The 66,236-nt window shown below is 36.1% G+C and overlaps 1 protein-coding gene across 3 annotated transcripts; it reads right to left on the minus strand.

The window, feature by feature from the left end:
- Positions 1 to 22,016: 22,016 nt before the first annotated feature.
- On the minus strand, positions 22,017 to 60,268 carry LOC111391876 (uncharacterized protein At3g06530). Of its 3 annotated transcripts, none has more exons than XM_023017153.1 (39): positions 59,928 to 60,268; positions 59,636 to 59,849; positions 59,425 to 59,520; positions 59,102 to 59,219; positions 58,853 to 59,020; positions 58,564 to 58,734; positions 58,316 to 58,371; positions 58,098 to 58,187; positions 57,869 to 58,017; positions 56,953 to 57,035; positions 56,737 to 56,865; positions 55,669 to 55,743; positions 54,423 to 54,591; positions 53,391 to 53,530; positions 53,183 to 53,275; positions 45,018 to 45,198; positions 43,994 to 44,088; positions 43,759 to 43,911; positions 43,518 to 43,671; positions 42,655 to 42,788; positions 42,381 to 42,462; positions 42,145 to 42,307; positions 41,502 to 41,577; positions 41,166 to 41,339; positions 40,980 to 41,048; positions 40,793 to 40,897; positions 30,660 to 30,749; positions 29,159 to 29,367; positions 28,805 to 29,015; positions 28,514 to 28,696; positions 28,083 to 28,178; positions 27,872 to 27,951; positions 27,456 to 27,804; positions 26,524 to 26,739; positions 25,530 to 26,207; positions 25,017 to 25,426; positions 24,055 to 24,310; positions 23,282 to 23,452; positions 22,017 to 22,633 (listed from the first exon to the last, which is right to left on the minus strand). In XM_023017153.1, the coding sequence occupies exons 1-39, from the start codon at positions 60,094 to 60,096 to the stop codon at positions 22,403 to 22,405; spliced, it is 6,486 nt and encodes a 2,161-aa protein (XP_022872921.1). In that variant the 5' UTR covers positions 60,097 to 60,268; the 3' UTR covers positions 22,017 to 22,402. The 3 variants fall into 3 exon arrangements, with proteins under 3 accessions (XP_022872921.1, XP_022872922.1, XP_022872920.1); XM_023017154.1 differs by having other exon boundaries at positions 27,872 to 27,939; positions 43,759 to 43,914; XM_023017152.1 differs by having other exon boundaries at positions 43,759 to 43,914.
- Between the last annotated feature and the right edge of the window lie 5,968 nt (positions 60,269 to 66,236).

Here is a 66,236-nt window from a genome sequence, read left to right on the forward strand (position 1 = left end):
ACACCCCTACAATAAAGAATGAATTATCAAAATTTTCACAGTACACTTCTATAGGCAACATTAACCATTTAATATTTCATGAATTTTTATTAGATTTTCCTCTATTTGTAAAGAATACAAATAACTCATCGAACAATTAAGGTAAAAAAAGAGTTTAGAGACTTTTTTAGTAATTGACCACTTTCATTTTTCGATCTTAAATGACACTCCACTGACTTGATGAAATGCGGTACCAGTATGCTGCGACGTTATGTAATTTGAAAAGGAGTGAAGAAGAAATAATTCAACTGAATATAAAATTGGAGTGTAGACAACTAATGAGTTGTTTATCTCTAATGACCCAAAATTGATTAATAAACTCTATTCAATTAATAGGCTATCTTCAATGAATATAAAGTTAGGGTCTCCACTAATTATTATATATAAAATTAAATATTAAGTGTGGTTCTGGTTCTCGTTCTGGTTCTGGTTCTGGTTCTGGTTTTTGAACTAGAACTAAATCAGAACCAAAACCAAATGGTTCTCGGTTCACAAAACCAAAACCATTAATTTTTTTGATAGAACCGGACCAAACCACTTGGTTTGGTTTGGTCTGGTTTGGACATTTTGTCCACCCCTACATCTTGTGTTAAGGATCGAGGACTGACTCCTTCAATCATTCAAGGCGCTTTATGTTGAGAACTAAGGACATGTTCCTTCCACTTCCAAGGCACTTTGTGATGAGGGTCAATGACCTGTTTCTTCGATCGTCCAAGGCCCTTTGTGTTTGGGACCAAGGATTGACTCTTTCGACCATCCAAGGCACTTTGTGTTGGAAACCAAGGACCTGTTCCCTCACCTGTACAAGGCATTTTGTGTTGGGAACCAAGTGCCAATTCCTTCAATCGTCTAAGACACTTTGTGTTGGGGACCAAGGACCTGTTCCTTAGACCGTTTAAGGCACTTTGTGTTGGTGACCAAAGACATGTTCCTTCAACCATCTAAGGCACTTTGTGTTGGAGACCATTTACATATTTGGGAGGCTCATAATTTTAGACGATAAACAAATGTAAAAAATTTACTTCCCCCCATTCTTTTGCTAATAATTTTTTTTTTTTTGCAAGTATGGCTGGAATAAGTTCTAATGATAAATTGTACTCTGATAGACACGAAATTGTTGAGCTCAAAAATCAAGGCAAAGATTACCTACATTTCAAAGATACTGATGTGAAGTACCATTCTAAGCCTGGTCTACGAGGTGAACTAAAATTTAGCATCCATAAGCCAATGACAGATCCTTCTCCTGACCTCCTGAAGCCATTGTTGAAGTTGCATATGTCTACCATTAGCAAGTGTCTTGAAAGTTTGGATACTAGCAAGTCCAACTGCTCTAGCAGTCATCTTCCCTTTATGTGTCTTCCGCCTCATTATTCTCAGAGCATAGAGTGTATCCTAAAGGCTGTAATTTGTGAGAGGATTCACAATAAAGAAATACAATGGGGAAGTGCACTGACCAGTCGGGGAGAGATTTCTTTTCTTCCAAAATTTTGGGAATGGTCTTTATGGATTCCAAAACTTCTAATCAAGATGAATCTTTCGCGAGTCAGTTCTACTACAAAAGATTATCATCGCCCAAACTCTTTCCATAGAGCTCTTTGTGATGTTTGGTTTCCAGAGACCAATACCTTTGTGATTGCCAATGGTGAAATCGGCATTTCTCTTTGGGACATTCACGAGATAAGTGGACTTTCGATCATGGATCATTACTATGAAGAAGTAGTTACAAGCCTTTCAGAGTTGACAGATCACCTTTCCAAGTCTTGTCTGTACCTCTTTAGTGTTTTCGTATTGATCGCCAATGTAATGAATCTGATTGCATTACTCATAAAGAGTAGATTAATTTTTGGTTTCACAAGAATGATTGTGCCCAGAACCCTCGACAACACAAAAATTATAAGAATGCTATGAATTTAAATCCATTAAAGAGGCATCATCAAAGAGCATCGAAGGAAATACGGAGGCTCATAGTGGTAGAAAAGCTGAGAGAGACTTCTCATAGAGATCAGGGTCATTGGTGCAATTTGCCAGTATCTCTGTCTATGGAAGAAGAATAGGAATTAGAGATAGCAGCTTATCTCTCCCTGTGGCTTTGTCATTTGGTTCTTCCATCTTGGGACGAATGTATAAGATTTGGGACTTTTAAAGCATCTTCTAGGATGGCGGGCAGGTACACTTATAGCTTGGTTCCACCCATACTAGTGAGCATTTATAGAGGACTTAATACGAACATCAAACCATCAAACAAACCCGAACCTTGGCTCAATTTCATATTCATTTCATGGACATCTTCTTTATGGTTGGGTAGCAACATATTTTGTCCGAGGTGTTTATGCTAATGTGGACAAGAGTTATTCTCGCCCTACAATCCAAATATATCCTGGCACTCTGAATGCTTTTCAGTCTTGGAAGAAAAATGTTGTTGATTGTCAGGACCTTATCCGTGGGACATTGGACGTCAATGACTTTTGTTAAAATCCATTTCCCTCATCTTCTCATCCTCATGCACACATGGATGACCAACCGAGGTCTGTGAATACTTCAGAATTCATGATGAGTATTCGATATGGATTTGTTTCTTGTCATCAAGGAAATTCACCTTTCATTCTTGAGGCGTATGATCCTCACAGGTTTGCGAGATAACTTGGCCTTACATCAAAACTTTCCAGTTCACCAAGAAAGCTGGACATTGCCCCCAACGTAGACAACATGTATAGCATTTGGTTATCTTTGACTCGGACCATAAGTGGGTCTGTATTTCATATTCCAGAGTAAGTAAAGGATATACATCCAAACGTTGACATTGAGTACCAGGCCTAGTGGGATATCCAAGTGTTGCCAATCTTGACTAAGGTCCAAGTACAGGTTTTATCTATTAGTGAGAATCGTGACTTTATTCTTAGCTCGACTCCGAATAGGCTCATAGATAGAGGATTAAACCTTTCAAATGTTGTTCCCGAAGAGGCTTCGCAAAAGATAGAATTAAACCATCAAAATAAAGAAGTATTAAAAGAATTAAAATTATAGTTCCCTTAGCAAAGATTGCTGCCATTTTTGAGCCTGTTGATAAGGTTCTAGAAGTGATTTTGATTCCAGATCACAGTAATCCTGGAGATCGAGTAGCCCAAGCACCGAGAAAAACTTTAACTCTAGTGAAAGTAAGAGGCTTCGCGAAAGAGAGAATTAAACCATCAAAATAAAGAAGTATTAAAAGAATTAAAATTATGGTTCCCTTAGGAAAGATTGCTGCCACTTTTGAGCATGCTAATAAGGTTTAAGAAGTGATTTTGATTCCAGATCACAGTAATCCTGAAGTCGAGCATCCCAAGCACCGAGAAAAACTTTAACTCTAGTGAAAGTTCTAGAGATCGAGTATAGTTTTTTTTTTAATGTACTGCATGTATTTGATTTCCTACCACAATATTCAATTTTAGACTCCTATTTTCAGAATATACAAAATAAAATGACCGGTAGAACCAAGACCACTTCAAGCTATTCCGAGTCCTTCAAAAGGTGAAGTTAGAGCTTCTCACATTAACATCAGCCTCCCCAACACACCATCAAATAGTAGATTTTTAGACATATCGCCTAGAATATGAAATGCAGGTATGTTCCATGTTTTCGTTTGCCCTTCTTTTTTTTTGAGATCATACTTCATTTTTTAGGTTTTCTGAGCGTCGAAGCACTAAATTTCTCCATGAATCCAAACTTTTTGCAAGATTAGACTAGCAAATGACGGGTGAATCGATGCACTTCAAGGAATAGATGGCACTCATGATTCTCACGACCTTCCTTACAAATATCTGAAGACCATCAATGGAGGTACTTCGGTACTTATCATAGATGATTTTAATAATGAAGATGAAGTGAATTCAGAGACTGTAAGGGCTAACATTTTAGAGATCAATCAAGAAGCTCCAATTGTTCCATCTTCATTGGCTTTAGTCAATATTTCACCTTCGAAGACAAACAATCATCGAGCTGCATGGATTTGCTCTTTCACGTTTGGTCCTCCGCATGGAATTACCCAAAAGTATCCTTATTTGAAGGCTGCTCTGCAAGAAGCCATGACTAATTATCTTCAAAAGTGTTTTAAGGACGTCGTGAAGCATGGAATCTCCAACATCCAATCTTGGTAGGATGAAAATAATTTAATTAATCAAAACGTGATTACCAGCTCATTCCACACAGATCCAATGCCTTTGATGAAACGTATGGATATGTTTTCGAAAAAAGTTGACTATTACTTATCTAGAAAAAAAAAAGCAACACTCATTCAGCTGGAAGAAGAAGATTTCACGTGTTCTTCACTGGAAGGTAAAATTAGTCGACTAACCTTGAAGCTGGATAGACTCCATGATAAACTTCAAGTCCATCAGGAACAAAAAAGCATGCTTGGAACCACGAAGGTAACATTAAAGGAATCACATACTAGAGATGTCACTAGCATAGCATCTATTTATTAGAAAAGGAAGACCCTTGCAGATAAGATCAATGACGAGTGGTCTTGATGAAGATAAGATTTCTGATCTTTTTTCTTAAAATCATATTGTATGAATTTTGACTTCTTATTTCATTTTTGTTTTTGGATGAACTTTTCTTTTTCATGTTTTTTTAGTAGAAAGTGGTGAACAAATTGAATGAATTTATTATTTGTGACTGAACTTGAATTTGTAATTTATTCAAGTTGTCTGTTCACTAGGATCAAGTCGATCGTATTTCACTACAAGAACACAATTTTCATTTGCAATGAAAAATTTTAAAAATGAAAAACTTATGCGTAAAAATGCTTTAAAAATTTTCCATTGATAGGCCCAATTTGCAATCCATCTTTGTCAACGATATTGTATGCTCCATTAGTGAATGCATAAGTAACAAGAAATGGATCATCACATTTAGGCTGGAACTTGTCCCCTATTTTTCTCGTGATTATGATCGGTCTGCGTACGGAAAGTACCAGATTACCAATTGAAATGATCTTGATTGTACCTTTTTGTTGAAGGATTTTACCATTCGAGTTTGATAGCACTCAGGTGCATTTGGGTTCTAGCCTCTTCTCATCCAAAACTTCTAGCTCTTCCAATCAAAGACGGGGATTTTCTTCTTTTGTCAAACTTTCTTAGATGACAATTCAAAGTGACAAAGTTTAACACTCGAAAGGAGGTATGGCTCTAACTCCATATACTAAAGCATAAGGAGTGGCTTGTGTTGGAGTCCGATAAGTAGTTCGATAAGCTCATAAGACTTCACCAATTTTCTCATGCCAATCTCTTTTTGATTTGGAGACAACTTTTATTAGCAGACTGCATAGTGTTTTGTTAAATGCCTCAGCTAATCCATTAGCTGCTGCATTGTACAAGGATGAGTTGTACTGTTTGAACCCAAACTTTGCACATAAATTATTTGTGTGGTTATTGCAGAATGGTTTTCCATTATCAGTTATGATGTACCGCGAGACGCCACATCAATAAATGATTTGGATATGAATAAAATCATCAACATTTCCCTTCTTTACCTCCTTCAATGGTACGACTTTAGCCCACTTAGAAAAGTAGTTGGTCCCGACGAGGACGTATCCATGCCTGGCTAAAGACTTTGGAATTATAGGTTCAATTAAATCAAGACTCCATGCATCGAACGACCATGAAGCTACTGTAAGATGTAATGGTTCAAGAGGTTGATGGATGAAATTTGCATAGACTTCGTAAGCTTCATATTTTCTTACATAATCCATGGAGTCTTGTACCATAGTTGGTCAGTAGTACCTTATCCTCTTAATTCGAAAATGGAGTTTGGGTCCAGACTAATAGGCACCACAAATTCTAGAGTGGGCTTCTTGCACAACCTGTGTTGCTTTGTCGTTACTTAAGCATCGAAGGAAAACTCCATCAAATGATCATCAATAAAGTGTTCCCTTATAGAAGACAAAGCGTGAGGCACGCCTCTTGATTTCAGTTCTTCATTGTGGATTATTTGGTAGCTTTTGATGTTGAAGGAAATCGATTATTGGTTTTCTCCAATCTTCTCTTTTCTCATCTTCAACAACTTCAACACTATTGTTCTCCTCCAAATAACTAGATAACAATAACGAAAGCACCCATCTTTGAACAATTGATGAGAGTGGGAGAAACCTTCATCTGATCTAGCTAAAACAATAGCCAAATTAGCTAAGACATCAACTTCTCTATTTTCATTTCTAGGGACAAATTTGATTTTCATCGAGTCAAATCGTCTCATACGCATTGACGCAATGCCAAGGATAAGGGCTTGATATTCCACTATGTTTTTTGACCATTTCTCTATTAAGGTAAAAGAGCAAGGCATGACGAGATCATGAGGAGTGACAAAGACTACGCCTGCTTCAACACCATAACTTTGGACTGTCCCACAAAGTATAGCCTCTATAATGGTATAACTTCAGTGAATAAAACTTCTTCAACAAGAAGGTCTTCCTGAAGTTCTCATTCCGCTGGAATTGGATGGTCAGCAATGAAATCTACTAAAGCCTGCACCTTTAATGGCCTTTTATGGAATGAATTTAATATCGAACTCGGATAATAGCAATGTCCAGGCCGGTCTGGAAGGATTGGAAAATGGGCAAATCTTAGATGACGTCAAATTTTATTTTTTTGGACGTAAAAATTCTTAATAAAGTTTTTATTACTTCATAGGGATTATAAATTTTTATACTACTTTTTCATCTTGATTATTTTTATATCTGAAAAAATTTATATATAAAAAAAATCCAATCATTTTTAGGATTTTTTTTATTATTGTTACCTTTTTCTCACAATCAATTAATTTTTTTTTCAAATGATGTCAAAAAATTTATTAGGAAATTTATTAGATTATTTAAAAAAAAATTAATTGATTGAGAGGAAAAGGTAACAATAATAAAAAAAATCCTAAAAATGATCGAGTTTTTTTTTATATAAAAATTTTTAGATGAAAAAGTAGTATAACAGTTTATAACCCATATAAAGTAATAAAAAAAATTCATCAATTTTTTTAATGGACATTTTCCAATCCTTCCAGATTGGCCTGGACATTATGTACTTTAATGGATCAATCTTTGAAACATGATTGTGTGTGATAGCATATAATGTCTCAATTTTTTTGTCGCAATTAATGCAAGACATATTTTTTCAATATGTGAATACTTTGTTTCAGTGCCTACTAGTGTTCGGCTCAAGTAATAGAGCGCATTCTCTTTCCTTCATCATTGATTTGGATAAGATTTGCACTTAGAGAATATTCTTATGCTACAACATAAAGACTCAATGACTTCCCTGCGACTGAAGTTGTGGGTACCGGTGGACGAGACAAATATTATTTAATGCTTTGAAAAGCATTTTGACAAGTGTCATCCCATTCAAATGATACATTTTTCTTCACCAATTTGTTGAATGGTTGATAACGTCTGACAAGGTTAAAGATAAATCTTCGAATGTACGCAAATTTTCTTTGAAGAATTTTCAACCCATGTACATTTCTTAACTCTAGCATATTGATTATGACGTCAATTTTTTTTATTGATCTATATCAATGCCCCGGTGTCAAACAATGAAGCCGAGAAATTTTCCAGAGGTGACACCAAATGCACATGTCAATAAATTCATCTTCAGTTGATGTCATTAAAGTATTTTGAAAACATCTTGTAAATCTTGTAAGTGATCATCACGTCTCTTTGTTTTAACAATAAGATCAACTACATAGCATTCCACGTTGGTATACAACATGTCATTGAAAATCTTTTACACTGCCCGCTGGTAGGTTGCCCCCGTATTTTTTAATCCAAAAGGCATAACTTTGTAACAATATATACCCTTAGGAGTACAGAAAGATATAAGTTGCTCGTCTTTCGGATTCATCCGTATTTGGTTGTATCAAGAAAATCCATCCATGAAAGATAAGACTTTATACCCGGTAGTTGCATCCACCATCAACTCTATTATTGAAAGTGGAAAACCATCTTTCGACATGCTTGATTCAGATCCCAAAAGTCAACGCAAATTCGTAATTGCCCATTCTTCTTTTTGACAGGAACAATGTTTGCGATCGGGTATTTCACTTCGCGTATGAATTCAGCTTCAATAAGTTTGTTGACTTCCACATCAATTTGAGGTATTAGTTTTGGTCGAAATCGGTTGCTTGATCAATCGAACTCCATGTCTTACTATAAGATAATATACCGCAACCTTAGGATCTAACCTCGACATTTCCTTGAAAGACCATGCAAACACTTTGTATTCCTGAAGCAAATAAATATACTCAAATTCCTCTTTTTGACTGAGGAAGGCACTTACAAATACTGGTCTCCGATCTTCTTCGGTTCCTAAGTTTAATTGTTTCAAGTCATTCACAATAGCTTGTACCCCTTCTTCAAATGTAGATGGGGCTGGTTCAACTTCATCAGTTGTGAAAGAACTTTCAGACATAGATTTTGACTCTGGAGCTTTTTCAAAAGTTACATGATTGATAAAGACTCCTTCCTTATCTTCATTACCCTTTAGGAATGGATGAACTTTTTTATGTCTTAGTCTTCTTCTTGATCTTTGAGGTTTTGAACTTAGATCAAAAGTTTTAATTCTAAGTCGAGAAAATGCAGATTGCCTTTAGGAAGCATCTGGGGAGTTTGTGCATTTCTATCAATTTGGGTAAAAGAAAGAGGATTTTCACTTAAGCTTTGGAAGACATAAGCTTTACCTTTTATGTCGACCCGGTTCTCCTTTTTACCTTTTAAACACTGAAACTCTAGTATTCTCATTTTCAATTCGATCGAACACTGAAGGTTTCGGCTACTCTGATTTCTCCTTTGGAACTTCATAAATTTGAATCATGATGAGGTTTTAGGAAACCTTCTTGACATTAATCTTTCTTGGTAGATTGGGATTATATCACAAACCATACTTGAGTCAAGACACCAGGGCTCCATCAGAATTAGAAGGGACACACCTTTTTGAAAGGACAGCATCAAGATCACCTAATTTTCGAGGCTCTCATTTTCCATACTCGGCATTTTCAAACAACTTTTTTAGTTGAGGATTGTAACGTCCTTTGAAAGTCTGTTTTGATTTAGCAACTCCTTATTTGGATGAGCTAGAAATACAAAGCTTTGCTATGTCTGGAATGGATGTCGAGGCTTCCGATATAGGTTTATGTTCTCCCGGGATCGCCATGAGTTGATGGGATAGAAGCTATTTTGAAATAATGAGTATTGTAAGAGTTAACTCTTTTCTTAATACCTCAATATCAGTTGATTCCATTTGAGGTTTTTTTTGTCTCTAGAGAATCCCCCAGATGTAAATTTTGACTTGCCTTTGAGAAGTTGATGAGATTGAGCAGCATTAGACGTATAATGATCGTCTGCATCTTCTTTGATTTTGAACCCAGAGATGGTCAACCCTGTAGAATTACACTCTTCATCTTCTATTTAAAATTTGGCATCAGCGAAATGAGATTCTTCTTCAAGGAATGGTTTAGACTCAGCTACCACACATTTAACTTCTCCATCTCGACTATATTTGAAGCATTGGTGCCAAGTCAAAGGTATTACTCTAGTGCCATGTAGCCAAACACATCCTAAGAGTAACTCGTATGATGTTTTAACATCAATGACATTGAAAAGAGCTGAGAAAATTAACTCTCCTATTTGTAGCTTCAGAAGAATCATGCCAATGGCTCGCTGACCCTTCTGGTTGAATCCTTGAATTATGATTTTGTTCCTGGACAGATCACCAACTTCCAATTTTCATTATTGTTTTCACCTGCATAATGTTCACAGCAGATCCACAAACGATCATTATACGATTTATCCTGCATTCTCAAATATAACCAGTAACATAAAGTGGTCTATTATGTAGACAAAAACCCAGTTGTAAATCTTCATCATTGAATGTTATGGCAGTCATACAATCTTGTCGGATTGTTTATCTAATATGTTCTAAGATTTTGCCTTCATATTCTTCTGAATCGATTAATGTCGCGACCAAAGCTATTCGATCATTGAAAGGAAAATTAAGAGACTCTGCTAAACTCGTGTTGGCTGGGATATTGTTGAGTCATGAGATAGTATTCTTTTATTTTGAACTATGTCCTGATGTATTCTTCATTCTCATTTTTCTTCTCCACATTGATAATAATGGAGGTAAAACATTCATTGTCAAAGAAACCTTAGGAAAATAATTGCCCAAGGTTGGTAATCTAGGAGAAATGTATGAAGCAGCTTCTAACTCCATTAATTTTGTGAATACTCTTGGCTTAGCTTTGGACCTTCTTTTTTAGTTGTTCCTTGGTCATGATTTCTTGTCATGAACACTAGAACTTGAGAGTTGTGGAGCCTTTCAACGATGTCTTTTTCACAATGGTCCATGTCCCCTGATCCTTTCTAGTGTCCCTTCTTTATTAGGTTGAATTTTTGTACCAATTTCATCCACCTTTGGTCTTGCAAGAGGCTTAGAACGTAACATTTTACCTATTTTATTTGATATTCTCTATTTCTCTTTCTTGCTTATCAAAGTAGACCAACCGTCACCGATCTCATCTTCTGATTCTGAGTCAAAATCCCAAACATCCAAATCACCTATCATAATTTCATAAAAGGTTGAACGATTGGGTGCGCTTGGTCCATCCATCCCTCGATAGACGTAACTGATAGTGATTTTCCATCTACCTCAAACTCTACTAGGATGGCTCCTTCTCGAACTTGAGGTCCAAACTCTTCAATCGAGGATTTACAAGCATCCTGCACATTAGAAAATGTTTGTTTCTTCCCTATAATGGGAATTGGATCAAATGATCCAAACGAAACCATCGAGCAGACGGCTGTTAGATTCTCTCCGATTTCAAGTTTGATCTTATTTTCTTTATCTAGGCAAACAATAAAATATTTCAGAAGAAGTATTTCTCAACTTGGTGGCTAATGATTCTGTGAAATTTACTGTATTTAGGATGATCGATCTTACCAGCTTCCTCGAGTCTTTTTGGTACTGAAAGTCCGATTATCTTCAGTTTAAGGAGCTAATCCAGAATCCAAAAAACTTCAAAGCGTGAGAATGGGTACTACTTTCCTTCAAGTTCTTTTAGAGTCACCTAACCTCTGCTTTGGACTTGTCCTTTGTTAGGTTTGAACTCTAACTTCAGTTTGGGTTCGCGCTCAACCCTTGGAAGGCCATCTTTGCAGGAATGGTAGGAATCGCCATAACTTCTTTGGATTTACTTGCCTTGACGCCCTTCTTTATTTCTTTCTTAGGATCCTTTTTGTCACATGGATCACTTGGTAAATAACTCCTATGCCTTGCAGTTTAGAGCTCTAGGTCATGAGCACATGCCGTTAATTCTTCAAATGATTGCGGCATATTTGCTCGGAGATTATAGAGTAATCCCCAATGTATGCCTTGTACACACATGTCGATAAAAGATGCTTTGCTTAATCATTCTTTGCAATTAAGGATGAGGTTCCTCGATCGTTCAATGTGCTCCACAACAGGCTCTTCTTTGCTTTGCTTTGATCGAGCAAGTTCTGGAAGGCTGGCAGTTAGTCGGGTGCTATAGAAGCGTGTTAAGAATTCTCGCTCTAGTTGATCCCAACTATCAATTGACCCAGCTGGTAAGTCCATGTACCATTCAAACGCGAAACCTTATGAACTATTTCACCATGGCGTCATTATAAGTGTCTGCATTGTTACATGTCCCGATAAAATAAGCAATATGTTGCTTTGGGTTGTCCTTTCCATCAAAACATTGAAGTTTCAGAGGTTATAGCCGAGTGGCATCTTCATTTCATCGATTCAATGACCATAGGGATTGGCATACACCAATGAAGATTGTAATAAACCACCATACTAGGCATGAATGGTATCCGCAATCATATGTTGAAGTTATTGGACGGATAGAGAGCCAACGGAGAGTTGAATGTTGTCATGCAACACATTTTGAACAACTGTTCGATCATGTATATCTTGCTTCTGTTGGTACTCTTGGACTTCTAGCTCTTTAGCTTCGGAAGATCCTGAATTTTTCTGATCTTCTTTAACCGGCGAATTTTACGACTCTAGCCTGTGAATAAGTGCAACAATCTATGCATCATTGTCTTCTAGTGACTTTGCTAATTTTTCAATGGCTAAAGCCATTTGTTGAATTTGACCATTTGAGCCCGATGCTGCTTCTGTGACCATCACTGGCTCAAGTGATTCTTCAAATGAAGCATCGTCTCCCCCACCTTTGCTGAGAAGTAGCACGAGAGGATCCAAACAAAGATCTACCATTGGAGATGGAGCCCAAGCGATAGATTTTCGTTGAACCCATGGTATTTTCTATCGAACAAGAGTTTGACTTTTTGAAGGCAATTTTCATTTTACCTTTGTTGGAGAATTTCTTTAGTGGTGGGACCAATTGAGTTTTCCCAGTTTCTGTTTAGCCCTGGTCGCGTGGAAGAGTTTGGCAAGTGTCTGTTCAAGATGGGTCATAGTTTGTTTCACCTTTTCGCTTGCCATTGCTAATATAGTAGTTGAAACTTGAAATTTTTTAGATCAAAGGATAAGAGGACAGGAAGTTCCCATAGGTCTGTTAAGAAATTTATACGACAAATTTCGTGTATTAAAATACAAAAATTATTACAAATTGTATTTTTGAGAAATGCAAGTGATATTAACCTTCTTGTAATTGCAAAATTGAAAAACTCCTCTGACTAATGATCTGAATATTTGAAAACGATGGCGCACGTGGTTTCAATCCTAGTCTTCGAGAATTTGTTGAAAATTTGATTTGTCGAGATTTAACTTGATCAGCACTTAAATTTCGAGGCTTGGACTTGAACTTGAATTTGATTTGATTTGAAGAAGAATTTGATCTTCTTGGACTTGGTTTTAACCTGTTCGATTCGAAGAAGATTTTGATCTTCTTGAGGTTCACCGGATTTAGGCTTGAGAGGATTTCTTATCTTCCTCCGACTTTGAAATTTCTTCATCACTTCATGATTGCCTTATCTACTTTCACTTCTTCCTTGATTTTCCCCTTCTTCTTATGGACCATTGGTCCTATTTATAAGGGAATTTTCATGACCAATTTTGGTAACCACTCAATAATCTTTAATTAAAAAGAATAACTGAGTAATTATGATTTTATTTTATTTTTTTATTTATTTAAAAGGTGAGATGGGCTTTTGGATTTTATGAACTTTAGTAGACTTAAATTTAATTGGGCTAATGATTTAAATTGACCCAATCCATTTTTTTTTATGTCTTTTTAATTCTATTCCAATATTTTAATATGTTCTTTGTTTATTACTATCGCGGAAATCCCTCTAGAAATCATGATTTTGGGCTCAGAAAACAACCAAATGAACACCACTAGACTCAAGCTTGACCCAAATCTTTCCTCCACTTTAGTTGTTCCAAGTTCTCTCAAACCCCACAAAAAGGAATGAATGGTGGTGGTACTTGCAAGAGTAATAAAAAGAATAAGCAACAATCATTGAAAACTCTCTCTCCCTTCCCCCCCCCCCACCGCCAGTTGCTTCCCTTTCTTTCCTTTTCTCTCTTGCACACAACACATATACACCATCTAAAATGGCTATAGTGATAGAGGATATATAGATTGGATATTAAGTCACTTAACTGGGCCAACAATAAGGTAAATGGGCTACTTAAAAGACCAAGGCAAACTTAATAACAATTGGGCCAAGGCTCACATATTCATCAACAACAAATCCAACTCCAACTTGGACCATCACAAAGTGTCGATCGTATTCGAGTCGTGCCAAGTATATGGTGTCAATATATTATCCGTCAAATATTTTAAATCATCACCTGAATTTAATGGGTATGAAAACTCAACAAATCTCCACCTTGATACCCAATCAATTTACAAGCAAACAAAACGCAAATTTAATACTTGCATAATCAAGGTAACCAATAAAATTGGTATCACAGGCCTTACCTCGTGTTTCCAACCTGAAAGACATACCATACTTACTCTATGTACTCACCAGAGCTAAGGTCGAGAACAACAAAGTAGAAGCAAATATTCACAGCAATCAATCAAGAGCAAATAAACATGCGATGACGATATAATATAGGATAACACATACAGATCTTTTCAAAAAATCACGTTGACATTGAACAATAGATTAACACCAAATTAATCAACAGATGGCCAACACAAATGTAATAAATGAATAAATGACGCCACGAAAGGATCTCACTGCACTATCATATCCCATTCCATGTTGCTCACACCTCGAGAAAACATATCTCCTCTCATCGCCCACCATGCTCTCTAAACTGATCACTCAACTTACGTCTAACTGGTTAATCACAATAGATCGTAAGTCCATGGGATAATCCTTTATCACCACATCACTTTTCCCAACTTACATGGATAATGGGTCTCCACCTAACAGAAGTGATAGAAGTGTCTCTCTCATAAAAAGAATAGAAGAAAGAGCCAGTTACTTCACTACACTCGCAAAGATAAAGAAGATAACCTTACATGACTGCCTCACCAAGGGAAGATTTAGGTGGTGGCCAGCTAGGGCGTCTGCCCTTGCTGGATTCGTAAGGGAGAATTTTTTTTGTTGATAATAGATAAAAGTTTTAGGTTATATGACTGGTAGTTTATTCTCTTTTCAAATTCCTCTTTTACCTAGTTGGTTAGAGCTTGCATTTATATATTGTGAGTTTTGGGTTCGAGTCCTTCCCGTCCATTTCATTTTGCAAAATTTTTATTTGTACAATATTTACCAAAATTAATTCCCTAAGAAAGAATTCAAACCCATGACCTCTAGTTAGGATGATTGGAAGTTTAAACATCATGGCAATGGTTGAATTTTGAATTTGAATTTGAATTTAACAAAATAATATATGTTATGACTCTAGGCGAGTCAATGACTTTTTTTTTTGGTTGGTTTTTGTCATTTTAAATATTTTATGCTTTAATAATTTATAAGATATGACTTATGAGTATTGAGTTTTAATTTGTATTTTATTTGAGAATTTGAAAATTTGTCTACTGTGAATTGTGATATTAAAATTTAATTTGAGTATCGTGAAATGTGAATATGTGATTTATGAAAATTGAAAATGAGAAATTGGTAAATTTATAATTTGTGATGAATTGGTGTTGAGAAGTGGAAATTGAAATTTTAATTATATTTTAAAATTAATTGTAATTACGTTTAATCTTTAATTAACTTTCAATTATCATACTGATTATCAAATGATTTTTTTTTCAACTGAATCTCAATCTAGTTCTTATAGTGGTGTATCTAATCTCTCAACTACTTTTAGTCAAACAAACAATTTGTTAAGTATTGATAACACAAAGAAGTCTTATGTGTCATGTAATTTATATTATTTCGGATTGTATTGAACTATAATATGATATAAATGTACGATTTTTATGTTTTAGTGCACTTACATATAGATCGAAGAATTTTTAATATTATTTAATTTAATATTAATAAATGACATCGCTAGACGGCTGTTGACTATCGATAGTCAATGGTCGCTCTAACTGAATCAAAGTCCTGGATTCAACCCTGTGCCTCACACAATCTCACAAACCACATAGGCTCACAAAGATAAAGAAGAAAACGACTGTCCAACTTTCTTCTAACTACCACACTCTCAAACCACTCACAGAGCAAAAGGAGTACGTCACAAATCTCAACCCACTATGCATACAAACACATTACACAAAGTAATAAGATCACTCTGATTCATGCAGTTACGCACATTAAACAAATTGAACGTGTAACATATCAAAGCTATAGAATTAAGCAATCACACACATGTAGAAAGGATTACAAACAGATGTACAATATAGTAACTAGGTTTCTTCTCAATAAACCTCACACAGGTCATCACTTGACCCAATGACACATTCGCCCCACATCTCTTCTTATCTTTCTTTTTATTATCATTTCTAGGACAATCTATTTCATCATGTTCAAAATTTACCACAATTAAAACACATTTTACTTTTCACATTTGCCTTAGACCTATACATGCCATCAATACAAAATAATGACCACAAGCAAAGTATAGACATAATTCACACAGAATAGTCAAACTAATTTTCCTAAAGTCACATGCAATTCTAACAGTATAGAAAATGTTTGCAACAAATTCACAAAGAATTTAAAGCAAATAATTCCAAGATCTAGCAACAGATAATGGTTACCCCAAATCTAACGTTACCCCGCACGATGGTTCTAATGCGAAAAATAAATAATTACCCTACACAATAGTTTTAACTACAATAATAAAATGTAAAGAACACGATACCAAGCGGACCACACTTGAAGGTCTGTAAATATCGTGAGACGCGAATTCACCACTGTAAGATCGTCACTATTCGCCCTAAAGCTTTCGGTAATCATAAGAACACAAAACAGCACCCAAATGACCAAGGACAAAATCGTTCAACTTTTACCGTATTGCTCGAAACTGAAATTTGACAACATTGTAGGGTCCATCTCATCATCGGCAATATTCTGCCTGTTGAAGCCCTCGCCAGCATCTCCACACGTCGACGTTGACTACTCAGGCCATGCGCCACTTCCCCGACAGTGCCTCTGCTAGAATAGTCCACTAATGGTGTCCGTTTCTCCAACCGGCCACTGGTTTGATAGGAAAACACCAAAACAATTTCGACATTTTTTTATTTTAAATCCTAGATTTCTGTCCAATTTTCTGCCTGGTTTTTGAGCCTCAATTTCTACCTTTTCCAAACATTTTTTGCCCCTCCAAAATTACAAATTTCTCATCAACACAAGCTCTGATACCATTTGTCATGAAAATCCCTCGAGAAATTCGGGCTCAGAAATAACCAAAAGTACACCACTCAACTCAAGCTCGACCCAAATCTTTCCTCCGCTTTAGTTGCTCAAAGTTCTCTCAAAATCCACAAAGAGGATGGATGGTGGTGGTACTTGCAAGAGTAGTAAGAAGAATAGGCAGCAATCATGGAAAACTCTTTCTCCCTTTCTCCCCCAAGCCAGTTGCCTCCCTTTCTTCCTTTCTCTCGTTTTCTCTCTTGTACACAACACACACACCACCTAAAACGGCTACAGTGATAGAGGATATATAGATTGGATATTAGGTCACTTAATTGTGCCAACAATAAGGTAAATGGGCTATTTAAAAAATCAAGGCAAACTTAATAATAATTGGGCCAAGGCTCACATAACCATCAATAACAAATCCAACTCCAACTTGGGCCATCCAAAAGTGTCAATCGTATTGGAGTTGAGCCAAGTATATGGTGTCGATATATTATCCGTCAACTATGTTAAATCATTGCCTGGATTTATTTGGTATCAAAACCCAACAATTACATTGATAATCCATAACAAGACAAGAAAACTCACTAGGTGTGGCTTAGTATAGTCAATATTATCAATAGTAAATAGTTGATAATATTAAATGTATATAGAATAGAATACAAGACCCTATCAATCAAACATGATGAGAAAGAGTGTTTGCAACATCTCGGTGATACTAAGAAATCGGCTACTAGAGGAATTAAAATTAAATGCAATTTGATAGAGAACAATCTGAGTTTTATTTCCTAAAAATGAAAGAATACAAGTGATGAATTATAGTTTTCTTATAGCTACATATTTAACAGTTACACTTCATTAACTAACCATCCTCTCACCTCTGTAACTAACTAATAGCTGTGTTAATAGCTTCAACTACTTAACCTTCCTTTCACACTCTTTTTGTGATCTTGTATCCAGAAGTCTTCTATGTAACACCCGAAGCTTCCTAAAACTCTTATATCCAAACTGTAACTTGTGATCTTTCCCATTATTATGTATACTACCAAAAATGAGTACTCACACTTTTCCTTGAACAAGAGTTAGTATGCTGAACCTTCTTTCGCGATTCTCAGGAAAGCTTGTTGGACTTGAAAACCAAGAAAGCATTAGACTATTGAACTCTTCCAAAACATCCTCTTTGAGAGTTTCACATATCTTTGACTTCTTCAGTTTTGATCTTCATCTTCATCTAGAGAGATAATCTCGCGCTATAGGCTCCTCATAGACTATTGACTCTTGACTCGCTATTGAAAAATTTACTAGATTCGGATGTTACCATAAAGATGTCGAACACTGTAATTTTTGTTGGGCGTGGAAGCTCCAATAACACACGTTGATTCCAAACTGAATTTTAAAGAACGAGATTTAATGGTAATATTGAAGTAAACAAGATTACACCACGAAAAAAGGTTTAAATTTTTGAGATGAACAAAACTCCTAGATTTAAAATCCGTCTACACGAAATGAACTAGCCGAATCTCCTCAACACAGTAACCACTTCATATAGACCAAACACTCGTCCTCTGCTTGACATCCATAACTGACGTCCAAACCCAATATTCGGGTTTCCAACTCCACCAAGGAATAAATGTTGATCACACAAGGCCGAAGCACACCCTGTAGCAAGAACAACCGTATGCTTGATCAGAAGACCCCTTGCTGGAACTATCGCCTTCAACATCCACAGAAGCATCCCAGACATTGCTGACACCACGTTATCTACGCTTGATGAGTCCTATCCCAGCAACTGAACACAATGTACCTGCTAAAATTGGTGGTAAAGTGGAATCACCAACACTCTCCTTAGCAGTGTTCTGAACCGACTCAGAGACCAATCCAAGAAGTTCTGTACCAAACTGAACTTCCACCACGATATTAAACTTGTCCAAATGTCTCCTAACATGTTCTGCATTCCCCTGCAAAATGTACAACTGGGATCTTTTTCGTCCCTCCAATACAACCCGAACTCCCTTTCGGACCTTCAAGACTCTACCTCCTCGAAAGAATTTATACGCTTTTGCATCCAAGGTACCCAACGAAATGAGATTCCTTTTCAGGTCAGGAACATGTCGAACCTGATCAATTATTCTAAATGTTCCATCCCGAAGCTTCAATCTGACTCGACTCCACCTTGCTGAACAGCCTCATATGTCTGAAATAAATTTCTATCGTAACACGTATGGTGCTAACATGCGGAATCAAGAATCCACTCCTCATCAGGTCTAGATTCCACATCATATGCTACGGTCAACAGCATATCTCCACCATCTGAAAAATCCTCAACTACATTGGTTTCGTCTGAAGTCAAAGGTTGCGCTCCACGATTTGCAGGTAAATCACCTCTAGCCTACAACATATCATAATCCTTTCGAATATGTCCCTTTCTTTTGCAGTAGTAACAATGCACATTGGTAAAGTTGACTTTCGATCTGCCTCTCCGTCGACCACCTTGAGATACAAGAACATCCCCATCCCTTGATGTAGCTCCAACCAAATACTTCATCTTCTCGTTTTAGTGCAAAGCATCATAGACATCGTCTATAGTTAAAGTATCTCGGCTATACAAGATGGTGTCCTGAAACGACGCATAAAAACTAGGCAGCGAGCACAACAGGATCAAGGTAAGATCCTTTTCATCATACTTAACGTCCAACGTTTTCAAATCTTCAACTATTTCCTTGAACACGACAATGTGATCTTCCAATGATCATCCTTCTACCGTACGATAGGAATACAGTTTCTATTTAAGAGCCAGTTTACTGGTAAAACTCTGAGTCATAAATAACTGCTCTAGACTCACCACAAAGCAGTCACCGTCTTCTCCTTTAAGATATCCTGCAGAATGTTGTTGGATAAATGAAGATGAATTAATGACACATCCTTCCGATCCTTCCGTTGTTTCTCCTCCATTGTCTAATCACCTGGCATCTTCTCAGAACCCAGCAACGCATTATCCAAATCCAACTGCGTTAGAATAGCCCTCATCTTTACTTGCCACAAAGAAAACCTTATATTGCAAGCCAGCAGTGGAATGTCTTACCTCATGGTAGTCATCTCTGAAAAAACTTCAGTCAATCCACAAAAGAAGAACCAAGCTCTGTTACTACATGTTGAGCACAGAAGCTCCAATAACACAAGTTAATTCCAAATCAGATTTTAAGGAACAAGATTTAATGACAATATTGAAGTAAACAAGATCACACCACGAAACAAGGTTTAAATTGTAAAGAGGAACAAAATGATTAACGCAGAGGAACAGTATTTACTAAATCAACAATATAGAGAATACAAAGCAATCTAGCAATTGACTTTTATCTGTTACATCTAATAAAATTGACAAATGAGTTGTATTTATAGGTCAAACCTAGAAGAGTCCTAAAAGGTAAGAAAATATATTACAATTAGGAGACACAATTTCAACAGGATTTTGTTTGCTTATTCAACTTAGTTTCCTTGAAGTCCTAGGTTAATATTCTCCTAGTCCAAATCAAATACGCCTCTTCAAAAGACTCCTATTTGAGTCATACTCCTAACAATTCTAACATACTTCCCCATTGAAATCTTTTCGCAAAACACCAATATTAAGCCTATTAATCCAAACAGCAGTCCTTAAACAGCAGTAGTGGATAGTGATCATAAAGATGTACATGATACGTGCAACCACATCCAAGCAACAAAATTATTAGTAGCACCTATATATATTTCCCTTTTCAAAATAGCCAAATGGAATGAATTAAGTAAAGTATTGTTCCACCAACCTTTGTACCAATCAAATGATCATATGTAAATCCATTGCAAGGAATGACACCAGCCTCCCAACACATTTCTCACAGCAGATTGCACTGTCTCATGGGAGCCTCAAGTGCCACTTTCTTTTTACCACATGTAGATTCATTCACCTACAGCCCCCCCTCTCCCAGCTATCGTGTACATACAGTGGCGAGGCACCCAGCATTCAGGCAGCTTCCACTGCCTAACAGCCGGGCTCAGGCACTTATCTCTGTTACAACACGGTGAAACTAAAAGGTTCGAATGAAGAGAAAAAATAATAAGTATTCGATGAACATTCTTTGTCGAGAAGGATAAACCCAAGGCACGCAAACCTAGCAGAGATCCTGGCACAAAACCTGTGAATGTGACGTAAGGGGGGTTCTTTATATCTTTGTATACTAATCAAGGAAAGGAATGGATGACTATTGGTACATCAACTCAGTACCAGACTTGGATGACTCTGAAAAGCCTTTGGCTCGTACATTCAAGAATGACGAGCATGAGGCTGCCTTAAGGAACGACCCCGAATCCATTCCATAGGATGGAATGGTCGGGTCGGGGAGCAACACTAGAACGCTGACCTCCCTAAGTCCTTAGTCTATCCTCTGCCTCTCTTGTTCTCTAGTTATCGTTCTTTTTAACTCACTACATCTCTTTACTCTTGTTAAAAATTCATTGACGCTCTACTCGTTCCAATACGCCATCCTCGGGACGAAGCTTTGAGGAGGAGATGATGGAGAGAGGTTAGAAAGGGCTTCACCAAAATCATATAGGTTGGTGATGTTAGGTCTGCCATGTGCAGAGCCGCCACTGGAGTCTTGCGAGAGAGCAGCGGCCAATGAGTAGACTATAATGCAGTCATAATAGGACACTTCTTGCTTCGTGCATGAAAGTGCAGTTTGGTGCTGTAAACTAGGAAACATTGAGATTAGTATTGTTTTTGATAAATCTGAAGTCAGACTTCGAGAATTTGTTTTGTGCTACATCAAAATCAAATACAAGCTTTCTGAAAGTATTTTTTGTTTGAAAATAACCATAGTAGTAGTTTTAGTTTATATTGATTATATGCTAGCGGGTGTCATAAATATGCAGGAGAATTGATAGTTCCGAGTGGGTTTCCAGTTGATAATGTAGTAGTTAACTAATTGGCTCCCATTGTTCTTACAGCACTATACTCACTGTGTAAAAAAAAATAAAAAATATATATGAAATATATATATATGCTATTGTTAATAATGTTCGCTATAGTTTAGTCCAGCAGCATTTCTACTCAGAAGAAAGGAGGGCAACCTAGAGTTGGAGTACACCAAATCGAGAAAAATATAAAGTTGTGTTTAATTGATTTTAGCATGTTAAACCCAAAATAGAGACTGATTCCAGCAGGTCAAAAAACCAAAACATGTTTTAATAGAATCAAATTTCCCTTTACTATAAATGCCACACACTTTTTTTTTTTTTTTTGGCATAAATAGCAGGAAAATATACGCTAAAGAGACCTCTCAATGCACAATCAGGAGAGAAGTTATGGCTACGATGAAGATAAAAGGAAACTGCCATCTACTGCGTCTTCAAATAAGAACCAACTTGTTACAACTTGCTTTGCTGAGAACTAAAATATGACACGTCTCAACAAAAGCCGTCCGCAGAGAACCTAACAAAATTGGCAATAGATACAGTGAAAAAGAAGTGCCTGATGTCTTCTGCTTGCTAGTGGTACATCGCAAAGGAGGCAATTTCTTGGCAGATTAGATTTGGTAGAAGTAATACCAATCAAAGGTATTGCCGAAGGCTCTCACCGCTCAGTGTTTCCATTTCCTTCAGAATCTCTTGTGCAAGAGATTTGACAGGCAACTCAACATCCTCGAGCAATTCACCAAGGAAGGGGATTGTTTCGGGCAAAAATGCCAGATATTCTTCTTTCAATTTCTCTACAAGGTACTGGACAATTCTGAGACCCAAAATACGGGGCCGTACATTTTCAGCACGAGTTTGCATCAATACCTGCATTGGAAGAATCCAAATTAGAAGGTAACATGGAGAATTAGAATGGTGTATTGGTTGATTACATTTTCCCCACAAGTTGACCTCTTACTCAACTATCAGAATACTTCGAACAAACTTGGGCCATCACCTTTCCGAGTAGAATTATAATGGTGGTGTTTGTGCAGAATTAGATATATGTCGGAATGGAATGGTTTTAGCATCAAATGAAGGTGGGATTGGTGTTAAATAAACATGGGATAAATGACGAGAACAGAACCAAAATCCCCATACTGATGGAGCCTAGAAGAGAGAGTCAAGATCCCCTCCCACCCTCTACTTGAATCCTTCCATTAATCATTCTAAGAGATGGATCTCAAAGCCAAAATAAGTTACTGCTAAGTTATATTACAAATCAAATTAGAACAATTAAACCTATCAGCCAACTAAAACAAATAGTAAAAGAGAGAGAGGAGAAGGATGTGAATTTATAAACGCAGCAATCAATAATTAGCAATTTATACGTGAAGGGATCAAGGTAAAATATGTTTTTCTTTTATGTTTTTAGATTTGCCTGTGGATCTAAAGATAGATAATACTAAAAATATGCAATATAAAGACAAACCAACGCCAGAATATCAGATTACTGGAAGGGTATATTTTGCAGACCTCATGATTCAGCGGCTTCCACAGAAGGTCAGAACCAGCAGTAACAGCCATCTGGCCAATACAGGCAACCAACAAATCATCCACTTCCTTCACCGATGGTATGTCTGGATATAATTCTAAAGACACTGGGGGATCCACGACGAGTTGTGACACAATTGGTTTCAGAAGAACCTGAAATAAGAAATAGTACATTCACTCGAAAAGAAACAAATGAAGAAACTGCACCAGACTACGTAAAATATTGTTGATTTTAAAGTATACAGAAGTCAGTAGTCATGTTTGTTGCAATAAGATGGAAAAGAACAAAGAAGTCATTTAATCGGAAAACTACCGTTTCTTGAAGTCTCGTCTGACATATAGTGAGTGTGGGCAAAAATATGAAATAGTCCTAAATATGATCATTACTAGGGTTACGTAAATTGTCCTACATAACACAAAACCTCCCTTGGCACCTCCACCCCCAAACCAGAAACCAATACCCAACTCCAATCCCATAAAAATATATAATAACAAAATAAAACCATCCAGATCTAATAATTAATTAAAGAGCAAAAGCAACATTACCAGAAAGGAGGAAACACAATTGATCAGATTGATTGCTTCACTTTCAAATATGAGGGAAAAAAAAAGTTGATAAACAATCCACTTGCAGAAGCATCCAAGAAATGGCAAAATTTAATCCGCATAAGGCCCAATATTTGACACTATTTACAGTGCAACAAAGTTGTCAAGACATGGAGCAAAAGGGATTTAATAGTAAGATGCATCCTTGCCTGAAAATTGGATGAATCAAGAAATCTAAGGCTCCCAGTATCATAGAGAAAACATTTATGTAGAGATGATAAAATTAATGCCCTTAGATGCCACATTTCAAGCGACAATCCAACATCTCTGTCCTTCGAGTTATTGCTTGCTTCATGAAGCTTTGTCTTCTTCTTTCGAACCAGGCCTGGTTTTGTATCACCAGCATGAACAAGATACTGAACACAGCCATCGAGCAAGTACTTGAAGTAAGGCACAAATAGTGATCTGCAATGAAATGAAAACCATTGAATCATACAAAGATTTATGAAACATACAAGGATATGAGATAAAACATTCACATTCTAAATAAAATAATTGCTTTGGGTTAAAAAACAAAACCAACGATGACACGATTCCTTAAGTAGCCACAAGGTTCATGCAAATGATGGCATGAGCCTACAAATTTAATTTCCGAGTGACAAATATAAAATCCAATGGGGCCAAGATGGATGGTGAAGCAAGAATAGCAAGACTTTCTTTTCCCAGGTGGCAGATGGGGATTGGGGATTTTTGGAGAATCCATGAGATAATCGATATCCCCTCCTGGTGACAAACATTCAGGCGGGATAATTTTAACAAATCCTACAAATACGTATCACTTAATAAATGATTTTAGATCTTTTTAAAAATTGTTGCCATTCAATATCTCATTCACATAACATCCTCATTTTATGTGGCATTTAATTCTTATATTATGTGGAAAACTGATATCCATGTCAACAATGTAACCATCACGCCCATTACACATCACTTTGGTCTCAAACATTAGAATGTCAGGACATGAAATAAAATGTCTATTCGTCTCAAATTCCCACAAATCAAATTTTGGAATACTAGCTTACTTGCAACGATAACCATTAACGTAGATTACTTTCAAGAAACCTACATGGCGGACCAAAAGCTCTATCGGATAAATCAGTAGCTAACTCACCGATGGTTTTCAGCAAGTTTGTTGACCAATGCATAGAAGGAAATTATACGATTAATTGTTTGTCCGGGAGTATATTCACTATCTTCAACATCTGAACTAGACCATTCAATACTCTTGATGAAAAGAGGCCTGAACATAGTCTCGGTTAGTTTCATGGTCAGGGTAACAGTCGCACTTAAGACATTTTTCTCAACAATAATGATATTTTTAATTGATGCAGGGTGCTGGCGGCGAAGATCAAGTGCTAGCAAGCACAAGTCAAAAATCTTCGTATAATAGGCACCAATAGATGATCTATCCATCGAATTAACCAAGTTGCCTAGCATTTCAAAAACAATTGATAAACTTGACTCCCCAGATTTTGCAGCATCAGAATATATTCCCAGCACTGGTGGGAGCAAAAGCCGAACCTGAACAAAATCAAATATCAAGAGGAAGTTCCAACATTAGTAATTTATTTTATCAGAAAAGTATGCTGAAAAAAATAAAATAGGAAGCATTTGGGAAAGTTACAGGGATTCTATCAGTAATGAGCTTTCGCACGACATCAGCTTTCAATTTTAACTTTGGCTCAGTGGTGGAAACATAAAGCGGATGCAACACAATAAGTCCTAAAATATCTGCCATATATGGGTTGAGAAATCCACCAAGCTTATCAACAACTGCCTCTAAGGTGAGAAGGATAGAAATGGAGAGGGTGTCCTTCAAATTTGATGATCCAGTAGTCCTGTCCACAATCCTTTTGGTTTCTGCAGCCACAGAAGGGACATCACGAGATTTCCTTACCACACATCCCATGATACCCGGAAGTTCAGGCAGAGCCTTCGGCCCAAGTACATTAATCAGTGCACCAGTAGCATGAAGGCAACGAGAAGAGAGAGAAGAATTGTCTGAACAGATTCTTCTGCTAACAGATCCAAGGCACATGCTGAAGACTGAATCATGTGACGGGAATTTGTTGGCCAAAACTTCCAGTGCTGATACAGCTGCCAGTTTCAGTGAAGTACTTGAGTCATCATCAGGGCAATCAACTAATTTTAATATTTCCAAGCACAAGTTATTAAATGACTCCAGAGAAGTCTCATCGAGATGAAGCCATAAGCTCCTTATGCTTGAAACTAGTCCTCTTTTCTCAAGCTTTGCATTAATGGTAATGGAATCCTTCACCGTCTCACACAGAACTCCAAGAGCCTGTTGCACATGAATACAAAAATAAATAAATAAAAGATTAGAACTCCTGCAAATTGATAATTAAAGCAAAAATTCCTAAATCAGAAAAGAATGTGCAAGTGCAAAAGAGAGTCACAGAGACAGTAACATTATGGGCCACATATTTTTTGACTAAGAAGCCTTAAATCATTTTAATAAAAAGTAAGAGGTTTCAGAAAAAATCCCCATTCAATGGAGGATCTATGCTATCTTGAACGGCCAGAAGTTTTAGCAATTTCTGTTTGCTCGAAACTGCTCCCATTCAAGACAGACAGGAAGCAAAAGGACTGTCTTTTACCTTCTTTCTCACGCTCCTATCAACGTGGCCAAGTAAATTAATGATGACAGAGAAGTAGGTTGCTGGTAGCAGGCCATTAGTAACAGTCTTTAAAACAGCATGGAAATACTCCTTCAGTTCTTTCCTGATGACAGAGGGAAGACTAATATGCTTTCTTTTCGAGTTAATCAGTTGTAGATGAAAGACAACTTGCTCCATGAGTGCACCAACAGTAACCTGCATATTCATTTTAGCTGTAGTTAAATAAACCCAACTTCAGAACATTCTGAATTTTCATAAATAGATTAGAATTACTTTTAGCAACATGGTCTCATTGAATAGAGTTTCTAAAAGAATTTGGTTTTTTACACTCATCCACTCGATTAGGACCAGGTCATCAATCTAGGTACTTCAACATTAAACAAATGATATGATCATCTCAATGGCAAGATTTCTCTGAATGGCTCCAAATTAAAAACCAAGGCTGGTGAGGAGTTTGGTAGGAGGGGAAAGAAAGTAAAAGAACTTCCACAAACAAACACATCCAAGCACCTGCTACAAACAAACACGTCCAAGCACTTGCAGCCTCCTTAAAGCTACTGGATATCTCAGAATAGATAGCAAAGCTTGCAAATAACTAAAAATTCCATTTATTTTTTTTTTTTGGGCAATCGCCTCATGCCATAATAGGAGTAGTTCACCACCCCCTTTACTATAATTCCACTGCTCTTTGTGAACAAAAGCTACTTTATATCTACAAAGACATCTCCCAACCATCTAAGTCATCAATCCCTTCATTTATCCTCAATTGATGCCACCTCCACTTGTAGGTGTATATCCTCACATCCTAATTTACACACTTCAATGAGGCTATAAAATCAATATTAAAAACTTCACTTCCCAGTGCTTACCAACTGATAGAAAGTTTAAAACAAGGCACGGATGGTTCATACCTGAATCTTGTTCAAATCTTCTCCGGAATCAAGCTTGTAAGCAATTTCAGGATCTCGCAGCTTGTCTGAAATGAATTGCACAGCGGCCAGGATCACCAGAACCATATCTTCACTCAGATTACTGTTTCCAGTTTTCTGAAGCAATGAAACTACAGAAGGAAGCCATATTGTGCATGAATATTGCTCACATAGCTGAAGAGCAAATACATACTCCCACTGTCTATTGATGATACTGGTTAATTGATCCAAGGAAGGGTTGCTGCTAAGACTAAATAAGCTCTTCCTTGAGACTAATGAATGGAAGAGGAGGAAGAGCAGAGAACCCAAACTATCAGCTTCTCCAAGGGTCCTGTGAAGCAACCTAGTCAGAGAAAGTGAAAGCCATATAACCAAAACAACAGATGAACTATTTATACCTCAATATGTGCACAATAATGGGGAGCCTCCTTTGTTCCACAACTTGAGGCAGTATACTTACGAAAATCTGAGAGGAGTTCTGAACAAGGTCAGGATTAATATGCAAAAAATCCAAACAGAAGCGAGAGATCACTCACATAGTGCACCAGAAAACACTTGAATAGTGCAGAAACCCCATGCCAACAAAAGAAAACTTAGTAAGAATATTACCTGAAGAAATTTCTCTGCATTGTCAGTCCTAGATATCCAGCATGGTACAACCGCTGATGTAAGGTCTTCAAACACATGTTGCGAATAGCTATCCCACTACAGAAAGATCAATTGATTAATTTAGGGCTCAAAAATACACAGCTTAAATGACGAAGTGGGCTTAAAATCTCAGAGCTAGTGCATAAGAAGCCAAGATTTGCTGCAGCAGTCACTTAATGCAAACCATCAGCAACATAAACAGGATAATAGTAGAATGTTAGCATTCGTTAAAGAGCAACGCCCAATTGCTTCAAAGGCAAATAATGATGGAATCTAGAAAAGAATCAAATGTTGATATCTTCACAGAGTGCATACACACAAGCACAATTATCAAATGAAGTCAAGAAAAAGAAAAAGAATTCTTCAGGTACACATCCACGATAACACCCAACCTGTGTAACAGTAGATTCCCCTATCACAGTGATGATATCCATTGTGTAGTCCAAAACTTTGTCGGGTATAATTTTGGTAAGAATTGTAAGTAACGAGAAGACATGATTGCGGGTAATCGCATCACTTGTAGAGCGGGCATAATTGACTAACAATTCCAAGTCAAAATTCTGAACAATGTCACCCTGACATAAAACATGCATTACTTGCGATCAGAAGAAGAGAAGCCCCATAATACTTGAATCATGACAGGATACACGTCAATAAATATTAGAGAAAAAGTTAGAGAAAACCTTTCCCGGAATATCATTTACAAGGGAAGCACTGATATCTTCCAAAGTAGATAGCAGAGTCTGCTGAATATAAGCGGCAGTGTCAGATAAAGTCTGAAGAGTACCAGATGAAGTTTCATGCTTCGTATCTTTGTCAGTAGTCTTGTGCGGCCACTCGTTATTCATATATATCATGCGAAGAAGCTTAAATAATGGACCCAGTAGTGAAGATCTACAAACATATAATTGGAAATCATCAGCTTCAAGAAAGCAAATGTTCCAAATTTTTGGGTTTAAGTAAATGAAAACACATCAATTTAAAGATCACAATCACAGTAGAACGTACTAAATCTGCATTCAAAAATTATTGCAGACCTGTTCTCTATGTTCTTCTTCAGGAGCAATACGTCAAGTAAGGAGCTCACAAGTAGTAGTGTATTTTCTCTGTGTTGTATTAAATTATACGGATCAGGATTCTGGTAATTGTGTGCTCCCTTTCTCTTCTTCCCATGAGCTAACCCAACTGAGCAGTGATTCTGACCCAAAATTGAATTAAGCACCCGATCAACCATTGCAGAGTTGATCTGCAAGATCAGAATTGACTTATCAAGTTATTTATTGTTGAGGAAACTGGAAAAGGAAGTAAGAAAATAGTTTTTCCAGTGTTACAGAAATTTCCATGACCATTGCTTTTTGGACATCAGCAAATATCTCTGTATTACATCACAAGAAAAAACATACAAACACCAATAAACACAGAAGGATAATCACGTAGAATAAAATTACCTTGTCCACATCACTTTATAGGGGTAAAAACTCAAAAAAATAAAAAATAAAAATGATGACTGGCATAGAGACCCTCAGGACCTTGGGTTATCATCAATCTTCTCTAAGTTAAAAATTTTAGTGTTTGAACTAGCCACCAATCTTTGTAACTGCCAAAGTCTCTTCTCAACATGTGGCTGGAAATAAAAGGCCACCAGAGGTGGACATACAACATTAAGGTTTTAATACCCCAAAAGCTGCTTTGCCGATGGAGGCATTGTTCTATGTCCCAACTAAACAGGTACCCATTTTAAATCACCCATCCACCAAAAATAACATTGTCCAATCCAATTTCTGAATATCAATATTACGGAATGATACATATGTTGCAACTAGTGTTTATTTGATATCACACATCTGTAACAGAAAAAGTTGCACCCTAACAATCAGAATAAGTTTCTAGGAGAACTGGTTTTATGTTAAAGAGGCTATACATTGATAACAAATTATCATTTATTTTGTCATCTCAGAACAATAATTGGAACATCAACCTCAAGTCATCCTTAAACGATCTCTGAGCAAGACTATTTAAGTGTCTGTAGTAGAAGTGTAAAATCTAATAAAGTTTCAAGTATCATGAAATGTGATGTTACAACACCATAACAGACATCATGACAAGAAAGGATAAGAAGATATTTCACAAGCAAGGGACAGATGCACACTTGGACTTGAAAACTATAACATACAGACGGATGATAGCAAGAACTTCCTACAGAAGGCGAGTGTGCTATAGGTTAAATACCATTATAACACTACAATAGTTCAAAAATAATTCAAGAAAGACCATATAAGCAGGTTTGGTAGTGAACAGAATCAATGTTGTTCTCTCTCACGTACAAACATTTGTCCAACAGATTCAAACATAGCTTAGAAGTAGGCAATCGAACAAGAATCTGGCATAAAATTATCCATAGGAATAAACAAAGTAACAGAGAAGACAACCAACATTTGTCCAACAGATTCAAACATAGCTTAGAAGTAGGCAATCGATCAAAATCTGGTTAAAATTATCCATAGAAATTAAAAAAGTAACAGAGAAGACAGCACAAACATGAATTCGCGTCAAGGCCTCTCTAGCTGCATTTTGTATATCACCCATGGCGCTCCGAAACAGAATCAAAATATTTTGAAAGATGAACTCCTGTTAAACCACAAGTAGAAATGAATTCCAGACACAAAATACTATAATGATATAAAAATATATTCTGCCAAATTCTAGTAATATATGATGTAAAACATAGAAACCATAAATTAAAGCACAATATTTAAATATTTAAGTTGCAGAAAGATTAGTATGTAGTTTTCTTCTTAGGAGATTCAGAACAGAAGACACCATCATAAAGAAAAATTATGCCACCCATATATTGGCTATCATATAAAAATCCAATGTGCAACCATAATAGTTAGCATTTTAAAAGGATTTTGAAATGTGAAATACCCACTACACCTAATGTTATCAAAAACCAAGATATAAGATTAAGTGAAGAAGTTCTTAAGTACAAGTAAACCAATGTAGTTCCATGATTTAATCGATTTCATACTTGTTGTAGGTATAAACAATTAACTTAGAGTGAATTGACAAGCAAAAGACACAAATTCCAGGTTTTCAGCATTATTACTGGGACTTAGGTGAAAGGATGGCCCGGGGGACGTTGCAATAATATCAATAAAGATTATGGACAACTTATATTGACATAGTTATGCATTGTTTTACCATATTTATAGTTTCCATAGATAGATTACTGTATGTATACCATAGATAGATTACTGTAGGCATGTAATCTTTTTCTATATAATATAATGGAAGACATCCCAGACGGGGAGGACATTCAGCCAATTATTCTCATAGTACCAGTGCCATGCCTATAGTATCAATCGCTAAATCTTCAAATTCGTTCAATTTTTTTCTACCTTCGGTGTAGTCCGAGTTCATTGATTTCTGGGTGGCTTCTCGATTTTAGAGATTTTGGGTCGATCAAATTTTGGTCGAGATCTTCGTTGATTCAACAAATTTCGTAGTTTCCAGTCGCTCCTTCCAGCATTTCATGTCATCCAATCTCTGGTTGATGTCTTCTTCAGGGCGATCGTGTTCTCGGTGGTCGAAGTTCTATTTGCGATTCTCTAACATCTCTGCGTGTTCGATCAACGCCTTTGTGTGTTCTTGGCGTCTCGCGTTTCAGGCGTCCTGTGGGATAGATGCGATCTCTGTTTTGTGTGGGATGTTTAGGCAGCAACTGATTTTGTGGGTTGATTTGAGTTTGGGGACTGATTTTCTTGTTGGGCTGATTTTGGAATGAGTTGCCTTCGAGTGGTAATTAATTTGGGCCGCAGTCTGATTTCTGTTGGGGTTTGATTGAGTTTGGGCCTGATTTTTTTGTGGGCTAATTTTTGGAGTAGGAATTTTTTTTTTCTTTTTTTTTTTTTTTTGGTGAAAATTTGTTTGGACGGATATAATTTGTGATTTCCTCCACTAAAAAAAGCTCTGTCAATTGACATCTTTTGTGTTGAGTTCGCGAAAACATAATTATTCCATATGGAAATTTCAATTTAAGATGTTCTTAAAAGGAAAGGAGCTTTGGGGTCATATTAATGAATCCTCTAAAGCACCTGGGGATGCTAAGGATCTGAGTACATGGGACACGAAGGATGCTCGTATCATTTCTTGGATTTTGGGGTCTATGGAGACACACATGTTGAATAACTTACGCTCTTTCACTACTATTAAGAAAATGTGGGAGTACTCAAAGCGCATTTATTATCAAGACAACAATACACAGCAATCTCAATTGTAGTTAGAGGTTGCTAATTACACTAAAGGTAATCTTACTATTGGGCAATGTTATTCTTATTTTCAGAATTTGATGAGTGAGTATTCAGGGATAATTCATGCTAAGCTCCCTGCGACAGTCTTATCAGGACTACAAAAGGTTGGTAACACGATCAATTTTTTATGAAATTACGACCCGAATTTAAAGTGGTTCGAGCAGGTTTGTTGAATCATAATCCGGTTCCTTCGTTGAATGTGTCTAGGTGAACTCTTGCGCGAGGAACAACGGCTGGCTACTCAGGCTAACATGGGAGCTGATATATCCTCATCTGATGTGGTAACTGTTGCATATGCAACGAAGGACGAGGAAAGGATAAACTCCAATGTTTTTACTGCAAAGGATATCATCATATTGCTCGTACTTGCCCTTGAAAAGTCTACAATTACTGCAAACAACCAGGGCATTTCATCAAGAAGTGTCGTACATGACCTTAGAACCCCGTCTTCCACAAGCTAGCACCAATTAACCAAGTCTAACTACAAAAACGGTTCAACAAGTGATCGTTTCAGCCTTCTCTACCTTGGGCTTACAAGGTAAAGGTCCAGTTATTTCTTCTCCTTGGTTGGTTGATTCAATCATTCAAGGGCGTCAAATCATATAACAGGTAGTTCTGATTCCTTGCGCAACATTTGGCGCTATAATGGCACACAACACATTCAAATTGCTAATTTCAGCACCTTTCCAATAACTGTTGTTGGTGATGTTGGATCTTCTTTTGATAATATTTTTACATCTCCGAGCTAATCCACTGAATTTATTTTGATTGGTCAGCTGGTTGATAATAACTGTGGTGTGTTTCTCTCATGCTGATTGTCTTGTGCGAGATTAAGGGTCGGAGAAGGTGATTGTGAGAGGGCCTAAATTCAGACGATTATTCCCATTACAATTTACAATTCCTAGCGCTATGCCTTTGGCTTGTATTAATGTTGGGTTTAAACATGAAATTTGGCATAAGAGATTAGGTCATCGTATTAATTTAATTTTGTCTCAATTGTCGAAACATGGTTTTTTGGTAACAAAATCAGTTTCAGCTCTCCAATTTAACTATTGATTCTTGCAATCGGGTCGATAGATGCTTTATTCATAGTAATGTTTGGGGCATGGCACCCATCACTTCATATACTCATTATAAATATTTTGTTACATCTATTGATGATTTCAGTCGACCACTTGGATATATTTTCTTAGATCTAAAAGTGAGGTCTATACTACTCTTAAGACTTTCGTAGCTTACACGAGACTTACTTCTCTTCCAATATTCAAATTCTGAGATTCGACAATGGCGGGGAATATATGTTTCATGATTGTCAATCTTTCTTGCAATTAAAGGAGAATATCTCTCAATGATCGTGTCCGTATACTATTCAACAGAACAAGTTAGCTGAAAGAAAGAATCGTCACTTATTAGATATAATCCAAGTTTTACTCTTGGAATCTTCAGATCTGCCTAGATTTTGGGTCAAAGCCCTCTTTACAGCTGTACATTTGATTAATCGACTTCCTGCTCAACACTTGGGCTTCGACTTGCCTCATTTTCGCATGAATGATACACAACCTATCTATGACATATTGCGTACTTTTGGGTGTTTGCTTTGTTCATTTATCCCCTCATAAATGTCATAATCTTGCTACTCAATTTGTACGATGTGCTTCTTACAATATTGCCCATAAGGATTTTGTTTGTTATGATGGTGTTGCTAATCGTTTTCTTACCTCACAATGTGGTCTCCTTTGAGAACCAGTATTACTTCCAGCAGCATATCAAGTCCTCTTTTGATTTGGCTCCACTCCTTAGCTTTGAGGATGGCTTGCTCCATTGAACGTTTTAAACCACGTTAGTATATCGAAGACAACAGCTTCCAGCCCCACCGCCCCTTCCTGACCCTAATCCATCTCCAGACTTCACTACTCTTAGGCAATCCACTCAACCTCCTGATCGGTATGGTTTCTTGGCAACCTTTTGTCATATTACAGTTCTCTCTGATGCTCGGACTTTTTGAAATAGTCAGAGTACCCACGTCGAACATGACACGACATGGGTATGAGATATGTATCGAATTCTCCAAATTTCAACCGAACATTTCGTCATTTTTCCTTCTCTTTTCTGTACTTTCCCTTCTCTTCTTTCCCATTTTCGCTCTCTATAAAACTACGGTCGACGTCGAAATGATGGAGAAAGACTGCGGCGCTAGGTTTTCCCTCCTATCTTTTTTCTTTCCATTATCTTCTTTTTTCATTCTTTCCCTCTCTGTAATGGTGGTTTAGAGTTTTGTTTGTATAAGATGAAAATGAATTCCATATAGTGTTACTTAATGATCCACTAAGTTCAAATTGCATTTAAGTCCCTCATTTTCTATTTTACATAATATTTAATAATTCCCATAATTGAAAACTAAACCCCAAAATTCCATTTTATTCGTTTTAACCCTTTATCCAATACCAATTTCCTTCTTTGTAAATAATATATTTTATACTATGCAAAATATCATCTTAGATTAGCAAAAAAATGAAGTTTAAAAGACGTGCCCATGTACCCATATTTGAAAATTGGACTCTTTTTAATCATGTACTCTTATCCTACATTTAAAAAAAATAAAAGTTCCGACACTTAGATACAGATACGTACCCATACCTAATACCCGTACTCAAATTCGAGCATCATAGGTCGTTCCTAATTATTCCAAGCTGTTACCCAACCTTGCTGGGAGAAAGCAATGCAAGAGGAAATCCAAACTCTCCAAGAAGATCACAAATGGGATATTGTTCATTGTCCTCCTGGTGTCAAACTAACTACTCTATTAAGTTACGCTATGATGGATCTTTAGATTGATATAAAGCTCGGTTGGTAACTCTTGGTTATCGTCGTAGATTATGATGAGACTTTTGCACCCGTTGCTAAAATAACAAAGATTTGTATTGTTCTTACCATAGCTACCTCCAAGGGTTGGTGGTCCTTGTGACAAATAGATGTCAAGAATGCTTTCCTGTATGGTTAAAGAGAAGATTTATATGTCACCTCTAGCAAGTCTCAAACTCGATATGACTCATCGCTCTTTACCTCTAAAAGCAAGACAGGTATTGTGCTTCTTCTTGTCTATGTAGATGATATAGTTATTGTCAGAACCGAATCCAGATTAATATCTCACCTTCAAGACCAACTTAAGGAGTCTTTTCATATGAAGGATTTGGGATATTTATAGTATTTCTTAGGTCTTGAGGTGCTTTCAACTCCAACAAGGACTTACCTATATCAACATAAGTATACAGAGGAGTTGATTACGTTGGCTATAGTCAATCTGTTGATACTTCTTTGGAGATGAAAGTGAAATATCGCAAAGAGAAGCATGATCTCTTTTCAGATCCCTCCTTGTATCATCAGTTCGTGAGTAGTTTGAATTACCTTACTATTACACGACCCGATATCTCTTTTGCTGTCTAGCTCTTTTCCAAAGTTAATAAGCTACAGTGATGCTGATTGGGCTAGATGTGTGGATACCCGTCACTCAATTATAAGTTGGTGTATGTTTCTTGGAAGTACACTTATTTCATGGAAAAGTAAGAAGCATGACCGTGTCTCTAAATCTTCCACTGAATTTGAGTATCATGCTATGTCTTTTGCTTGCTTTGAGTTTGTTTGGCTTCGAGGTCTACTAGCGGAGCTTGGTTGCCCTCAACTTGAGCCTACACCACTTGATGCTGACAACATTAGTGTCATTCAAATTACTGCTATCCTATGTTCTATGAAAGGATCAAAACACATCAAAGTGAATTGTCAGTCTATACGAGAGCTTACGATGGTAAAATATATGTTGAATTTACAATTTTTTAATATGTGCTGATTTTGGTAGTTACTTTGCTGCTACTCACCAGTAGCAGAAACAGCTCTGCAACCCCTTCCTCTTCCTTTCTTCTCCCTCAAATTCACACCCACCCTTTACAATCATAACTACACCCTTTTCAAAATATTTGTAAGGTTTGAACTTCAAAATTTGGGTTGCGTTGGGGGTTGTCTTTGTTCAATTCAAAAGTCAAATAAGAAATTTTCCAGCAATAATCTCATAGTTATTATTGTACAATGATAATAAACAAGTAGAGAGCAAGTAGTCCAGTTTGGTTTCCATTATATATCATAATCCTATTTTATGGCTAAAGATAAAAACATACTTAGATAAGGATATAAAGCCATATCAAAACAATGATAAACAACTAGTGCTGTAACTATAAAATATTAAAAAAGGTTGTTTCATTGCCCTCAATGTCAAGAGGGATTTTCTTTTTTAACATCCTCTCTGAATCAAAAAGAGAGATTTTGAGTAAACTGTTAAAAGAAGTGTGGTATTTTACATCCTCTCCATTATTTATTTATTTTTTTTTTATTATTATTATTATTATTATTATTATTATTTTATTTTATTTCTTTTTTGCATATAGATATCGGATATGGATTCGATTTCAAAAGAACAAAGTAATCGTGAGATCGGTGATTAAATTCCAATGAAGAGTGAAACTGCGAATATGCAACAAAGTGTAAAGTGTAAGAAGGGACATAAAAGATCTGATGTTTGAGCTCATTTTGATATAAAGAATGATGAAACTGTGGAATGTATTTATTGTGGACAAGTATATAAGCATCAATCTAAAAGTGGGACTAGTACATTGCGAAAATCATATCGAGGATTTATGCAAGAAGTATCCATATAGGTTTCAAGACAAAAAGCAAAAGACATTGAATTTCTATGATTACTCTAAAAATGATGAGGTTTTAGAAAGTGTTGGTAGTGGTGGACAACTTGTCAAGTTTACTCAGAAAGGGGTGAGAGAACAGATTACTAAGTACTTTATATTATCTAAGTTACCTTTTTAACATGTAGAAGATGAAGGTTTTCTATGTTATACAAGATATTTTTTTCCAACTTTTTATTTTCCTTCAAGAATGATAGTTGCTAGGGATATATATCGTTTGTTTCTCGATGAGAAGAATAAATTGAGGAAAGAACTGAGTAAACATCGTGTTTGCTTGACTACTGGTTGTTGGACATCTATACAAAATATAAGTTACTTGTGTTTGACTGCTCATTGGGTTGACGATGATTGGAGACTAAAAAAACGAATCATAAGTTTCATCCAAATCCCCAACCATAAGGGTGATATGGTAGGAAAAAGGAATTGATATCTTGCCTTCAAGACTGGGGAATTAATAAGATTTTCTGTGTGACAGTTGATAATGCCTCATCTAATGACGTAGAAATAATGAAACTGAAGAGCGTTTTTCTAGAGAAGAAGAAGAATGGTCTAGTTCTTGGAGGAAAAATGATTCATATGAGGTGTTGCGCTCACATTCTCAATCTTAAAGTTTGTGATGGTTTAAAAAAAATTCGCAATGCTATATCATCTATTCGCAATGCTGTACGGTATGCCAAATCTTCCCCGGCACAACTAAAAAGATTTCGAGAGAGCTGCAAGGATGCAAATATTGCATCTCGAGGTTTATTGTGTTTGGATGTATCAACTAGATGGAATTCCACCTACATGATGTTGCAGGTTGCAGTAAAGTTTAAAAAGACATTTGATGTTTTGGAAAGTGATGCAAACTATACAAACTACTTTGATGAAGAAAGATCTAAAAGGAAAAATATAGATGAACCACCAACACATGTCGATTGGGACAAAGCAGAAGCATTTGTTGGATTCTTGAAGACTTTTTATGATATGACATTGAAAATTAGTGGCTCTTTATATGTAGCATCAAACACTTTCTTTCAAGAAATATGTGAAATTCATGGGGAGTTGAAAGAATTAGCTAAAAAGCCAAACAGTATGATAGGATCCATGGCAGTTTGCATGACAAGAAAATAAGATAAGTATTGGGGCAATCTTGAAAAGTTTAATCAATTGTTGTTCATAGCAACAGTTCTTGATCCCAGATGAAAGTTGGAATTGCTTAAAGTTGGGCTTGAACTCATTTATGATGTACAAATTGCGAACAAGTTAAAGAAAGTTGAAAACACGCTTCATAGGTTATATGAATGCTATAAGGAAATGATGACTCCACCATTAGCCCCACCTAGATGCTACTCAACCTAGAAGTCAAAGTCCATTACAAAAATACTTCAAGAATTTCCATACCTATTCCCTCAATTTTTAAAGCTAGATTCATGCAGGAAACTCAAGCTGAGAAGAATGATTTGATAGATGATTTAAATGATCGTTGTGAAGATTTGACCAATGATGATTTCGACAAATTAACTTGAAGGAAAATGAATGAAAAAAAGTACAAGATTGTCACCCAAATTGCCAAAGATGTGTTAGCCATTCAAATATCTACAGTTGCTTCTAAGTCTGCATTCTCTACTAGTGGTCGGATTCTCGATTCCTTTAGGAGTTCGTTGAGTGCAAAGATGGTTGAGGCAGTGATCTGCACTAAGAATTAGTTACACAATAACAAGGAACCTATAGTGATTCGTCAATATTTGGATGAAGTAGAAGTATTAGATGATTCATAAAAAAGCTATAGAAGGTTTTATTGTATTTTATCTTTCTATTCACTTTATTTTATAGCTTTTTTTACACCATTTAGTTGTAATAAATGAATATATTTATTATACTCTTATCAATATGCAAAGAACGAATCATATGTTACCACTGGAGATATTGTGCCAATTAATATTTGATTAAGAGGTTAGAACAAATTGTTTCACTGCATTAAATTATTAGAAGTGAAGAACTTGTGTTCATCATATTCGAAATAATAGTAATATTTATATTTTAGCGTCATATTTAAATTTAATATTTATGATTTAACTTGTTTGATTTATATATTTTTTTAATTAAACCGTGGTTAACCAAATCGAAAAAGGTGGTTTAGATTGGTTTGGTTTAGAAATTGAAGAGGTTTGATTTGGTTTGAAATTTTTTCAAACCGCTTTAAATGGTTTGGTTTGAAAATTTGTCACAAACCATCCAAACTGAACCGTGTTCACCCCTACAATAGATGTTCGGACCACTAATGTATTTACTAAGGCAATAACTCAACGACGACATCGGTTTACTCTCAGCAAATTGATGCTTCTAGACCATCCAACATCAATTTGAGGGGAATGTCAATAATATCAACAAAGATTATGGACAACTTAAATTAACATAATTATGCATTATATTTACCACAGATAGATTACTATATGTGTACCATTGATAGATTACTGTAGGTAAGTATTCTTTATCTATATAATGGAAGACATCCCAAATGCGAAGGACATTCAGCCAATTCTTCCCAGGGGAGAGAGAGTAAATGTTAAAATATATGCAATTCTATTTCATTTGATTCAGCGATACAAATACAAATTTACTCTGTTCTTGGCTTCATAATTTGGGCAGGTACCTAACAGCCTTCTAAAAGGAGAATAATGGAACAGAGCATGGTTCTAGAATATTGGATTTTTTTTCCTCCCCAGGGTACCAAACTTACATGAATGAAAGCACCAGAGAAAATTAAGTAGTAGCCAGTTTTGGTTACTTGCTTAGGAATGAGGTTGGTTGCTACAAAGGAGGATGTGACAGGAAAATTGGCATTGCGAGTACAGTGGTAGAGTTTTGAAATACACAACGAGACCTTCAAGTGACAGTTGAAATAAGATGAGCAAATACATTCTTGAAAATGATTCCAGTGTCACTACCAAGTTGATGGAAAAAGGTCTAAACTCCATGCCCATGCTACAAACCATTGCAGAGAATTGTAGAAACTGTCTAATGGTGATGAACCGTTATCCGACATGTACTTCGGCAAAGATATAACTGTGCCAACTTAATAGCCAATAAAGCAAACAGGACCTGAAAATAGTGTTATTGGAGGATCCTCTTGCTGGACAGAATTATTACTACTTGAAGATGTGAGTGACATGGCCTTTGACAAGCCTATGTCTCTTTCTACCTTGCTCAGACAATGGAAACAAAAAGCCAAAATACCCCTAAGCCACCACACCCAGTTGTACGCACGAAACGTAAGATGTTACTCACTTGTAAAATCCCCTCCTTAACAGTCAAATAGCTTACCCGGCCAACAAATTGGATTACCAGTTGGTTTGACAAGACAAAGCCACGTTTTATGCTCCGGTGCTTAGTTTCTCATTTTACTTGTAAACAGATCTTCCTACCTAGCATGCTAAAACTTAAAAGGTTCTGTCATCCTCTTCATGAGCTACTGTTATCAGTTATATAGATGGTATAGTGACCAAGAAAGGTAATACGATGGCATCATCACGTAATGTGATGGTTCTCTGTCCCTACCATATTTCATTTTCCTATTAATGAGAATCATCATAGCACACACATAATACGAATAGCTGAAAACGAACTCAACCTGAGTTTCGGTCCTCATATCTCCATACAAGGAAGAGCTCAGATTTCTCAAAGCCGTAATACAGGGCTCCACAACAGCAGAATCTTCAGTGTATATACCATTTAACTGAAAGTGCAGAAAATAATGAGATACTAGTCAGTCAGAAAGAATTTACATCAATCAGAAAGGATGTTAACAAGTTGCTGACCTGCAAAGCCTTTGATATAGGATCTTCAAAATCATGTCCACCATATGCTGAAGTGTGCCTAGTACAGCTCTAAAACATGGATAAGGACATTTATGTCTTATTTTTTATGAACTTTGCATAATGTATACAAAAAATGATTTTGCAAAAGATATAGACAAGAAATAAGAAAAAATTTAGGGAATTTACCTCAAGCAAAAGGCACAAGATGTCAACTTCAATTTTTGACAATTTCTCACATGCTCTGTTGTTTTCAAGATGATATTGATGACGTCTTTCTAAAAGATCATTTAATAATGATCTCACTCCCACAACACACATAATTTTACTTCCCAAACCTTTGAGTAAAGAAAGGATTCTCAGCTGCCATGAAAATGAAAATACATATAAACCTCTGAGAATCTTCAGCAGCCATGAAAATCAGAATATAAATTAAACTGTGTCCCTTAGCCCACTTGAGTCAGAAATTGGTACAAACGGGACCAAAGCAACTATCAAACCAAAGATTACTTTATAAAGACTAACCTTTGCATATGCAGAAAGCCCTAGACTGTAGCCAAGCATGAAAACCAGGATCTCATCTTTGGTGGATTGATCAAATCTGAAAAGTCATGTCAAGAAAGTCATTAAATGGATTGACACAAAAATGTGATTACTTTCATAATTCCATAAAAACTATTTGGAATTTGAGTAACAGAAGATCACTATAGAAGTACATAATACTAAGCAACCAAATAAGATAGTTAAGACGTGGGAGTCAATTTTCTAACCAAGCACTTGACAAATAGCATGAGTTTGTCAAAGCACAATGATTATGCGGTAACAGAGCATTAATGTCAGCATAACAATGAAGATAACGTAGGAAAAAGAAGGCCTTATGGAGCCATCGTCGGACAAGCGTAGCGTGTCGGGCACATATAAAAAGAAAGAAGGGTCATGACTCCCTCGTTCTATAAGTGGTCAACGTTCATTAACTAGAAGTATATGAATCGAGTGAAATTAAGAAAGAAACAGATCCCATAATCAGCAATAGATATTCACAAATCATTTAGTCAAAATGCATTAGCAATAAACAAACCTCATCAATCAAGGAACTGACATCAAATACGAAGAAAGCTTTCACTGTTTACCCAGGTAATAAGAGAATTAAAAAAAACAAATGGATAACCTATTTCCAATAGCCTGTTGCACCAACAAGCTATGAGCTGAGGAACTGAGCAGAGATGTGAAGAAAGAGCTAAGAAGATTTCTGTCAGATAATATCAGCTTCTTCTGCCGAACCACTAAGTCTAACAGACCCCCAAGAAAATGCAACCAGACTCCATCATTTCCTGCAATTTTTCTCAGTTAAAAAGGCCAGTAAAAATATGGAAGCAGTTGTTTACAAATTTAAAAGGGCAATACCACTATTGGATCCTGAGTCACTAGTATGGGACCACACTTTAGATAGCTCTTCAATGCAGCTCATGGCAGCAACTCGTACATTCTAGATAAAAAAGATCATATAGTATTAGTTAATGACATGCTTATAAAGTATATTTAACAATCAAAAGGATTACAGAAACATCAGTATTCTTGAGAAGAGAAGAGATATAAATGTCAGTAGTTTTGGCTAATGAAACAACCAACAGAATCAACCAAAAATTGAGAAGAAAAAAAGAAAACGAAGTTCGAGAACCTGGTTATCACTTGAAAGTGGAACAAGAATCGCAGGAAATTCGGCAAGGAGCTGAAGAGATGAGCCATCATCTGTCTGAGAACAAAGATTTGAGAAATAACAGAGACTCTCAGCTTGAACAGCAGGTGGAGCGCCTGAAAATTTAAAGAATCAAACAGGAAAAGACGATGAGATAACAGAATCTTACTGAAAGACACAATTTTTTATCATCTTTCCAAAAGGCGTGAATGCAAATAAATAAATCTCTGATAAGCTTTACAACCAGGCATCTTTATTGAGAAATCAAATAAAAGGTCCTTTCATTATAAGTTATAAAAATAATCAGATGAAATATTAATTAAAAAGAATAGAATAAATCTATAATTTAACACAACACAACAAAATACACCTCTAGATATCCATCCATACATCCATACATTGTAAAATGTTCTTAGCAGTCAGCCATTGAGGCCTTAGTCTAATTGTGGAGCAGCAAGGTTAACAGACAAGTCCTTGCATCACTGTGCAGCTCATGTAATTATACATGTTACCATCTATGCCCAGTACACCACTGTACATGTTTATTTCTCATAGTCCAATATCATATGGAAAAAGATCTCATGGCATTCCAGATTAAACTTGGCACTTAAAAGCATTTATTGTCTTCAAATTAAGATATCAATTAATTCAAAATATTAATAAAATTAAAGTTAGTGTTTCTATGTCAATACAAATTGATATCAAATGCCCAACATAGAATCACAAAATGATCAAGTACAATGCAATACACATTACCTAGATCGAGGACAATTGACAATAGAACTACAAAAACAAATAATACAAAAATGGCACAAGGAAAATTAATGATGCTGGCATAACCAAACCTTCTTCAGTAAAAAGTTTCAACATCATTTGCAATGGTGAGATCTTGCATTTTATAACAAGGTATTCCAAATGCTTCTTGAAAATGTCCTTGGAGTTGGAAGCAAAGAAAAAAAATAAATCCTGAAGCATGCATACCCACTTCCCCTTCCTATCCTGTAACAAATGGTGGATCACAGTTGTAGCATTCATAGCGGAACAAAACCTATCAAAATATATATATATAAATCAGGAGTCACCAACCAAAGATGCATCCTCAGGTGCTGTTGCAATTAATGCTTCTAGTAGCCTCCAAAACAAGCAAGCGAGAATCTCCACATTCAGGTCTTTGATGTTGGTGTCAGACACATGTTCTAAGATTCTTATGCAATCTTCATCCAGAATTCTTCTGTTTGACTGCTATCATACTATTCAATTTCAGGCACACGCACACAGATGTAGTTGAGTGTTTCATCAGTAAATAGTAAACCCACTGTACCTGCTCTGATGATATCCCAACAGACTCTAGCATTCCCCACTCCTTTCTGAGAATTGGAAAGCAAGAATCAAATAGCACAGAAAACTGTCCAAAATCTACAAGGAAAATGAAAAAACGCATTATGACATCGAAGTGCCACAACATGTGTGAAAAGATAACATTTTAAATACACACAGTACCCTGAAAGCATTAATGCTACTATCATCGTATACCAAATATCAATCTAGAAATAAACCCATAAATTTCAAAAGAAGACGTCTAAAGAAACGAGAAACAACTCCTCAAAGATACAAAAACTATTATCCAAAGTAGAAGAGTAAGGCCTGGGAGCCATAATTAAACTTGTTGATACAAGAGGCACATTGTGAGAGAGCATGAAAACCTTTTGGTTCCATTTCCAAATCCAGATAAAAGTTGAGGTAAAAAAGTAAAGACGTTTTCCAATGAAATAAGAGTACTATTATAAAGAAAAAATAAAATATGAACAAGTCCAAGAATATTGGGCTGCCAACCAGCAGTGGCAGCATGATGTTAATTCTCAACAATAACTAGGCTACTCAACAAAAAAGTGTGTAAATGGAATCCGTGGAAAATAAGCAAAAACACATCTAGTGTTTTTTAAAAGCAAATTGGGAGTATTTCTTTCGCCAAGTAGACCACTATCAAGAAACATTGCTTGATATCCCATTCCCGTCCACAATTAATATTGCTTTGACATACTACCAATATGATAGCTGTGTCTCTACAGCAACCAATCAAAACTACAGTTATAGCAATAGATAGCAGGAAGCAGCTTATCTACAGCTTCCAGAAATAGGATAAAGTGGGTAGAAGTCCTAACCAAACTTTCTTCCTTTTTGGTAAAGATTGAAAAAATAAAAAAAGAATAAATAGCAATTGACATTAACAGAGAACATGGTCACACAATAATTGTTCTAGATCTGCTTTCCAAGTTAGGTCACAAGTGGAGGTGGGTAGGAGGGCACACATATATAGTGAAAAAGAGGGGAACTAGAAAATTTACCAATTTCTGACGCCATTAATGACTGCAACAAAATCGAGAAGAACAATTTCTTTGACTGCATGTGGGCATTGCAACATTTAGTAAGCCACGGCATGTACTCCTCAGGGTTCAGTAAGAATGTCTCTGCTAACTTACTGATATTCTCCATATTAACAGAAGATATCCGTTCAGGATCCAATTTCTGCATTAGTTTAAGATAGGAATTCAAGTAACAGAAGATATACCAGAACTGCTAAAATAAGATGAGCAATGATTATTTTTCAAATAATTGCGTTTCAGCAAACAGTATTCAGATAGTACTTCCATATGGACATTATCATTCTTTTCGATGAAAATATGAAATACCGGTATGTTTCAGAAGTATATTTCTGTGCACAAACATACGAACACATTCAAACCTATTAAGTATATATACACATACCTTAAAAAACCAATTTAAATGAAGCCTAATGCTTGCAATTGTCACAAACAATCCAAAATAAAAGTAAACATGCATACATATGCAGTTGTGGCAACCAATCCAAAATATACATAAAGATGCGTACATGGTTATTCCTGTGTAGACCCCGAGAACAACATATTTGAAAAAAATTTAAAAACAAATGCAAGAGACAACTAGTCAAATAATTCTATCTCAACTCAGCATAGTCTTATACATGTTCATTTGGGGTAGACGGATCCTCTTCTTTCACTCCATTCCGTTTGAGTCATCTCCAAAGTTGAACAATAAATGCTCCAACCCTTTTCAGTCATACTATTTCATGTCAAGCATTTTCCTCTAGGACTACAACTAACATATGTTCCATCAGTTTCCTTGACAAGTGCATCCAATGGCATTCACCATATATGCTCAAATGATTCTCCACCAATTTGTCTTCCATGTGAGCTGCCTTAAAAATATGCTCAGTGTAATACCACCATGTTAAGTGGGAAAGCACAACTTTTCAAACTTTAAGGGAGGCATAAACTGACCTCCTTAAAGCGAGACAATACAACATATGAGAGAATGTTAAGTGGGAAAGCACAACTTTTCAAACTTTGAGGGAACATGCATTACGAATTTATGGCCCCCCAAAAAAAAAAAAATAATAAAAAAAAATTTATGAGGCATAAAATGTATGAAATTAAATTTTCGTATTATTTTGAATATCTATTAAATTACTGATATAAAAGTATTTAAATAAGTTTAGAATTTTATCATACTTAATATTTGGATATATATTAAATTATTATCGAATTATTTAATATAAAGGTGCTTATATAAATTTAGGATTTTAATATATTTATACTTGAATCTTATCATCATGTAATTAGAATTTTATTTGATAAGGATGTTTGTTAAGAGTCCAATTTAAATTCTAGTAAAATTCTAAGTAGACCATTATCATTATCATACCTATAAATACCCATATTGTGCACTTTAATTCACACAATTTAGAGAGACGGAAAGAAAGAAAAAAAGTGTGAAAAGAAAGAGAGAGAAAGGAAGAAAGAGAGAGAGAGAGAAGAGAGGAGAGAGAAAAAGATAGAAAGGAAAGGAAAAAGAAAACAGCAAAGAGAAAGAAAGGAAAGGAAAAGAAAATAAAATTTTCTCGACACGTTCGAGATCCGTTCGCAAGAATTTTCTATCCTAAATAGCTCAAGTACACAAGAAATTTAACAAATAGGTATGGATTTCTCTAAATGCCCAATGATGGTGTGTTTTCAAATTTTAATATTTTAAGTTAAAAGTTTTTTATGCGCTATTATATGTTCCAAAGTAAAAAAAGATGATGTGAGAAATATCATAGGGTATTATTATGTAAATCTACACGGAAACTAGCCACAGGGCTAAATACCCTAAGTGGAGATTGAGAATGAGTTTGACCTAAGTGAAAATGAGACGGTCAAGTTTCCATCCCATTAAGAAAGTTATATTATGTGCATATTTTACTTGCTTTTTATATTAAACTGTGAAAATACTGACATGAAATCTATACTGAGTATATTCATATGCTCATTCCATATTCTTAATTATTTTTATAGATGCTTGATTGGATCGAAGTTGGAGGTTAAAACTGTTGATAGAGTCCGTGTTGCTGGATTAAGAATTTAAAATTTTCTTTTAATATTTAGTTAGAAAACATTTTTTTATTCAAATTAGAATTTTATTTTATTTTATTTTTATTCAAAAATCAAATGTAGAATTTTTAAAAATAAGTGCTAAATTTATAGTTCATTAGTGGTTTGAATTTATATAACTTTTTATAAGACAATAAAATAGTTTAGTTTATTCCGCAATGTTTCTCAAATATTTTTATATATTATAATACGTCAATCAACATTTATAGTGATTAAAGTGATTATTTAAGTAACCTCCGAAGTATAGGTTTCGAGGCATTACACTCAATTCTTTCTCCATCTCTTCTTATTTTGTTCACCTAAACGTTGTTGTTACGCCTCGAGACGTCAATGCAGCATGGAGGTACTATACACAGACAACTGACAATCAACAAGATCAAAAATAAAGAAATGAACAAGCCGTTCTTTAGCCGAATTACTATCTTCGTCCAAAGCCCCTTGTGGCGAAGCACTCCCTATTTAGTCCGAGCCACAGCACATCCAAAGCTCTCTCTCTTAAAGCCGAAGCACCTACCGCCTTTAAAGCGAATCTAAAGAATATCTTTAAGAATGATTTAATGTTTGTATTAATGAATGTAAGAAATGTTAGCAGAAGGTGTAGGGCAGCCGACCCCTTGTCAATGTAATTAATGTATTGCACTCCGGTTGTTGGGATGAGGCCATGTGGTTTTGGTCCAACAATGACCATGTCGGCCCAGCTCTATAAATAGCAACTTTTGTAACATATAATGGGATGGAAAAAAATGTATGCAAGATCGCACATTTGAATTCCCATAACAAAAACCTCTTTCTTGTTAATTCCACATTGAAACGAGTTCAAATCACCTTCAACTTTGGGGGGAGTTTGTGATAGTTCATTTTTTTTTTTTTTTTTTGATAGGTAATCAAATAATTTTATTACTTAAAAGAGAATACACGGGGGGTGCACAATCACTTTAAGCTATTAAGGAAAAACATGAAATTAGGCAACCCATCTCCAGGATTTCTAGCCACAGCATTAAACCAAGAGTACAAAGTAAAGTAAAATGTTTCTCTTATCTGCTCTCTTGTCTTTGTTTGGTCTTCGAAGCAACGGTTGTTCCTTTCTCTCCACACGCACCAAACAATGCAACCCGGGATAAGGTGCCATACTAGTTTGCTATCTTTATCCCGAAGTTTTCTACGCCATGCCCGTATCACGTCCTCTATACGACGAGGCATCACCCAATCCATAGATTGTGAACTGATTATACTGTTCCAGATCCAACGTACACCATCACAATGAATGAACAAATGATCAATCGTCTCCCCATCCTTCTTGCACATATAACACCACTCAATTGCATAAAAGCCTTTACGACGAAGATTATCTACCGTTGAGACCTGTCCTCTCACAACTGTTCACAATAGGAATGCCACCCGAGGAGGCAATTTACACTGCCAAACCAACTTCCATGGGAATGAATTATTCACACATCCCATGAGGGAACCAAAGTACGAGCAAACCGAAAAAATGCCATCCTGTGCTATCCTCCACCTGATGCAATCCCTCTCTCCAATTCGAATTTGGGCCTCATGTAAAATGGTTATAAATAGCGAATAATCTTCCAATTCCCAATCCTGAAGATCCCTCCCAAAAGTTATATTCCAACTATAACTCCCATTATGAATGTCTAAGGAATCACTCACCATGGCAGTGAACACTAAGGCAATACGATACAAAGAAGGGAATCTCTCCTTCAGCGGTTGATCTCCGCACCAACAATCATCCCAAAATTTAATCTCATTACCATTTCCAACCACAAACTTCAGTTTGTCCACAAATGCACTCCATCCCCGTCGGATATACCTCCACAAGCTCACCCCATAAAAACCACAATCCTCAAATGTACACCATCCCCCCTCGGTCACACCATACTTCGCCCCAATTATTTCTCTCCAGAAACTGTCCCTCTCCACTCCAAATCGCCACAACCACTTGCCTAATAAGGCTTTATTGAACAACACAAAGCTCCTCACCCCAAGACCTCCCATCCTCATCGGCAAACAAACAACTCCCCAATTGACCAAATGGAGTCTCCTCCCCTCTCCCAACCCTGCCCACAGAAATTCTCTTTGAAGCCTCTCTAGTCTCTTTGCCACTGCTATCGGAATGGGGAACAATGACAAAAAGTAAGTAGGGAGATTGTAGAGAGTGGATTTAATGAGAGTAAGTCTACCACCCTTAGAAAGATACATACGCTTCCACCCTGCTAACCTTCTCTCCATCCTGTCCACAAGACCATTCCAGATATGGGTACTTTTAAATCGTGCCCCTAATGGGAGTCCTAGATATGACATCGACAACTGCGCAACCTTACAACCCAATATATCAGCCAGCTCCTCGACATTATTAACCTCCCCAACTGGAATAGCCTCAGACTTTCCCAAATTAATTTTCAAACCAGACACCGCTTCAAAACATAAGAGCAGACGGCGCAAGTTCCTGAATTGTTCTACATCTGCATCACATAAGATCAGCGTGTCATCTGCAAATAACAGATGAGACACCTACAATTGATCAACCATAAAACCCCTTATCAAACCCGCTCTCACTGCTCTTTCAATCATCCTACTGAGAGCCTCCATCACAATGACAAATAACAATGGGGGTAATGGATCCCCTTGTCTCAAGCCTCTACTGCTCCGGAAATAACCCTCTGGTGTTCCGTTGACCAAAACTGAGAATGAAACAGTAGAAATACAGAATTGAATCCATTTACACCATTTATCCCCAAAGCCACAGCGCCTGAGCATATATAACAAGAAACCCCAATTCACATGGTCGTAAGCCTTCTGAATATCTAGCTTACAAAGCATCCCTGGGGCCCTTAGGCGCATTCTTGAATCTATGCATTCATTCGCTATAAGCACAGAGTCCAAAATCTGACGCCCTTTTACAAATGCATTCTGAAACTTGGACACTACTTTTCCCAGTACCTCCTTTAATCTGTTTGCCAAAACTTTCGAAATAATCTTATACACCCCGCTGACAAGGCTAATGGGGCGAAAGTCCTTAATATCAGTCGCTCTCGGTTTCTTAGGGATGAGCACAATAAATGTGGCATTAGAACTTCTCTGGAATCTGCCACGTTCAAAAAAATAAGATAAAGTATTCACAATGTCCAGTCGAACCACATCCCAACACGCTTTGTAGAATGAGAACGAGAAACCGTCCGGTCCCGGGGCCTTATCATCGTTCATGCTGAAAACGACCTCCTTAATTTCATCCTCCCCAAATGGTCTCTCCATCCATCGGGCATCATCCTCATTGATTGTAGAAAAATGCAATCCCCCCAATTCTGGCCTCCATTCAAATTGCTCCCGATAGAGGTTCTGATAAAAATTAACCAGTTGGCTTCCAATTTCCTGTGGTTCCTCATAAGTAACCCCATCCACCTCCAAAACTGTGATGGAGTTGTTCCTCCTACTAGAATTGGCGACCCTGTGGAAGAATTTAGTGCATTTATCCCCCTCTTTCAACCAAGTAACTCTAGATTTCTGTCGCCAATTAATCTCCTCCATCTCTACCAACCTCTCCATCTCTTCCTTTAATCCTCTATGTCTCTCCTTCTCCTCCCCAGTCAACCCCTCACTCTCCTCCCGCCTATCCAATTCCTCTATTTCTGACAGACACTGATTTTTACTGCAGTTAACATTGCCTACAACTTCCTCATTCCATTTCTTTAAGTCCCCTTTCAACGCCTTTAGCTTCTGATCCAATACAAAACAGGGAGACCCACTGACTTCATAGGAAGTCCACCACGTCTGTACACGCTCCCTAAAACCTTTTACTTTCAACCACATCTTCTCAAACCTGAAAGGTCTTCTTCCACCACCCCTTCTATTCCCCGATAACATAATAGGAAAATGATCCGAGTATACCCTCCCCAATCTTCTCTGAGTGACATCTGAATATTTAGACTCCCACTCCCCACAAATCAAGAACCTATCAATACGAGACAGAACGGGTTGATCCCGATTGGATGACCAGGTCAAATCTCCCCCAATCATAGGTAAATCCACCAACAAATTCTCCCTAATGAAATCTGAGAACTCCTCCATCGCCCTAGTTAGTCTCCCACCACTCGACCTCTCCGACGGAAATCGAATCACGTTGAAATCACCCCCAATACATGTAGGGAGATTCCACCAAGCCCTCATTCCAGCCAGTTCATCCCACAAACCCACTCTACTGTCATCAGAATTAGGCCCATAAACTCCTATTAACATCCACCGAAATCCATCCTCACAATTTTTGAAAGAAATCGATATAGAGAACACCCCTATACTCACCTCCTTAATCTCAAGCACCCTAGTGTCCCACATCACCAACACGCCTCCTGAAATCCCTGATGACCCCAAAAACTGATATTAGTTCATTTTAAATTGTTATCAATCATACCGTCGGTACTCGAGCATGTTCGTCTCGTGTTATAGAGCATCTTCCACATCTGATTGACCTTACGATCGACTATTCCGATCGTTACGTGTCGGAATTTGCTCGCGTAGACACGAGTAAGCCTGACACCTATTGGCCAAGCTATCATCGCAAAAAAATGGAGTCAACAATTGTCATCTCACCTACACTCAATTAATTAGATGTCATTTCGAATATCACAAAAATTACATACAGAGCCCCTCTTCCACTTATTCGAATACAAGCATCATATTATCTACAAATCCATCAACTCGCTTACCTTTAGTTCATCCATGATTAAAACAAATATTGGTAATTCAAATCTCAAAAGACTCTTGGGTAATCCTCTCTCTCTCTCTCTCTCTCTCTCTCTCTCTCTCTCTCTCTCTCTCTCTCTCTCAAAGCATCACTGTGTAACTCAGTCTCACTGATTTAATGCCATGATAGTTAGGCAATCATGATATCACCCATATATAAGAAATGGGAACAAATATACTTGACATCCACTCATTCAGCATTTTCATTAAATTTTTTTATTTTTTTTTGTTAATCAAGAAACTATAACTTCTCCAAAATGCTTCCAAATATCAACAAATATACCATCCAGTTACCAGTCTTACCAACTTCCATCCTTTTTAGAGCTACCTTGATCTTCGCAATCATAACTCCGTAGAAAAGTTTATACAATGGATGGCAATGCAAGACTCCAATGAGAATTCCAATGAAAATCTGGACCTGGAGGCTTTGAAACAGACGGATTAACATGTTTTGATCTCTCTTAGTGATGATAAGGATGACAATCCTATTTTTTTTCTAACGAGGGACCGACTCCAAAAAGAGGTTCTTTTCTGCACATTTTTCCACCATTATATACTCAACAGAGATCGCAGATTTTGGACCAAAAGCTCTATATATATGTTTACCCTGCTTTCTACATAACTTATTTTTAACAGGACATAATTACACTTAAGAGAACTAAGGTCCCTCTCACTATATCTTATCTCTACATTGCTCCTTTCCATACACAATAGCATCTTCTGCAATTTTATAGATGTGAATGTCAGATACACCTAACAGCAATTCACTGTGTTGACAAATTACATAAAAACTCCTTAATGACACTACAAGCCTACAATGTGATTAATGATTAAGTTGCTTATAAACACCTATGTTCACTGAGATGCAAGTGGTTGACAATTCATCACAATAATCTTTATTTTAACACAATGTTAAGGAAGGTTGTACAATAAACTGAAGAAAAAGAAACAAGAAGCATATGTACAGTGCATATCTCCAACTTCTTAGTCAATTTAAATGGCAGAAATAAATATGGGTCTCAGATCAGAATTTGCGAACTTTGTAAATAGAATAGGCCATAAAATAAAAAGAAATGAAATAAAAATAATTTTGAATGGCTAGAAGAAAGACTGTCCAAGGATGATGGAAGATTTTAGGTCTGACACATGAGAAAATCAACTAAAGGGATATTGGGCACATCATTATTAGAATCTGAAATCAAAAGTGGAACCCATCCTTCAAAAGTTCCAATGCTAGGTATCCAAATGCAATGGATTTACAAAAGCTTACATATGGAAAATCAACTTACCTTGTGTCGACCAGAAAGATTGTTAAGATTCCTGTAAAGAGACCATTTTAACTCCTTAGCTAATTCCAATGCCTTCAGATTCAATCTCCAGGTCTGATTAGGCAGCAAGAACATTTAAAACAGCAAGTCAAGCAAATATCATGAATAAAAACATCCTCAACTTCCCATTAAAGAGGAAACAACGTAGAGTAGTCCAAAATAAAGGAACCTTGGGATGAATTAGGATTAATGGGAAAATTGACATCGCTAAGTTTGAGGCATGTTCTTCGAGATCTTTGAAACTCATAATCAGTTGTTGTAGGCACAACACAGCAGCATTGTAAGGTAGAGAGGAGTTATTTAATGAACCTGCAAGGAGCAGCAAATGATAATAAATTGAACATATGCGCGATGATGATAGGATTAGAAGAAAGAAGTCCTCAAACCAACCTGTCCTCCCTTTCTAGGTAAGCAGTTTTCTTCATTCATTGATTAATTCAAGTTAGCTTTGCATTTAAATGGTAAAAGACTTGTAAATTCAAAATGATGGCATCCAGAATTCATGTACTGGTGATTTTGAACCTGTCCATTGCAACCGTTTCGCTAACAGTAACAATTCTTGTACTTTTCTTGTGGTTGGAATATCTCATGACTAATATTCAGGTGTTTTCAGAGAGGCAAGATACATGTTGGGAACTCTTCTTGACAAATTGGATATCTTTCCATTTTAGTAGTTCCACATTTAAATATTACTTGATCCTTTTGCATGCAGCAGGTATTTAAAGTACCAAGCAAAAATTCGCATAAGCCCAGTGTATGTGCTGGCTCCTTGAAAATGTAAGGATTTTGCAACTTTTATGACTTCTATTTATACTCATATGAAGTAATGTAGGATATACAGATATAGCAGACCTCCTTTGCAGTTAATGTCGTTCTATCTTAGAGGGTAGCACCATATCCAACAAGCAGAATAAGCAAGATTCAGGAAGATTAAAACTGGTAATTATCCTGATAAATTAGGATATGTGATTGCTGAACTTCATTGTATTCTTAATTGCACAAGTTAATTGTGTTTATAACTCAGATAGATTGACATCGTCTTATGTTAATTGTCACGGTTTAAAAAGCAATAACTTGCATTATTTCCCGTTAAAAGTTAAAACTCCTAGGCGTTTGAATTCTAACAGAAGCTCTATAAATTAAGTTTCGAGCAAAGAATAGACCCCAGATTCAGAATGCTAGAGTTTAACAGCATACTTACTTGACAATAAGATCTCACTGCACCTCTGAATCACATGTTGGAGTGCTTCAATCAGACGCGCAGAATTTATTATTTCAGACAACTTCTTTAAATTCAGAACAGCAAGGACAACACTTAGGTCATCTTCATAAAGCTGCTGCAGTATTGCATCTTGAATGGCAACAAATTTCTGGGTAGAGAAGAACCACTTTAGGAATCAAGTATAAGAAAAGAACTTACAATGACCAGGTGTCAAAAAATTCTAACACTGAATATTGTACGAAGGGAATGAAAAATGAGAAGCAAACTTCGCAAATTTAAAGCATGTATGAGAAGCATTTATAAGTGGTTTAAACTATATATAGATAGAAATGAGTGATGGATACTACTTGTGGTTCTCTCGAAATGTGTGGAAAAAAGTGGCCTGAGTGTTTATAAACAGTTTATAAATATGAGCCAAGCATAGGCTTAGACATCACTTATACAAATAATGTCGGTCACACCACCATTGATGGATCCAAGCACAAAAAGGCAAAACAAATTTTGAGAAAATCAGAATAAAGAGCCATCAAGAAAGTTTGAAGTACCACAATAAAATTGAAAGCATGAGGCACTAAATATGGTTTCTTCGACCATGAAAAGAGGAGAGATTTAATTCTTGGGGGATATGGAATATTTCAGATTTTCCCTTAGATGTAGAAGTAAAATCATACTGCATTAAAACCAGCCAAGCAACAAGACAACCACGACCACATTCCGGCTATGGTAAAAGATCTGTTATGAACAAATTGTCAGCATTTATGTGGTGAGCAAAGATCTTATAGTTATTGAATATAAGAGCAAGATACAAGAAACAAAAGGTTTTGCCGGAAAACACAGACAATTTTACTTCTTTTTTTAATTTTGCCAGTCATATATTAATAGAGAACTACCAGTGAATAGCATTTTTAGAATAATGTGTGGTCAAAAAGTAAGGAAAATTTTTTGATATACATGTAGAACATTTTATTGTGCGAATGTGTGGTTGAAAATGATTCTATAGCAAACTATAAAATATATTAATGTGTGTTAAACAGTCACTTAATTGCAACACAAGAAATGTTCCAAATTGTAGAAACAATGACGACCTGGCAAGAACAGTATAGAGATGGAAACCAGCATCGAAAAAATGGCATGGCGCTGCTTATTTTTAAACTTTATGTTTACTTCTAATATATGAAACATGTCGTATCAACCTGCAATCTAAGTAGAGTAAATCAGGCACTACCTTAGAGCCAGCAGCTTTCTCCCTCGTAATGCCATCAACATCCAAGCTCGAGAGCACTAGCCTCCGAACCTCGACCTGGACAAAATCAAATGGAATGTCCATTGGAGCAAATATAACTGTATACCACACCTAAATTCGTCCTAGCTAATAAATATACACAGTAAAACTTGAGAGGAAACTTTTTATCAAGCTTTGCTAAGTAAATGGTGATGGAAATTTCCATTGGAGAAGGAGATGCAGTATGAGTGTATGCGACATTTATTGTGCTATGAAGAGCTTAAAGCCCATCATCTTTATCAAACAAAGGGGGTTAGTGAGCCTTCATAGATACCAAAAAAGGGAGAGGTCCGTGGACCGTGAAAGAAAAATAAAACAGAGACAAAAAGAGGGAGAAACAAAAAAGTAGTCTCTCTGGAACTTCACTAGAAGATCATGAGGCAAAACATTGCCAAATTTGGCACAAATTTAGCAGCAAGTTCTACACTTCTACAGGTCTTGAATTTTAGCTTGATCTATCAAAAGTCTTCAAACTATCCCTTGGTGAGATCTAGACATTTCTCTTTTTATTTCCATCATTGAAATCACTCTGTGTAGAAAAATCCATGTTTAGGTGTTAACAGCGGCTATGCATTTGAAACTCCAAAACAGTTACTTAGTAGCTCGTTGCTACTTCTCTTCTTTGGCTCGCCGGAAGATGCCAATCATGCACTACTTCATTGTAGGTAGGCCTAAGAGTCATGGTATCTTTTACCTTCACAGCGTTGCCTGAATGATGCCTAAGGGGGTCAGGGATGCAGGAGAGAAGTATCGAGGGATTCTATGGAGAACACTGGGAAAGTAGTGAAAGTAGCCATAACTGCTGACGCAGGTAGTGTGGAGAGAGAAACAGGAGGGAAATTTAGGGGCAAGAGAGTGATATTTTGAAGCTCAAGACTACTTTCCTATTAAAGTGCATGTCCGACGAGACAGTCATGCCACTGCAGTGGGAGTGCCCAAGGTTCATAGGTAGTAATGCATTACATTAATGGTAATGTAATGAAATCAAAGTTAAACAAAGTCAAAGAATACCTCTGGATGTTCCAGAGCAAACAGAAATTTCAAATCAGATATTCCATTTGATAAATCCAAGATTCCATCAAATATCTTGCACAGCATATCATAGCTCGAACAATCTTTCTTGAACTTCATTTTGGCCTCCTATAAAAAAGCCAGGAAAAAATCATAAATAAGTAGTAGCATTCGAATCATTAAGGATACAACTGCAAAGAAGCAAGAACAACAAACCTTCAAGAATCTGTGAATGGCTCCACCTGATTCAAATTGGTAGTGTTTGTGAACAGCATCCAGTATCTTCCTGGCACGGCTTCCTGATGAGAGTTCCACAGTGCCCAATTAAGACAATAAGCCAAGATAGTACTTTATTCAACCATCTGGATGCATGTATGCATATCTGTAGCTACTAAACATATGCAAAAGCAACATAAAGAGTAGATAAGAAGTTAGAGCCCTAGGGGAACAATAGTTACTAGATGTAGTGGCAGAGGGAGGTGGGGTCCAGTTGGGTCATTGGCTCGCAATGAAATTTGAAATAAAATTTTCGTAATAGGACATTTTTATTTTGATTATTTTATTACTTAATATTATTATATTTTGTGTTTGAAAATTTTTTCCTCAGTTAAATTTTGCTCATACTGATCCCATGTTGTAGCTCCGCCACTCACTACATGTGCTAAGAGCATGGACACAGCAAGGACTCTTTGGCCTCGAGCATAAAATAAAGCTTCATCAAAGTGAAGCGAGTATTCTGTTATGAATGAAAATTCCCCCATTGATTCATGTGCTAAGACCATGGACGCACCAAGGACTTTTTGGCCTCAAGCACGAAGGTAAGCTTTATCAAAGTAAAGCGCCGATTATATTCTGAATAAAAATTCTTCACGTGACATCATATTTGACAAAATTCAGAACTGAGCAATTTCAACTAAAATAATCAAGCATCAAGTAATTCCACCAAAACGTTGAGCAGAATCTGAAAAAATGTAAGTAATTCAGATGCAATCAAAAATGCTCGAAGGTAAGCATGTGCATTCTGTGCTTGGCTTCACCTTGAACTTTTATGCTGTTTACTTATGCTGTGCAGTTCAAAACTAAAAAAGAGCTAGGGTGCATGCTTTTAACAACTAAGTAAAAACAGACAAACCTGATTCAGAAGATGCCCAATATTTCTTGTCAAATGATATCCTCATGCACGTATTAAGAAGCTTAGAGACTATATGACTAACTTGTTCTTTCAAAGGAATAGTCTCTATCATTGATAATAAAGTAGAATGGCGGATATCATCAGACAAACTGCAAATAAAAGATACTTAGTTCAGCGGGAAAATACAGAGGGAGAATAACCTACATAGTTAAAAATGGCATTCCCATACCAGTGCTCAAGAAGGGAGTCCAGAAACACAGCAAGGAATTTGTCAATATTGTAATCCTTGGTCAGTCCCAAAAGGATCCCCGTAATATCCCTTCAAAGTCAAAACAAGATATGAAAGATATAGAACTACTATGAGAAAATAGAAACTACCAGATAAAGAGAGTGCTGAAAGTGCAAGATTGTGCATATGAAAGTCCACATGGCGATAGCAAGGCCCACCTGATTTCAGTTACGACATCCAGAGTCTTCCTTGGTATAATTAACACTGATTGAAGCTAGAAATCAAGTTCAAAGAAACATAAGGACACGATTGATAACAATAATTATGCCACAAAATCTATGGGTGCATACCACCACTGAAACACTTAGCAATAAGCTCATAATGCATCATGGTCCAAGTCATGACTTGTGGAAGTGAAAAATGACATGTAATACTAAGATGCCAGAGTGAAATCGTAAAGCAGTACCTGAACAAAGTTGATTAGGGCCATAAATGACATGCGGACACATTGTAAGTCAGCTGATTCGTTTACGTCTGCCCTGACTATGTCAGCAATTGAACGCATTAGGCCTTTAACGACATTTGGGGCCAGAGCCACTTTTTGGGCTAGTAAAGTAACAATAATTAGAGCACCAGCCTATAAAGAAAATAAATAAGATATTGGTCCATCAATCAACTAAAAGCACAAGAAATAAAACCTGCCAAATTATGGTCAGGAAAATAGCAAATATAAAAATTACACATTTGAACTTGACCTTCTGATTCGATCCTTTGGCACCAGGTTGAAGTCCAGAATTCAAATATGGAAGAATCCTCTTCACAACATCACTATCAATAGTCACTACTCTCAAAACCTCAAAAACGACTGCTGTGCAGAACCCAGTCACAACTTTTGATTGGTGAATCTTCTTTAAAGGTGCAGCCTTAAAAATTTAAAAACCTTCAGGCAATCATAATGGGAAAAAGGAAAACAGAAGAAAACACTGCTAATAATAAACTCTTACATAATTACATATAGCCTCCAAAACCCCCATATCTTGGATACACTGTTGTACAATGACATGCCTGGGCAGTGGAGCACCTGATGTTTTAACTCCATCGAGAAATTTCCATCTGCTGTTTCTGCACCACCAATATAAATCATGTAGAAATAAAATTGCATGCTCAAGTAGTATGTTTGACAAATTTAATTCAGTCATGATCATGTTATCAATTAACTAAATTTAAAGGAAAGAAACAATATCCAAAGAAGCAAGAACCAAATTTTACAATATCCAAACACAAGGAATTTTGGGTACTAATGAACTCATAAAAGAAAAAGACTTACCCTGCGTTAATTAATTGTACTATTTGAACAAACACGTGAGTCTCATGATACGGCAATGCACATAAAATTAGCTCCTCGGTATTGTACACATGAACCCTACAACCAAAAAAACTCAACTTTTTGACTATCAAAAAATTATAAACGATGCTTAACAAGCAAGTAGGTGAAATTTACCATGATCACCCACAAAATAAGGGGAAAAAGTACGTACTTGTATCTACGGATTAAATACTCCAAGGTGTTCACAGCAGAACTCAATTCCAAATACCCTGTTAGTAACCGTAAATACGAGCTAATTGATGCATTAATTCCGTCATTATCTCCAATCCCCAACAACTCCCTGTCAAGCTCCTTACTCTTGTAACTAAACAAATCGTTCCTGTAGTTCCTAAACCTCTCTTCCTTGTCTATTAAAACCTCCAATCCTAGTAATAAATAAACAAACATTAGAAAAACATATACAAGTAGAGGTTTTTCAATTAAGAAATTTGAGATGCTAATACCAGAGAGGGCAATGTTGAGGATAGTGTCAAGGTCGGTATCAGCGGCCTCTTTGGGGTCGAATATGAGCGAGGGGCGAGTGAACGGCTTTTTGAGGGGTTCAGAATCGGCGTGCACGTTAGAGAGAGATTTCAGAGCCTGTAGCTGTGCTGAAATTGAGTTTCCTGCCATTTTTTCAAACTGAGGGAAAGCACTGAGTGTTATAAACTTTATACCCGTTATCGCTCTTATATATGCCGGACTTAGGTATAAAGACTTTCTTTCCCTTGAGGTCAGACGCTGGAGTTGGCGGAAAGTAAGCAAATCAGAAGTACAAATAGCAGAACAGAGGCGGTTTGCCCTGCTTGGCTGCACAACTAAAAATTGAAAAAACCAAATGGCATAGAGGCTCGGCCCAAAACAAATTAACCCACTCAGTCAGCCCAAAATGAGAGAGTCTGATTAATGGGCAAATTATGCCCAATATCCTAAAAAAATTAACTAAATTTATTGAGTGAAAATTACATAGAAACCTACTTTTAAAAATCTCATTTCATAAATCATATGCTAAGTTTATTATTTCAAAAATCAGACATTTGTTAATTAATATATTATTATTTTATAAATATATTATAAAATTAAATTAATACACATCCACCCACCCTACCCAACCACCCCTCCAAAAACTCTAATTGTCTTCATATTTCCTTTCTCTCAGTCTTCCCCCACTTCATGTGTCACTAGGGCCATCACATTGGCGATGATGCGACTGCATCGAGCTATAACTTCTACATAGTGTGAGTGGTTGCAGTACCAACCGACGTGCACCAGAATCTGCAACATCCGATTGTCATGAGTGGCTACAGTACCAATCAATGTACACGAGAATATGCAACATCCAATTATCGGGATCTATAGCGCACGAATGACAAGGACATCTAAAGCAACACGATCTTTTGTAGCAATGAAATAGATCAAGATTTGTAGCGGTGCATCACCCTCAGTGGTGTTGCAGTTTTTGATTTATTTATTTTTTAATTAGATTTGTTTAGTTTGAGTTTTTTGTTGTGGTTGGTGTTTTTGAAAATAGTGGTGGTGGTTGAGTAGATAGCGGTGTTGATGCAGTTGGTGATTGTGATGGTCACATTGGTGTAGGGGATGGCATTAGAGGAGATGGTACAGCCATCGTGGTAGCATTTTGATAGTGGTGTTGGTTGTCATCATCGTTGTTGAGCTCGTGTGTGGTGGTGGCGCTGCTGGAGGCAAGGATGAGGAGGTGGTCACAATTAGTGATGATGGTGGTGGTAATGGTTGTAGCAACGACGGAGGTGGTCTAGCAGTGTAACGCTGTGGGTGTGGTGGTGGCGGGGGTGAGTTCTATGATGCTCTGGGTGTGGCGGCAGCGGTTCTGTGATGCTGTGGTTGTGGCGTTATGGTTCTGTTATGCTGTGATACTGTGGATGCAGTTGTGGTGGTTCTGTGATGCTATGGATGTGGCGGTGTTGGTAATGCTATAGGTGTCGCGCAACAGTTTGGTGGCATTACGACTGATCACAGTGTGGTCACAACTGTTGGTTGCAGTCACAAATGATTTGGTTAACTATAACCATTAAATTAATTAATATGTGACCAATAAACAATATATAACCGATAAAAGATGATAAGTTGTGACAAAAAAATAATATATGACCTAAAATTTTGTTAATTTGTAACCAATAATTTGATATTTTTTACTGTATACTAAATTATGACTTTTAAAATTAGCGATTTATGACTGATAAATGAATTGTGACTTAAAGTTATTTTTGATTTGTGATCAATAAACAAATTGTGACATATGAATATTTTGATCTATGATCGTTAAATAATTTGTGACCTATAAATTTTTTGATTCGTGCCCTAAAAATAATATGTGACTAACTAAATTGTTGATTTGTGACCAAATTGTGTAAATCTGTAATCTTTCTATATTTAATTAATAAAATATATAATTAATTATTTAAATTATAAATGAATTTTATTAAATATCTGATTTTGAAAATTTGAAACTTTTATTCTCAATTTTAAAATAGGTGATATTTATCCTCTTACTTATGAATTTTTCTCATTTATTAATACCCGTTAATTAGTGAATCATTTAACAACATAATTAATACGTTATAACATTTCTCAAAATCTCAAACCCCTGAGCAGACGAGCACACAGAATCTTCGTCGTGTTTTATGTATAGAAGCCTTTGTCGTGAGGGCAGGTGATGCTGATTTAGCACTAGCAACAAAGGTTGGATGCTAAATTGGGGTTATTTTGGTTGTCTTCGATGCCTTTATTTGATCTTCATTGCTCCTATCTGGCATTGGGATTCTCATGCTAAATATACATGTTTTTGTTTGATTAAGAAGCTGAAGCTGGTAAGAATAAGAAAAAATACTATATAATCTCTATTTCGATTGTAAGATGGTGGCTATGACAATGATAATTATTGTATTATTTAATTTTAGTTATTCTTCTTTGTTCTAGTGTTTTTCCTAAGCTTTGGTTAGGATTTGATATATATTTATCTGGTTGGGAATGGATTTGATGCATAAAAATTTATCATATTTCTGTTGAATAATTTATTTGTTGTTTATATGGGGATTTCTTCTAGATTTCTGGTGTTACAAACCGAATTTGAGTTTTAAATGTTTTTGCGTTTTGGATAAAATCTCCACAATAATGCCTCGGGGTTCTCTTTTTCCATCTGGTAAAGTGTCGATTAATTGCCATTGAGATGGTGAATAGGCCCTTGACTGGACAATAGGTGCGATGAAGCCTCTGGTTCAAGTCCAATTGATTCATTGTCATTATGTGTTTATTTCTATAATAAATGATTTTTTGGTAGAATAGAATTGCTGCTAAAAGCAAATGTCATGTTTTTGTGCTTGTATATCCTTTTTGTAAAACTTCAGTTGAAACCAAAGGTTGGCGTTTGATGTAATGTTTTGAGGGACTTTTACCCGCAAGATTAGCCTTGGTGGAGGTGGAGTGTTGGTGGTGGCAGAGGAGTAGTTGAATTTGCATAAAATGTTATATTTTTAAGTTTTTGAAGGATGTTTTGTCACTTTTTGAGGTTTTTATTACTTTCTTGAAGCTTTTTTGAGTTTTTGTCATTTTTTCGAATAGTTTACTTTTTTTTGTGACAAACAACACTTTTCAATAAAAGTGATATTATATAATAAAAAGTGACATTTAACTTTATACAATATTTTTTTACTTCAAAAAAAATATTTTATATGATTAATGTGTTGGTTGAATTTGTAGATGATGATAGTGATGAATTGTCTTATAGATATTTGGCGTTTTGATTTGTATTTTGTTGAAGAATAGACTTAAAAATATTTGGGTGAATGGAGAAAGAGGAAGGACCGCAGTTGTGTCATTTTTATTATTATTTATATCATTTTATTGAATCAATTCTAATGTTTGAATTGGTGTTTTATCATTTTTTTGAATTTATGTCACTTTTTTGAATTTCTATCACTTCTTTAGATTGTTCGTAATTTTTTTGAATTTTTATCATTTTCTCGTCACTTTCTTAAAATTTTTATCATTTTTTTTAGTGACGAAAAAGTGATAATGTATGTTAATTTTAATTTTAAAAAAAAAAAAAAGAGAAAGAGAGACATTTAACTTTAAAAAGTAACATACTTTGTGTCATTTTTTTAAAAAAGTGACACTTAATTTTACACGATATATTTTATTTTCAAACTATGTTTCTTATGGATATTTTAGAAAACTCTTACTTTTAAGAGTATTTTTGTAAGTTGATTAATTTCTTTTAATTTTTAAGCCAAATACCTATAACATGTTAGCCCATACTCATAACCCAGGTCCCACCCATAATTCAAAGATTCGCATTCCTTCGTTGGAGCTGCGCATTTCTTGAACTAAATTACTATTTTCTTTTTTCAATTTCTCTATGAAAAGATTGTACTTCTTGATAAGTGTGATTTTGCACTAAGTTGGACCATCAAAAGTGAGCATTTTTTGGTGTGCTTTTATAATTTAGATACTTAATTTTGTATAATTATTGATTTTTTTATAATTGAAGGAACAAAAATTGATCAACTAGGACTAAGGCCCTGTTTGCCCAACATTATTTCAAAAGAAATTTTTTAAAATAGTGATTTGATATCATTTTCAACCACAAATTCTTCAATAAAGTAATTATATTATACACAAATTCAAAACTTTACCTTATTTTTTAATCACACATTTCCAATCAATAGACTATAAAAAAATACATTATTATGAAAATAGTGTGGATCAAACAAGGACTGAACAATTTTACATATAGTTATAGTAAACTTGTCAATGTAAATGGGGCTTGTTCTACTCCAAAGAGATTACTAACTAAATTGGATAATTCAGCTGTTAGCATGTGAAATTGAACTAAGTGAGTATTTGTTGACTCGGGTAAAATCAAAATTCTTAACTACTTAATTTCGTAAAATCTTCTCTACATTGTTTGAGTATTGATTATGTTAGCTATAGTTTAGTATAAATTTTAGTGTTATATCATTCCTTAAACTATTAATTGGTCTCCACATTAGTTTAAGTTGATCTCAGGTTACATAAAAATTGATCGTAAATAAGTAGTCTCTGAAGTAATGAAACTTGAAATTCAATTCATATTAGTACTTGTCAGGATATTGTATAGTTGCAGATTGACGAACAAGCATTTGGCATCGTTATCAGGATTATTATTTACATTAGTTTTTAATTAATTCTAACTTTAGTTCAATTTTTATTTTTCTTTTTCTTTTTCCCTTTTTTTCAACTGGCCTACTTTTTTTTATTAATTTCATTGACAATGAATGAAAAGAAGTAATATACCAAAAATAGTATGAGATGAAATCCCAATATTGATGATGGCAACATGTCCATGTGGGATTTCTCCACCTGTATAATGTATTAAACTGAAGGGTGTGATATACTTGTTGAAGTGTATCATACCACTTGCTGAAATTGATGAGAACGACTTACCCGTGGAAGTATTATGGGTATTACCTAGCTTCCAAGTACAGAGTGAATAAAGTTGACGAAGATGACAAGTCCTTAAGGAGTATTATTGGAATTATCGAACTTCCAAGTACAAGATGAGCGGAAGAAATCTCTCCTAGATTATCCATATCTCGAAATTGTTTAATACAACATACCTTTGGGGAAATGGAATCTATTTTCCATGCAAAGATATAAAAGGATGGGAGGCCAAAAAGGTTCGGATGATCTATACTTGCAAGAATACAATCCTGGCTGGGAGCAATACTCAATTCTTTCTTGGTCAAAAAAATAAATTAGTGGGAATTCCACTAATTCTCAACAATAAATAGAGACTTTTTATGAAAACTTCCTTGTGCAATTTTTGCTCAAACCTTAGATAGTAGATCTACCATTGAACTTGAGAAAATTCTTGTTACACCTATAAATTACGTGACATACGCATGACATAGGGGGTTCTACATTGACCGACGTGGCATCGACTATTTAATTTGATTGAGTCTATTGAATCAAGAAACCTCGTCTTAAACTATTTGATTAAGAAGGTGTTTAGTGGGGGATTAAAATTATATTTTTAATAGATTTGATAGAAGTTTTTGTAATGTGTGGTAGAAAAGTTGTGGGATCCATGAAAGATGTGGTTAATATTGATTGTTTGATTTTAACTCAGATTAGAATCTGATTAAAATATGAGCCAAATGGGGGGCTAAGTAATTGCATATTAGGCTCCGCCCATTAATCACTTACCCCATTTACACATTCGTATATTAAGTTCACTTAATTAAAAGGTATGTTTTCTAACCATAACCAAACCTCATCTCTACCATCTCTTGCACTCTCTTTTTCTTTCGTCCGATCGTTGATTTAATCGTTGGAGTGCAAACGGTCGCTATTGTAAGTATTATGCCCTAGGTCCAATCAACTTTGGACATAAATACTTTTATATATAATTAATGCAATTAAATGGCAGATCTATTATTTAATTAATAGACAATTAAATAAATAATAGAGTCCGTAGATTCAAATATTTGTAATTTGTTAATCACAAGGAGTTGTGATTGTGAGATACAAATTACATTTGATTGAATCTTAAATCATCCGTGGTCGTAAGCAATAACGAGATACGGATATCGTTATTACGGATAGACCATCACGTGTGGCATTTCTTACTTGTAAAGTAAGTAGCTGATCTCACAAGTTAAAGTGTGGTGACACTTAAATGAACACGTGGATGTTTGTTATATAACAAAACATTGGAGACCCGTCGAGAGATTCCACATGGATAACTATCTGAG

The sequence above is a fragment of the Olea europaea genome, unplaced genomic scaffold, assembly GCF_002742605.1.
Source record: "Olea europaea var. sylvestris unplaced genomic scaffold, O_europaea_v1 scaffold855, whole genome shotgun sequence".
Classification (NCBI taxonomy): Eukaryota; Viridiplantae; Streptophyta; class Magnoliopsida; order Lamiales; family Oleaceae; genus Olea; species Olea europaea.

Excerpts from the sequence above, each read along its gene's own strand:
- LOC111391876 (XM_023017152.1), bottom strand. The coding sequence starts at position 60,096 with ATGGCAGGAAACTCAATTTCAGCACAGCTACAGGCTCTGAAATCTCTC. Across the intron at positions 59,220-59,424 it reads GTACAATTAATTAACGCAGG|AAACAGCAGATGGAAATTTC; the intron begins GTAAGTCTTTTT and ends TTGGTGGTGCAG. Across the intron at positions 26,208-26,523 it reads ATAGGAGCGTGAGAAAGAAG|GCTCTTGGAGTTCTGTGTGA; the intron begins GTAAAAGACAGT and ends CATGTGCAACAG.